At 45.0% G+C, this 72,089-nt stretch overlaps 1 protein-coding gene across 2 annotated transcripts; it reads right to left on the reverse strand.

Annotated features, from left to right (window-relative positions):
- Window positions 1–43,483: 43,483 nt before the first annotated feature.
- mycn (MYCN proto-oncogene, bHLH transcription factor) lies at window positions 43,484–50,099 on the reverse strand. 2 transcript variants are annotated; one of them, XM_033021568.1, is made up of 3 exons: window positions 49,924–50,099; window positions 48,167–49,177; window positions 43,484–44,844 (listed from the first exon to the last, which is right to left on the reverse strand). In XM_033021568.1, exons 2-3 carry the CDS (start codon window positions 49,158–49,160, stop codon window positions 44,150–44,152), a joined length of 1,689 nt encoding a protein of 562 aa, XP_032877459.1. In that variant the 5' UTR covers window positions 49,161–49,177; window positions 49,924–50,099; the 3' UTR covers window positions 43,484–44,149. The 2 variants fall into 2 exon arrangements, with proteins under 2 accessions (XP_032877459.1, XP_032877460.1); XM_033021569.1 differs by lacking the exon at window positions 49,924–50,099 and adding an exon at window positions 49,307–49,891.
- Between the last annotated feature and the right edge of the window lie 21,990 nt (window positions 50,100–72,089).

Consider the following 72,089-nt stretch of genomic DNA (forward strand, 5'->3'; position numbering starts at 1 on the left):
TTGCTGATAGCCAAATATGTCTTTCGACACACCATTGCCAAATTGTGTTGACCAACTTGTCGCATGATAACGATTTTATGCCGCCCATAGGGGTAATGTAGGCCACCACCATAGTATTATCTATTTGTAACCGTACATACAAGTGATGCATATTTGATGCATATGCTTTTAAACCATAAAAGTCACCCAACATCTCTAGATAATTAATGCCCAGTGTAAGTGGTAATGATGACTCTGGGTTAGTCCATCTACCACCTGTGCTGGATATGCAGTTAGTTGCTCCCCAACCTTGAGCACTGGCATCTGTTTGGATAACTAACGTAGGGTTAGTGATGATAATAGGGCTGAAACTATGCCAAACGTTTTTTGCCCACCACTGTAGTTCTGATATTGCTTCAGTGGGTAACTTCATGACATGATCATAATGACCTGCATGTCGTTTTGGTGCCTGTACCTTTGCTCTTTGTAAGTTTTGATAGTGCAAAGGTCCGAATTGTGTAGCCGGAAATGCTGCTACCATTTTCCCAATTACTCTGCTACTTGTCGAATAGTTGGTCGTTCGTTGACCATTAAATTGTTGCATGATTGTGCCAATTCAACTGTTTTGTCTCTTGGCAATGTTACAGTCACGTAGACTGAATTAATTGTGAAGCCCAAGTTGTCCATGATTGTGGATGGCTTCAACTTAGATTTATCTGGATGTAAGACAATCCCAGGGTTTCGAACAACTGTTTGGTAGCTGATACAGATGTCATAGTCAATTCCATGGTCTTGCCTACTATTAAGATATCATCAAGATATGCCATGACAATATGTTTTTGTCTTCTTAATATTGCCAGAGCTGGTTTTAGTATCTTGGTGAATAATCTTGGGCTGATGTTAATTCATTGGGTAACGCTTTAAACTGCCATTGCTGCCCCATCCAGGTAAATTTCAGGTATCTGCGATGATCCTTGTGAATGGTACTGAATAGTAAACACCTTTAAGATCAATGCTTGCCATGAAGTATCCTTTGGAAATTAGTTGTTTGGCAGTAACAAACGTTTCCATTTTGAAATGTATATACTTAACAAACATATTTAGTGAAGTTAAGTCAATGATGATGCGACATCCACCATCTTTTTTGGGTTTAGTGAATATATTTGATACGAATTCCAAGGGTTCATGTTTTGTTTTTCCAATGATACCCTTTGTAATTAGTCTCACCAGTTCAGCTTGTCCCTCTCGTTTTTCTTTAACTGAGAGGGAAAATACCCTCTGGGGTGAATGTTGAACTGGTGGCAATTTTTCTAGTATGAATTGTATTTTGTATCCACTAATGCCATTGAGTATATACTGATCACTCGTGAGAGACTCCCGTGCTTCTTTAAACAGGTGTAATCTCCGCCCTGTTAGTATTAAGCCCCTATTTTCTATACGCTGGTAGGAACCAGACCCACCTACCTCCATGGTTATGGGTATTTCTTCTGTTGCCTGCCGGTCCAACGAGTCTTGCACGTTGTCTGGGCCCTGGTCTAAAGAAGACTTCCGGTGATAGAATGCGGACCCCGAGCTTTCACCAGTCCCATATGGTAGACGTCGACTGGTGGACGCGATGGGGTGCTGCTGCTTGGGAATTATTGATTTGGTTTTTGGTTTGCTCGTCCCGGGGCCTGCCCTCATGAGACCGAAAGTTTTTTAAGGCCTCTTCCATATCCTTTATATGCTTTGTGAGGTTTTTGCTAAAGAGCAGTGGGTCTGGCTCAGTGGCTGGGGTTTTGCACAACCCCGCAAATTTAGGATTTTATGGCAGGTCTTATGATTTGTTTACGAAGGTTGTGGTCATCTCCGTATTTGTCCACGGAACGAGCAAACGATGTGATGGCTGACATCAGGAGCCTGACGTAAGGAGCTAACGTAAGGAGGAAGCAGCAATGGACAGTGCACAAGACACTGTGGAGTGAGTGCCTGAACTCCCCCTGCGAGAGCGCCCATCACGAAGCGCGTCTCGCTGGAGCTCCTGCTCCAGGAGCCACTCCATGCGGCTCAGGCGGCTGTCTCTCCCCCGTGCGGGTGGAGAGACGTCCCCGTCTGACAAGTCGGAAGCCACCGGCCGGACGCTTCTTCGGTAGCTTTACTTCCAGCCCGCTGCTCAGGCGCTAGCGGGACTGGGCTCGGCACGGAGTCGGGGATAGCGGAGCGCCCGGTAAGCGGTCCTACCGCCTTGTTGCTGCCCCCCCCCCCCAGATGGAACGCTCCTCCGTGGAGTCGAGCGGGGGACAGGTTTGTCCAAGAGCCTTTGTTCTCTGCCTGAAATAAAGCAGAAGGCTCCCTGTGAAAGAAACCCCGACCTCAGGGTACTTACCTGACGGTCCGTTCTTTCACGCTGTAGCGGGAGCGCCTGACTCCCGATGCGGCCGCTGTTGCACTGCTGAACGCAATGCCGCACATGCGTGCTGAGCGGGCTCTTCACGTAGTCACTCACGTGACTCCGAAGTAAAATTATACTCACTCAGCTGTATAAGTATTCTGTTACAATTTGTTTAGGGCTTGGACATGCTAGAGGCAGGAAACATGTTCCCAATGTTGGGGGAGTCCAGAACCAGGGGCCACAGTTTAAGAATAAGGAGTAAGCCATTTAGAATGGAGATGAGGAAACACTTTTTCTCACAGAGAGTGGTGAGTCTGTGGAATTCTCTGCCTCGGAGGGCGGTGGAGGCAGGTTCTCTGGATGCCTTCAAGAGAGAGCTAGATAGGGCTCTTAAAAATAGCGGAGTGAGGGGATATGGGGAGAAGGTGGGAACGGGGTACTGATTGGGGATGATCAGCCATGATCACATTGAATGGCGGTGCTGGCTTGATAGGGCCGAAATGGCCTACTGCACCTATTGTCTATTGTCTATTTCTTTCATTTTCATAACAAACTGTCCTAAAGTCATTTTCACCACCAATATTTTCAGTATTTTGCTGTCTTCCTCTCAGCTGGGACTTTTCCGAAATGCAAAGTCCAATAACTATATATTTAAGCAATATTATTCTATTAAATGTGATCTTGAGAGTACATCATATTTTCTGTGGTATTCATAACACAACAATGATAAAAAGATCTTTGTTTTGATTGCACCTACCAACATACAATTAATATGTACCGAGGGCAGATTTTTGTTCCAATGCTCCCCATTCCCAATTAATTTTACATTGAAGTGATTGAAATCCAAGTGAAGTTTAAATGGCATCATAAAAGTAAAACCTCCGGAAAGGATGATATTCATTACGTGGTTGGTTTGGGTCAGCATCAGCACAATTACTATATTAAACTTTGAATCGTCAGATGTCCCGGTTCAAGCTAAAACTAAAGACAAATAATAATCCCCTCACACATTCCCCTGCAAGTATCTCTGTCACTCCTTTAAAATATGCCCCTTCTTTGAACAAGCTCTTAAATATCGCATCTGAATCAGTTTCCATCTGATTACACTCCTTGAGGATGTTCATCTACATGTTCAATTAATAAAACAACGAGATTGGGGACATTTCTACTCAACCTGTCAAAGGAATTGGGGGAAGGAGGTGGGGGTTTAGAAATAGTCAGTGAGGTAAACAAACTTCATAATTGAGTGGCAAATGACAATTGTGCTACCTTCCCTATATTTAACTGAAGGAAATAATGGGTTATCAGGGCTGTGTGTTGTGACAGACAGCCTGACACCTTGCATGTCATTTTAATATTACACTAATCTCATCCCCCTGGATATTCTAGATCAATAAATTAAGGTTTTGTCAACTATTTACAAATTAGGCTAATTACAAACAATAAAATTAGCCAACTCTAAAACATGAATCGCTGAGCATTGGGATTCAGACATCACGGACAACTGGCCTCAGTTCCCCGCTCACATCTGGCAGTGTTCTCCGTCTGAACCAGGGGCCGCGGAGCGTTTTTGAAAGTTTTTGAAATCTGAGCGATAACTGATCACTGGCCTTGGGGGTACCCGGTGAGGGAGTGGAGCAACCGAGTGGGGGGAGGGTAGGGACTTTTTGAAATTTGATGTATTAAAATCATGTTTTAGTGCAATGTAGAAGTGTGATTTCAATGTTTTTTGTGTGAAGTATTTTTAAGAGGTAACTTTTTAAGGGGTACCTTTTTCCACACAAAGGGTGGTGGGTGTATGGAACAAGCTGCCAGAGGAGGTAGTTGAGGCAGGGACCAACCCAACATTTAAGAAACAGTTAGACTGATACATGGATAGGACAGGTTTGGAGGTATAGACCAAAAGCAGGTAGCGTAGCTGGGACATGTTGGCGGGTGTGGGCAAGTTGCACCGAAGGGCCTGTTTTCACACTGTATCACTCTATGACTGCATTATACCAATGATATGCATTATGCCATATACTCAAGCATAGAAACATGGAAAATAGTGCAGGAATAGGCCATCGGCCCTTCAAGCCAGCATTGCCATTCAATATGATCATGGCTATTCATCTAAAATCAGTACCTCTTTCCTGTTTTTTTCCCCATATCCCTTGATTTCGTTAGCCCCAAGAACTAAATGTAACTCTCTCTTGAAAACATCCAGTGAATTGGCCTGCACTGCCTTCTGTGGCAGAGAATTCCACAGATTCACAACTCTCTGCGTGAAGAAAGTTTGTCCTCATCTCAGTCCTAACTGGCCTACCCTTTATTCTTAAACTGCGCCCCTGGTTTTGAACTCCCCCAACATCGGGAACATTTTTCCTACAGTAACAGTAAATTAAAATCTAGCAGGCAAGCAGGATGCTTTCACCAACCACCCCCATTTGAAGTCCACTACCTTCCACCGTTTCTACCCAGTGCTTGGTACTTACTTCCAGCAGCCACTGGTTGTCGTCCAGGATGCACCGAGCCGCAGCCTGATCCATGCCGGCCACCTGGGCGAATTCGGCACAGAGACTCTTACGGCAGCGGTGCAACCCCCTCTCTCTCTCCCCCCTCTCTTCTTCCAACTTCACTCTCCCCCTCTCTCGTCCCCTCTCCTCTCTTTCACCCTCCCCTCTCCCCCTCTCCCTCTCTCTCTCCCCTCTCTTTCCCCTAACTCTCTCTCCCCTTCTCTCCCTCCCTCTCTCCCTCCCCCCCTCTCCCCCTCTCCTTCTCCTCTCTCCCCCTCTCTCCCTCTCTCTCTCTCTCTCTCCTCTCTCTCCCCCCTCTCTTCCCCCTCTCCCTCTCTCCCCCCTCTCTCTCTCTTTCTCCCTCCCTCTCTATCTCCCCCTCTCTCTCCCTCTCTCTCTCTCTCTCCCTCTCGCTCTCTCTCCACACACTCTCTCGCCTCTCTCTCCACACACTCTCTCGCCTCTCTCTCCCCCCTCTCTCCCCTCTCCTCCTCTCTCTCCCCCTCCCCTCTCTCTCCCCCTCTCCCCCTCTCCCCACCTTTCCCTCCCCCATTTCTCCCTCCCACCTCACTCTCCCCCTTGCTCTCTCCCCTCTCTCTTTCTCCTCTGTCTCTATTTCCTCTTTCTCTTTGCCCCCCCTCTCTCTCTCTCTTTCCCCCATTTCTCTCTTTCCCCCCTCTCCTCCTCTCCCTCTTTTACCCCTCTCTCTCGCTCCCCCTCTCCTCTCTCCCCCTCTCTCTCTTCCCTCTTTCTTCCCTCTCTCCTCTCTCTCTTCCTCTTTCCCCCTTTCTTCCCCCTCTCTCTCTCTCCCCCTCTCTCCCTCTCCCCCTCTCTCCCCGTGCCCCTCTCTCTCTCTCTCTCCCCCTCTCCTCTCTCTCTCTTCTCCCCCCTCTCTCTCCCCCCTCTCTCTCCCCTCCCCTCTCCTCCTCTCTCTCTCCCCTATCTCTCCCCTCCGCACTCTCCCTCCCTCTCCCTCCTCCTCTCCCTCCCTCCTCCCTCCCACCCCTCTTCTCTCTCCCCCTTCCTCCCCCTCTGTCTCTCCCCTCTCTCTCCCTCCCCCCCCTCTCTCTCTCCCCTGTCTCCTTCCCCTCTCTCTCTCCGACTCTCACGGCAGCGGCACAACGCTTCCGACGCCTCCGACGGCCCGGGACTCTTGCACTGCTCCATGGCCGGAGTTACAGCGAGCGGCTCGCCAGCCCCACAGACACTCGCCAGCCCGGCAAACACTCGCCAGGGCCGGCAACCCGCATCTGTCCCTGCCGCTGGTTCTGCTTCCATCCCTCCTTCAGCCCCGGCTCTCCAACACCCGCGGCCCATGCAGTTTATCTGAGTTTTTAAATTTTCGTTGATCACAGGATTTCTCACGGCAGAGCATGAGAAATTAGTGATCAGCGTGAGAATTTGTTCAAATGCGTCATTCTCACGCTCAAAGCGTGAGAGTTGGCAGCCCTGCATCATACTAATGCTAATCAAAGGGGGCGCTGCACTGGCAGCAGCCTGTCAGCAGCGTGTCCGGTTTTTCCCAACTTTTGTTATTTTTTTAGTATGTTTAAAAGTCTGTTTTTAATGTTTCTTTATGTGTTATGTGTGGGGGGTGGTGTGGGGGGGTAAGGGGGAAACCGTTTCGGCCGCCTCTTCCATGGAGAGGCGATTTTTTTCAGGTCGCCTCCCCCGTGGCCTAACAGCATGGATCGGCGCCGACTTTCCCGGAGACGCGCCCGGAGCTTCAGCGGCGGTCACAGCGTGGACTCTCGTTCTGGAGCGGGTGAGACCTCGCTGGAGGGGTGCGCTCCGTTACGCTGGCCCGCGGCAGCCGGCAGCCTGAAGCCGCGGTCTGCAGAACTCCAGCTGGTGCGGCATCTACAGCCCGGGATCCCTCGTGGAGGACCCGGGTGGAAGAAGAAGCTTCCACCGCCGGCCCGCGGCCGTCTTCTACCGCGGGTGCGGCATGGACTTAACATCACCCCAGGAGGGGAGCTTCGACCGCCGGCCCTGCGGTCTGCGGTGCTTCCGGCTGCGGCACGGCAGGTACTTTAAAACTTTGACCGCCGGCCTGCGGCCTTCACCAGCCTGAAGCCGCGGTCTCTGGTTGGGAAGAGCCGATCCTGGACTCACCTTGACTTTGACTTTGTCCCTTACCATCTGGACGCCCGCAGCAACGGCTGTGGAGGGTGGTGGTCCCGACCACGGGGGGAAATGGAGGAGGACTGGCCAAGCTCTGTGCCTTCCACCACAGTGATGAATGCTGTGGTGGATGTTTGTGTAAACATTTTATTGTGGTTGTGTTCTTTATTATTGTACCGCTGCTGGCAACCCAAATACCACCGACCTTGGTTGTGTGGCAATTAAATTATATCAAATTATATCAATCATATCTCACTGATCCCCCTCTGTGCTTCCTCCTTCTCTCTGACTCTACGACTTTCTAGCCTGTCTTTCATTCATTTGTTCTATATCTCTCGTTTCCCTTTCTCCTGACTCTCATTCTGAAGACCTGAAACATCACCTATTCCTATTCTCCAGAGATGTTGTCTGACCCGCTGAGTTACTCCAGCTTTTTGTGTCTATCTTCGGTTAAAACGTTTCCAGATCTAATGCCCATTCTTCTCTGTAGGGCTACGGTTGTGGATAAAATGAGGTTGTGCCACTTGGATTATGTCATTGTGCAATTTTGTTTTAATTCCATTCAGAACCATGTCACACGTTACTGGGAGCCTTTGTGAATCAGATATTTGGTGAATGTAATATGATGCTGAGCGGTTTCAATGAACTTCACACCAGTGAGTTAATCTTTCTGCTTTTACCTTTCATCTTTCATTTCATTCTTCCGCTGATAGCTGTGAACCTTATGAACCACTCATTAGCAGTCGGAGGAAATAAGACTTCAGAAAGTTAAGGTTGAGGTTTATTATTGTAGTCATGTGTACCAAGGTACAGTGAAAAGCTTTATTTTCCCTGCTATCCATTCAAATCAGACAATACTATACATAAATACAATCAAGACAAAATCAAGTACAATAGGTACAGAAAAGGAAAAAAATAGATTGCAGAATATAGTTCTTAGCATGTAGCGCATCAGTTCCAGAGACCATATTCAATGTTTGCAATGGCATAGAGGTGAATCGGACAGGACCCTAGTTTATTGAAAGACCATTCAGAAGCCTGGTAACAGTGGGGAAGAAGCTGTTCCTGAGTCAGGTGGTAAGCACGTTCAAGCGTTTGTGTCTTCTGCTCGATGGGAGCGGGGAGAAAAATGGATCACTGAGGTTGGTGAAGTTTTTGATTATTTTGGCTATTTTTCTGAGGCAGCATGAAGTGTAGATGGAGTCAACGGATGGGAGTTTCATCCATATGATAGTCTGGCTACATCTACAACTCTCTGCAATTTTGTGAAGCCTTGGGAAGCTCTGTTCCCAGAACAAGCTGTGATGCAACCTGACAATATGTTTCTATGGTGCATCTGTGGTTCACTTTCTATGGTGAACCTGTATTCTCATCACATTACACTGTTTTCAAAGTCTATATCAGATTAATTTTACACCTTCCACATTCTGTTTCCGAGAATGAGTTCCGATTCTCAGTATTATTCCAATGAATATTTCAATTTACTGTTAGGCTGAATTGTTTTGAACCAAAGAATTTTTTTTGATCTTCAAAAGTTGAGGAGAGAATTGGTGAGCAGCCATTTTGAGAGGAGAGAATGCATTGTCGAAAAATCGGCGAGAGCGTTGAGTGAACGAGCAGGTTTTGATTGACAAGAAGCTTTCAGGCAAAAGCTTCTTCAAAAGAGCTTAAAACAAAGCTTTTTACAAGAGTAGGCAGGATGTGCAAAGAGCAAGCATTTGATGAGGCACAGCAGCCAATAAAAGGAAGGAAGCGGCCATGTTGGGAGAGAGTCTGTGTTGAGGGGCAGTGCTCTTTGAGGGTAAGTGCAACACTGAATCTTTGTTTCTAGAGGCGTTGGCAAGAGGGCTGAGGAAAGGGTTAATGTGCGGTTTGTTTTACCATGTAGGTTTTTGGTGTCATCGAGATGGCAGATGGAATAGAGGAATGCTCATCCCGCAGGATTTTGGAAATCAGGATCTTCAGTGCCCCTGAGAGCTACACCTGTAGTAAGCGCGTTCAGCCGCAGCTCCTTAAGGACCATGATAAGGAACTGGAGCTGCAGCTGGATCATGTCAGGATTATCCATGGTGTAAGAGGTGGTCCTGCCTAATGTATAGGCAGGAAGTAGATACATGACCACTAGGAAAAGGAGCAGGCAGAGAGGGCAGGAATTTCCTGCGACAATAAGAATCCCCTCGACAATAGGTATGCTTCTTTGGATATTGTTACGGGGAAGGACTGGTCAGGAGAGAGAGGTAGCAGCAGTGTTCAGGACTGTGGTGACCGGCCTGACTCTGAGGCACCACTAGAAAGGGAAAAGTCCGACAGAGCCATTGTGATAGGACACTCAATATTTACAGGACAGACAGGAGATTCGGTGGCAGCATACAAGACTCCAGGATAGCATGCTGCCTCCCTGGTGCCAGGGTCCAAGATGGCTCCAAGTGGTTGAAGTACATTCTCAATGAGGAGGACGAGCAGCTGAAAGTCATTGGCCACATTGGCACAAGTGACATAGGTAAGGAAAGGAATGAGGTCCTGCAAAGTGAATATAGTGAATTTGGCAGAGTATTAAAACAACAGGATCCCAGAGGGTAGCAATCTCTGGATTACTCCCATTGCCACGTGTTAATGAGAATAGGAGTAGGAAGATAATACATGGCTCAGGAGCTGATGCGGGGGGCAGGGATCCAGATTTTTAGACCATTGGAAAATGACAAAGGTGATTGATGAGGGTAGGGCAGTAGGAGTTGTCTGTGTAGATTTTAGTAAGGCATATGATAAAGTTCCCCATTGTAGGCTGTTCCAGAAGATTAAGATGCACAGGTTTTACAGTGACTTGATCGTATGGATTCAGAATAAAGAAAGGCATAGATGGAGTGGAGGTGGAAAGGATGTTTCCACTGGTGGGAGAGTCCAGGACCAGAGGTCATAGCCTCAGATAAAAAGGTGAGGAGGAACTTCTTTAGTCACAGGGTAGTTAATTTGTGGAACTCATTGCCACAGAGGGCTGTGGAAGCCAAATCAGTGGATATTTTTAAGGCAGAGATTGGCAAATTCTTGATTAGAACGGGTGTCAAGGTTATGGGGAGAAGGCAGGAAAATGGGATTAGGAGGCAGAGATCAGCCATGATTGAATGGCAGAGTAGACTCAGTGGGCCGATTGGCCTAATTCTATCCCTATAGCTTGTGAACTTGTGAAGACCAGGCTTATTGATAGACGACCAAGGATTGTGGTGGAAGTACAATATTCAGACTGGAGGTCTGCGACCTGTGGAGTTCTGCTGGGATCTGTGCTGGGAAATTATGTTTATATAAATTATATATAAATAAATATATACTATATACAAATATAGTAAGTTTGCAGGTGACACCAACATTGCTGTGGTTGTGAGCGCCTAGAAAGTGCTGCCGGGGTTGGCAGTTGAGGTAGATACGATAGTGGCATTTAGATAGGCATATGGATTTGCAAGGAATGGAAGGTTATGGATAATGTGCTGGTAGATGAAAGATGGTCTTGGCATTATGTTCGGCACAGACATTGTGGGTTGAAGGGTCTGTTCTTGTGGTGTACGGTTCTCTGTTCAATGTTCTATATAATGGTTAAAAATAGCCTGACTATTTTTAAAGGATTTTGTATCCATAATGATCTTTGATTGTTAGTTACGCAACCAGTCTGCGGAGATGTTTGTACATTTCTGTTTCGTTAGCAGGCAGTGCACATTAATCAGAGAATTGGTATTACAATAATACCTAAACACTGTAATTCCCTATTGATTGTTCTGTGCCTATGATTATGCAACAGTCATAATAGCACAGACTATGCAGGATTAATCCCAATTAGACATTCACTCAGATGGTGGTGCATTCTAAAAAGTGATTAAAAATATTACTATTGGCATTACTCTAGGGAAAAATAAGACTGCCTTCATTTAAATCAGTGTTTTCTATTCAAAGCATCTCTTTCGCGTACCTTTGTCAAGGTGACAGGTTACTTCATACTGCTTCTAAACATTTCTGCCTATGGGAATGACTAATAAATGCACTAAACATGTTGCATGGCAAATAATTTCCATAATTTTGGAAAATTACCATGTCTATAACATTACTAGATTACAGATAATTTGCTGGATTACAGATAAATGAACAAAGTATATAATTCCATCAAAGAACACAAATAAAGACAGTTTATAAATATATTTCAACAGCTAGAGAAGATCGTCAGATAAGATAGACAGGTTAACAACTATGAAAATCAACAGTCTTCAAAAACATGAAATGAGAAATGCAAGAAGTTCTTCAGTGGTAAGGCCACATGTAGAGAGTATTGTGCTTAGCTTTGGTCACCCTGCTACAACATTAAGCTAGATGTGCGGAAAAGACAAATGAGGATGTTGCCGGTACTTGAGGCACTGAGCTATAGGGAGAGGTTGGGCAGGCTAGGACTCTATTCCTTTGAGCACAGGAGACTGAGGGTTGATCTTGTAAAGGTGTACAAAATCATGAGGGGAACAGATAGGGTAAATGCATAGAATCTTTTACTCACACCAGAGGACATAGGTTTAAGGTGAGGGAGGTAAAATTTAACAGGAACCAGAGGGGCATTTTTTTTACACAAAGGGTGGTACATATAGGGTTGAGAGACACATGGGCACAGATTATTGGCCTCTACCCACTTGGAGTGGGAATAATTCTCTTATTGTGGTCTTGATATAACCCGAGGCTCTGGTTATATCTGGTCATGGAACTTGGCAGGACAAGATTAGAATATATAGCTAACAATCTTAGTGATACTCCTTGAATGACAAGGGTCTTCCACTTATTGTGCACTGTTCTCACATCAAAATAACACCAACACCAGCCTCAATTGCATCTTTCTTTGCTCACTCTAACAACCCATTCTCATGGTAGACATCGTGAGGACATTTGAAACTTCTTCTATCCATTCTTGTGCATTTGTTGTCAAAGTTGAAAGAGTTAGTTATTTTGACACACTTTCTGAGATGAGAACTGTTTCTGAACCTTTATGTTCAGAATTGCTTCTGTTCTATGAGTTATTATTTGGATAAATTCAATTCAATTCAATTCAATTCAATTCAATTCAATTCAATTCAACTTTATTGTCATTGCACAGATACAAGTATGGGTACAACGAAATGCAGTTTAGCGTCAGTCCATAGTAATAGTGCATATAGAAATAAAACATACAGAATAAGCAAACAATGTGGATGGAGAGACTGGAGAAATCTATCGGCGGGACTCCGAGTTCAGCAATGTGATAGTGTTGTTGTAGAAGCTGTTCCTCATCCTACTAGTACGAGACCTGAGGCTCCTGATGGGAGGAGGGCAAACAGTCCATGGTTGGGGTGGGAGGGGTCTTTGATGATCTTCCCGGCCTGTCTCAGACACCGTTTTCGGTGGAGGGCATCCATGGCAGGGAGCGGGGCACCGATGATGTACTGAGCGGTTTTCACCACCCGTTGTAGTGCCCTCCTGTCCGCAACAGTGCAGCTGCTGTACCATACCGTGAAGCAGGTGGTCAGGATGCTTTCAATGGTACAGCGGTAAAAGCTGGTCAGGATCTGGGGGGACAGGTGGGCTTTCTTGAGCCTCCTCAGGAAGTAAAGGCGCTGCTGCGCCTTTTTGATCAGCTTGGAGGTGTTGAGGGACCAGGACAGATCCTCCGAGATGTGTACCCCGAGGAATTTGTAGCTGGAGACGCGCTCCACCTCAGTCCCGTTTATATGGATGGGGGTATGTCTGCCCCCTCTGTTCTTCCTGAAGTCAACAATAATTTCCTATGTCTTCTTGTGTTGAGGACGAGGTTATTGTTGGCACACCAGGTTGTCAGGTGCTGGACCTCATCCCTGTAGGCTGACTCGTCGGTGTCACTGATCAGCCCTACCACCGTGGTGTCGTCAGCAAATTTAATGATGGCGTTGGAGCCATTCTTAGGGATGCAGTCATGGGTGAAGAGGGAGTAGAGGAGAGGGCTGAGCACACAGCCCTGTGGCACGCCGGTGTTCAGTGTTATAGTGGAGGAGGTGAGGTTGTTGACCCTAACAAACTGTGGTCTGTTGGTGAGGAAATCCAGTGTCCAATTGCAGAGGGAGGTGGAGATGCCAAGTCCGCGGAGTTTGGTGATCAAGCTGGCGGGGATGACAGTGTTAAAGGCAGAGCTGAAATCAATGAACAGCAACCTGATGTAGGTGTTATTGCTGTCCAGGTGGGTCAGGGCAGAGTGTAGGGCCGCCGATATGGTGTCCTCTGTAGACCTGTTGGTCCGGTAGGCAAACTGATGGGGGTCCAGTGTGGGGGGGAGGCTGGCTTTGAGGTGAGCCAAGATCAGCCGCTCAAAGCACTTTGCAATGACAGGGGTGAGTGCCACTGGGCGGAAGTCGTTGAGACTCCCTGTAGCTGATTGTTTGGGCACTGGCACGATGGTTGATGTCTTGAGGCAAGTGGGGACAACACCCTGGGCCAGTGACAGATTGAAAATATCAGTGAAGACCAGGGATAGTTGTCCAGCACATGCCCTGAGCACACGCCCGGGGATGCCATCGGGGCCGGCAGCTTTGCGCTCATTCACCTTGCTCAGTGCAGCTTGTACAGCAGAGGTGGAGAGACTGAGGGGTTGTTCATTCGGGGGTGGAGCAACTTTGATGGCTGGAGTTTTGTTGTCCCGGTCAAAGCGAGCATAGAAATGGTTTAGCTCGTCAGGAAGGGAGGCGTTGTCTGGGGGAGGGGTGTTAACTTTATGGTAATCGGCAATGGATTTGATTCCTTGCCACATGCGCCTGGGGTCGGAGTTGTTTTGGAAATGCTCCTCGATCCACCGTTTGTGATTGAGTTTAGCATTACAGGATAAATCTTTGATCTAGTGGATGGGCTACTGAACTACTATCTACCTCGAACTATCTTTGATCTGACTTTACTGGACTTTTCTTGCACTAGATGGTATTCCCTTATCTTGTATCTGTACACTGTGGATGACTCAATTGTAATCATGTATTGGCTTTCCGCTGACTGGTTAGCACGTCACAAAAGGTTTTCACTGTACCTGGGTGCACGTGATAATAAACTAAAACTAAAAATGAAGCTGAACTGAACTGAAATTGGGCTGTTGACAGATTCAGACTGTTTCATCCAATTTATTAACAATTTCAGTTGTTGGTTCCCTTGTTCTCCATCGAGTGCAGGGCCTTTTAATCCAGTCTTGTTTGGCTGAAGATACAGTTTTAGAGTCTCGGCTTTGGCCTGCGTGAATTTGGCAGATTTGTTCAAAGCTGTACAGTGCTGATTGCCAATGAATCCTCAAAATCTTGGGTAAATCCTTCGACAGCCCCGCCCATTACATCACTTGGGTAAGTTGACAAGTTGGTGAAGGTTTGTACGGCAGCAGTACACACATCACCTCCTTTCAAAAGCTCACCAGTCAAGTGTCAGCATGGCATCATGAAAAGAATAGGAACTAACCATGTAGCTCTTAATAGGTTAAACGCTCTCCTGCATTCTATAAAATGGAATTATTCAAATTTACTGGGAAGTGTTGTAGTGCTGCCCAATTCCTTTCATCATCAAGAGAGTGCCTCTTGGTTACCTTAAGCGGGATAAAGACTATAAAACAAACAAGGTCTGTCGAGTTGCAGATGCTGGCAGCTACTGCGTTGCTAACATTTGAGCCAGGGCGCTCTGCCACCAGGAGGTATTGCTAATCACAATACCCGAGACTAAATCTACAGTGACCGCCAATGGAGCAGTCATAGCAGCAGATAATGTGGCCGACTATGTCCTTCCCTCAGCAGCATAAACATGCCAAAACCACGGAGCCTGTTGTCCCTCCATCAACAAAGAGGTGACCTTTGCAGAAACTATGGAAAGGAAGGAGGGTTCTACGGCAAAATCAATGGTTATTGAAGCCTCATCACAGCAATCTAGAGCTGCTGTCAATGTGCATAATGATGCATCGTGTTGTGAGATCAAAAGGTTTATTAGGAAGATGGACGGATTGGGTTTGAAATATCTAGAACTATGTACAATGATCCCAACTGATTATTTTTTCCACACTTTTAATGTCTATTACTGGTCGTATTCAAACTGACTGTGAGCCACATGCAATAACGAGGAAGATGTTATTTTCTAGAGAATGTCACACCAAGATAATCTCAAATCCAAGAGACCAAGGGAGAAACCAAGCTGCATGAGTGATATAGGCTAGATTGCTAGAAATTACATACACCATCTTACGTAATTAACAATATGATGCTTATTGTGTATGCTTTTCATGCAAATCTCCTTAAAATCGCTCTCATAAACGATGTTCGGTGACATAGAAACATAGAAAATAGGTGCAGGAGTAGGCCATTCGGCCCTGCACCACCATTCAATATGATCATGGCTGATCATCCAACTCAGTATCCGATACCTGCCTTCACTCCATACCCCCTGATCCCTTTAGCCACAAGGGCCACATCTAACTCCCTCTTAAATATAGCCAATGAACTGACCTCAACTACCTTCCGTGGCAGAGAATTCCACAGATTCACCACTTTCTGTGTGAAAAATGTTTTTCTCATCTCGGTCCTAAAAGACTACCCCTTATCCTTAAACTGTGGCACCTTGTTCTGGACTTCCCCAACATCGGGAATAATCTTCCTGCATCTAGCCTGTCTAACCCCTTAAGAATTTTGTAAGTTTCTATAAGATCCCCCCTCAATTTTCTAAATTCTAGCGAATTCATTTCATATGAATGTCCTGCCATCCCAGGAATCAGTCTGGTGAACCTTCTCTGCACTCCCTCTATGGCAAGAATGTCTTTCCTCAGATTAGGAGACCAAAACTGTACACAATACTCCAGGTGTGGTCTCACCAAGACCCTGTACAACTGCAGTAGAACCTCCCTGCTCCGATACTCAAATCCTTTTGCTATGAATGCTAACATACCATTCGATTTCTTCACTGCCTGCTGCACATGCATGCCTACTTTCAATGACTGGTGTACCATGGCACCCAGGTCTCGTTGCATCTCCCCTTTTCCTAATCGGCCACCATTCAGATAATAGTCTACTATCCTGTTCTTGCCACCAAAGTGGATAACCTCAGATTTATCCACATTATACTGCATCTGCCATGCATTTGCCCACTCACCCAACCTATCCAAGTCACCTTGCAGCCACCTAGCATCCTCCTCACAGCTAACACTGCCCCCCCAGCTTCGTGTCATCCGCAAATTTGGAGATGTTGCATTCAATTCCCTCGTCCAAATCATTAATATATATTGTAAACAGCTGGGGTCCCAGCACTGAGCCTTGCGGTACCCCACTAGTCACTGCCTGCCATTCTGAAAAGGACCCGTTTACTCCTACTCTTTGCTTCCTGTCTGCCAGCCAGTTCTCTATCCATATCAATACTGAACCCCCAATACCGTGTGCTTTAAGTTTGCATACTAATCTCTTATGTGGGACCTTGTCGAAAGCCTTCTGAAATTCCAGATATAACACATCCACTGGTTCTCCCTTATCCACTGTACTAGTTACATCCTAGAAAAATTCTATAAGATTCGTCAGACATGATTTACCTTTCACAAATCCATGCTGACTTTGTCCAATGATTTCACCACTTTCCAAATGTGCTGCTATCCCATCTTTAATAAACGTCGCCTATTTCCTTCGCTCCATAGATGCTGCTGCACCCGCTGAGTTTCCCCAGCAATTTTGTGTACCACCGATGTTAGACTGGGTTTCGGCCCGAAACGTCGCCTATTTCCTTCGCTCCATAGATGCTGCTGCACCCGCTGAGTTTCCCCAGCAATTTTGTGTACCTTTGGTCTGTAATTCCCCGTTTTCTCTCTCCCTCCCTTTTTAAAAAGTGGGGTTACATTAGCTACCCTCCAATCCTCAGGAACTACTCCAGAATCTAAAAAGTTTTGAAAAATTATCACTAATGCATCCACTATTTCTGGGGCTACTTCCTTAAGTACTCTGGAATGCAGCCTATCTGTCCCTGGGGATTTATTGGCCCTTAATCCATTCAATTTACCTAACACCACTTCCCGACTAACCTGGATTTCACAGTTCCTCCATCTCATTTGACCACCGGTCCCCTGCTATTTCCAGAAGATTATTTATGTCTTACTTGTGAAGACAGAACCAAAGTAGTTATTCAATTGGTCTGCCATGTCCTTGTTCCCCATTATCAATTCACCTGTTTCTGACTGCAAGGGACCTACATTTGTTTTAACTAATCTTTTTCTCTTCACATATCTATAAAAACTTTTGCAGTCAGTTTTTATGTTCCCTGCCAGTTTTCTTTCATAATCTATTTTCATTGGGGACATTGGCGATCTAATTGAATTATCCATGAAGAATTCTGTTTGAAGCTTGCATTCTCTCTATGCAAGGACATGTCCAGTGATGGAAATGGGGGGGTATGCAGGGGGACGGTGTTCCCCTAGTTTTCAGTTTCCATCCTGTGCGTGAATTTGCAGCTTTATCCTGTGCTACTTAATCCATGGGCGAGCAAACGAGTGGACAGACGGACGAAAGCAACGATCATAGAGCAGAATAGGTGACATTTCGGGTTGGGACCCTTCTTAAAACTGAGTCAGGGAAAAGAGGAACAAGAGCTATAGATGGTACTAAGGACAAATGAATGGAAGATATGCCTATATCTCCCGTTTCCCTTTCCCTTGACTGTCAGTCTGAAGAAGGGTCTCGACCCGAAATGTCACCTATTCTGCTCTATGATCGATACTTTTGACCGTCTGTCCGCGCGTTCACTCGCTCTTGGTGCCGGCGCATCTCCCCTCAGACTCCGCCAAACAAACACACACACACACACAGACACACACATAGGATGTGCGGCAGATCGGTGCGGGCTGAGGCCAGGGCATGGCGAAGGATGACATCAAAAGGGTCAAGGCGGCAATCGAAAAAATACGTAAATGGTAAGGTGGAAATTTAAAAAAAACATCCGAAGGAAATAGATGTATAATGAAAAAAAGGAGGGCCGGCGATTACTCCGTGTCCGAGTCGGAGGGAAGGGCTTGAGTGGGTGGATTTTCTGGAGCTCCTTCCAAATGGCAATATTTTTACTAGACTAAGTGGGACCCATTGCGGGCTGGTCCCCCAACGCAATATTGTGGGCTGAAGGGACTGGTTTCCAGAGGGCTAGTATGGACATTGTTGGCCGAATGGATTCATGGGCTGGCAGCTCAGTCGCTCAGGTCTGGTGGGCTGGCAGCTCAGTCGCTCAGGCCTGGTGGGCTGGCGGCTCAGTCACTCAGGCCTGGTGGGCTGGCAGCTCAGTCACTCAGGCCTGGTGGGCTGGCAGCTCAGTCACTTAGGCCTGGTGGGCTGGCAGCTCAGTCACTCAGGCCTGGTGGGCTGGCAGCTCAGTCACTCAGGCCTGGTGGGCTAGCAGTTCAGAAACTGCCAGAAATTCTGCCCAAAACAGGTGTGAGACTGTGAGAGAGAAAGGGGAGAGCGTGGAGAATCAATTTTAGACATTTTTCATCTTTTTCTGCAGATTACAGCAATGAAGGAAAAAAGTATATCCTGGCCTGAATCTCACAGGGAGCCAATGAAGGGAGAGTGAAAAATAATGCGGTGAGGTTTAATACTTGCAGGGGGAGTACATTGATGGGCCAAAGGGACTCCTTCTGGGCTAGTACAGGCCTGATGGGCCGAAGGAGCTCTTAAAAAAAAATCTGTAAAATCTCAGTGAAAAGCACTTTTTCTGGACTTTTCCTGGCATGGGCCTTTTGGGCCAAAATGCTCTTCCTGGGCTAATGCGGGCATTTTTGGGAAAAGGGACTGGTTTCTCGGCTAATAGGGGCCTTGTGGGCCAAAATTAGTGGTTTCAGGCAGGCCAAACAACTCATTTAATTTAATTTCCATTTCAAATTCAAGCACAGGGCAGGCCAAACAGCTCATTGCATTTTCATTTCATTTCCATTGCAATTTCAAGCACAGGGCAGGCTGAACAGCTCAATGCATTTTCATTTCATATCCATTGCCATTGCAGTTTCAAGCACAGGACAGGCCAAGCCAAACAGCTCATTGCATTTTCATTTCACTTCCATTGCCATTGCATCTGCGGTTCCTTCCTGTTGGGGGAGGTGGGGGGATCCCTGGCCCGTGGCGGCTCCTGGTCCGTTCCCTCCGCAGGTGCTACCTGCCCACTGAGTTCCTCCAGCAATCTGTGTTTTTTGTTTGGTTCTGGAGTTGAAGGTGGTTACGGGGGGGCTGGGGTGGCTCAGCGGGATGGGCGGCGGCTCTAGGGAGTGGGTGGCATTTCGGGTCGAGACCCTTCTGCAGCCAATCACAAGTACTCTCACTGACGAGAGTTCAGTTCAGTCTGAAGAAGGGTCTTCTCTCCAGATTCGCTGCCTGTCCCGCTGAGTTACTCCAGCTTTATGTCTAACTTCAATTTCAAGAGTTAAATAAAAAACATAGAGTGTTGGAGGAACTCAGCGGGCTAGGCGGCATCTGTGGAGGGAATGGATTAGGAGTTGTTTCGGGCCAGGGCTCTTCTTCAATAGGAAGGAACTGCAGATCAAAGATACTAGAGCGGATACTAGTATCTTTGCTGCAGATCAGGCATGATATTCTTCCGATTTAAATCGGGATGCAGATTTTATTGTTTTCCTATTTGACAATTTTTTGGGGCTGATTATTTGGCGGCCAATCAACCGTTGTTTCTAAGGGGGTTGTGCCCAATCACCGACCAGCTTCCCTTAAAATACCCGTCCAATCAACAAATCGGTCTCCTCCCGTCCAATCAGCCGCTGTCTCCAAGGGCATTGTGTCCAATCACATAATGCGCTGGTCACTCGGCGGCCAATCAGACACAGTCTCCGAGGGTCCTTTTGATCAATTACCGACCTGCTTCCCTCACAGAAGCAGACGATGGCTGCAGCCAACACATAGAGACAGAGAGAGAGAGAGAGAGAGAGAGAGAGAGAGAGAGAGAGATGCAAGAACGCAGCTATGACACATAATACCCAATAAACTATATTATAAATACACAATAAACAAGTTATGCATTCTTGTACTCTTACATGGGTATGACCGTGCATAAAAAAAATCCCCCCCCCCCCCTTCCTTCCCCAACCTCAGCCTCATGGACCTTAGAGTACCCCTAGTTCCTAAAACCCATTTCCATCACTAGACGTGTCTCACCCTCTTCTCTCTCCCATCAGGCAAAAGGTACAGAAGTATGAAAACACACACTTCCAGATTCAGGGACAAGTTTTTCTTCCCAGCTATTATCAAGCAACTGAACCATCCTATCAACAACTAGAGAGCAGTCCTGAACTACTATCTACCTCAGTGGAGACCCTCGGACTATCTTTGATTGGACTTTACTGGCTTTATCTTGCACTAAGCGTTATTCACGTTATTCCCTTTACCATATATCTGTACACTGAACGGCTTGATTGTAATCATATAATCTCTTTCCGCAACAAAAGCTTTTCACTGTACCTCAGTACATATGGCAATAAGCTAAACTCAAACTCAAACATGCCTGTCTTGACAAGCATGTGGGGAAGCTCATGACAGCAATATTGCTTGCCCCCTGATACCCAATTCCAACAGTGAAAGGACCCTTGGCCTTTGCAGATTCACAATGCAGATTCTAATCACCCCTTCTGTAATCCAGAGGAGTGGTCCCACTTGGGAACTGCTGCTTTAAGAGGTTGTGCAGTGGTAGAAGGTTACTGTATACGACAGCATCTGGGTCTTTTGCATGACCTCGGAAGTGAAGATTGGCAAGCCGAATGAACATGACACAGAACACTGTGCATATTAGAACATTGCTCCCACTCAATCTTACTTGAAACCGGCCAAGGTCCCCGACATAACATCATTTCAGTGAGTAAAATAACATTCCAGAGCCTTTCTTCCAAACATCATTATGCCTTCTGTGGAAAAGAAGGACATGTACAACTTGAAAACTATTTTTGAAATATTGCAGCCCTCAAGGGCATATAAAATGGCATCTTGGAGTTGGAAAGTTTGAGTATTTTCTTTGCCAATTCCTTTCAAAGATAAGGTGCGTTTTAAGTAAACATGCATTTGCACCAGTTTTTAAAATATTTGCTGGAACCTTGTACGCCAGGTGCTGTAGCAAGTCAACTGTTGCAATGATGATGTGTTTATACCTGACAAGGACAATAGGCAATTTCTCTCCAGATTCCCTGCAAATGTTCCCGTTCATTAGAGGCCAGGGTAAACATCTACATCAGAGTAATCCTCTGGAAAAGAACCTCTCCCTCCAGTAAGCTGACACCTTGCCTGGCTGCAAGCCACTTGTGCCAGCTGTCTCACCAGGTGCAGATAGTGCCTCTAGACTATCCTCTAAATTATACAATGTTGATATCTCAATTGTAATCATGTATTGCCTTTCTGCTGACTGGTTAACACAAAATAAAAGCTTTTCACTGTACCTCGGTGCAAATGACAATAAACTAAACTAAACTAAATACCTGTGTTCAAAAGGGAACTGCAGATGCTGGAATATCGAAGGTACACAAAATTGCTGGGGAAACTCAGCGGGTGCAGCAACGTCTATGGAGCGAAGGAAATAGGCGACGTTTCGGCCCAATTTTGTGTACCCTAAACTAAATACCTGATGTTTAAGAAAGAACTGCAGATGCTGGAAAAATCGAAGGTAGACAAAAATGGGTCTCAGTGGGTGAGGCAGCATCTATAGAGCGACTTTTCGGGTCGAGACCCTTCTTCAGACTGATGTGGGGGTGGGGGGGGGAGGGAAGAAGAAAGGAAGAGGCGGAGACAGTGGGCTGTGGGAGAGCTGGGAAGGGGAGGGGAAAGAGGGAGAAAGCAAGAACTTGGAGAAGTCAATGTTCATACCGCTGGGGTGTAAACTCCCCAAGCGAAATATGAGGTGCTGCTCCTCCAATTTGCGGTGGGACTCACTCTGGCCATGGAGGAGACCCAGGACAGAAAGATCGGATTCGGAGTGAGAGGGAGAGTTGAAGTGCTGAGCCACCGGGAGATCAGGTTGGTTATTGCGAACTGAGCGGAGGTGTTGGGCGAAGCGATCGCCAAGCCTACGCTTGGTCTCACCGATGTAGAGCAACTGACACCTAGAGCAGCGGATGCAATAGATGAGGTTGGAGGAGGTGCAGGTGAACCTCTTCTTCACCTAGAAAGGCTGCTTAGGTCCTTGGATGGAGTCAAGGGGGGAGGTAAAGTGACAAGTGTAGCATTTCCTGCAGTTGCAAGGGAAAGTACCAGAGGAGGGGATGGTTTGGGTGGGAAGTGACGAATTGACCAGGGAGTTATGGAGGGAGCGGTCTCTGCGGAAAGCCAAAAGGGGAGGAGATGGGAAGATGTGGCCAGTGGTGGGATCCCGTTGGAAATGGCAAAAATGTCGGAGGATTATCTGCTGTATGTGACGGCTGGTAGGGTGAAAGGTGAGGACAATGGGGACTCGGCCCTTGTTATGAGTGGGGGAATCGGGAGCGAGAGCAGAGCTACGGGATATAGAAGAGACCCTGGTGAGAGCCTCATCTATTGTCAAATAGGGGAACCCCCATTACCTAAAGAATGAGGACATCTCCGATGCCCTGGAGTGGAACACTTCATCCTGGGTGCAGATGCGGCGTAGACGGAGTAATTGAGAGTAGGGGATAGAGTCCTTACAGGAAGCAGGGTGGGAAGAAGTGTAGTCCAGATGGCCAAGGGAGTCAGTGGGTTTGTAGTAGATGTCGGTCAGCAGTCTGTTACCTGCGATGGAGATAGTGAGGTCTAGAAATGGTAGGGAAATGATAGGGAAATGGTCCAGGTGAATTTGAGTGCCGGATGGAAGTTATTGGTGAAATGGATGAAGTCAGGGAGTTCTGCATGGATGCAGGAGGTAGCACCAATGTGGTTGTCGATGTAGCAGAGGTAGAGTTCGGGGATAGGGCCTAGAACAAGGATTGTTCGACGTACCATACAAAGTGGCAGGCATAGCTGGGGCCCATGCGCATGCCCATAGCTACGCCTTGGATTTGGAGGAAATGGGAGGAGTCAAACGAAAAGTTGTTGAGGGTAAGTACCAGCTCCGCTCACCGAACTTATTTCCACATACCTCGACTACATCCTATCCCCCCTGGTTAAATCCCTCCCTACCTATGTCCAAGACACCTCACACGCTCTTTATCTACATGACTTTCATTTTCCAGGCCCGCATTCCCTCATCTTCACCATGGATGTCCAGTCACTCTACACCTCCATCCCCCACCAGGAGGGTCTCAAAGCCCTCCGTTTCTTCCTCGACCGCAGAACCAACCAATCCCCGTCTACCGATACTCTCCTCCGCCTGGTCCTTACCCGCAACAACTTTTCGTTTGACTCCTCCCATTTTCTCTAAATCCAAGGCGTAGCTATGGGCACACACATGGGCCCCAGCTATGCCTGGCTCTATGTAGGGCTCATCGAACAATCCTTTCTTCGCTCTGCTCTCATTTCATAAAGATGCACCAGCAGGTTAATTAGCTGTTAATAATACTGCAAAACAATTGAAGTAAAACTGATGGCCATGAGAGAGAGAATAAATTGCAGAACCACTAGGAACTAAAGAGATGGGATTGGTATTGATGGGATTCTTCTGCTAAGAGGAAGTAGAAACTCAATGGTCTCCTTTTAAACAGTGGCAAGTAGTTGAGGCTCCGATTCTCTTGTAATGCAGTTATTCAGATGAGCTGCTAACCTGAAGCCCTGTCTACAATACTTTCTTCAATAGTCACAAACGATTACATAAAACTAATCTGAAGGAAACTAATGGGCCGGTCCCACTTAGGCGATTTTTCAACGGACTGCCAGCGACTGTCAAGTTGCCGGCAGTTGCCTCAAAAACTGGGAATTGGAACGGTGACTGTCAAAGTGGAACACACACACACACACACACACACACAAACATATCGTAAAGGCAAGGGCTAGGGCAAGCGGGGGGAGCGCTGTCTGAAATTCACACGGTGCAAAACCAAGGTGATACAGACACACACCGCGATGAACAGGAAGATTGTCGCTGTAATTAAGGCGGTTAGCACAGTCTACGGTAAGGCTTTAAAAGAGGAGAGAAGGGGGGAGAAGGAGTGGAGACAACTTTTAAGAGGCCAGACAACTTGTAATAAGCCAGAGATACACAGCTGTGAAGTCCGGCGGACATTTAACATTACCGGTCGGTTATCCTTGGTTCTGAAAACTCTTACTTGTGTTTTTTTTCCCCAACGAGCCAATGAAAATGACCGGTCAGCAAAGGCGATTAACTAAAACTACCTACTATGACCTCAACTACCCATAACTACATGGCGACCCCACTACAACTGCACCTACGACTACAGGATTATCAATTATCTCCATGGCGACCAATTGATGGTCACAGAAAAATTTTCAACGTGTTGATAAATTTGCGGTGACCATACTGAGGCCGCGACTAGTTCCCAGAATGCGGGAACTCCTCGCGACCATGAAGGAGACTCACCAGAGACCACCAGCGAACATGTGGCGACCATGTGGCGAGCGCAGAGTCTCCTGCACTCGCCTAAAAAGTCGCCTAAGTGGGACAGGCCCAATACCTTTCTTGTGGAAAGGTAAGTGGGCAGTCTTCGGGAGGGAAAGATGTTGACCAAGATGTACACATTAGGAACTGCAACTGCTGGAATCTTGAGCAAAACACGAAGAGCTACAGGAACTTTGCAGGTCAGGTGGAGGGAATGGATAGGTGATGTTTCAGGTCGGGACCCTTCTTTAGATCTATTCAGGCTTCTTCGGACTAAAGAAGAATGGTCCCAACATGAAAGGTCGCCTGCCAATCTCGCCCCAGATGCTGCTTGACCCAGTTGAGTTCCTCCAGCACTTTGTGTTTTGACCAGAATGTAATTCGGCACACATTGGGGAACACAAATTTAAGCTTTTAAAACATTAGCCTATCTCTCTGGAAATGGGTAATTTGGATATGCACCTCATGTGCATAATCATAGTCTGCAAGCATGGTGTATCTTTTGTAGCAACTTGTCTTGAATGCAAACCTGCATTTTTTCATATAACATCCAATCACATGTTTAGGTTTTACTATCTACTCCTGTAAGTTGAGGAAGAAATTCTCCAGATTACTTGAAATGGAATAAAAATATTTCCCTACCCTATTTAAAATGTAAGGTACACAAAAATGCTGGAGAAACTCAGCGGGTGCAGCAGCATCTATGGAGCGAAGGAAATAGGCAACGTTTCGGGCCGAAACCCTTCATCAGTTGCCTTTTCCTTCGCTCCATAGATGCTGCTGCACCCGCTGAGTTTCTCCAGCATTTTTGTGTACCTTCGATTTTCCAGCATCTGCAGTTCCTTCTTAAACTATTTAAAATGTACATCAGTTCGGTAAGTTTTCCAATCACATTTTTCATCAATTGTTGCTCTGTCTATTCCCGTTCACGGGTACCTTGTAACTTTTTCTGAATTACTTTTCTTAGAGTATAGAATGTTTGGAGACTGTCAGATGGGTCTCAGTGGAAAGTGCTAGGGATTAAAACAACTACATGTGCTAGGCCTTGAAGTATTCTTGTTCCTCCACTTCAGCGGTCATGCTGACTATTTGGCACAAACTCTGTTATTTTCTTTTGGCTAGTAGGGATGAAATTTGATATATATGAAAACAAATTAAGTTGGGTGTGAAAATGAGCCACTGCTGTATTATCCACGAGAGGAATTTATATGGTGCTTTGAAGGTAAATATCCTAAGGTTCTTCACAAAAGCACAATCAAACAAAGATTTGACATCTGCTCAAAGAAAATAAGAGGTAAACTTCAAAGAATATCTCCCAAGAGATTGACGGAGACAAGAGTTAATTCCTAAACTTATGAGTAAATGTGCAGCCACCAATGACAGGCCAAGGGAAGGCTAGATGTACAAACAGGCAGAAATGAGAAGACCAGTGAGTTGTACGACAAGGTCCCATTAACACCAATGAATTAAACAAACAGATGGAGACACAAAGATCTGCAGCAGCTGGAATCTGGTGTAAAGTGGTGTAAAACAGGTCGGGCAGCATCTGTGGAGGGAATGGATCGATCAAAATCAAAAAGGGCAACTTTTCAACATAATTGTATAAGGGGTAAGAGCATTGTAAAAACAAGCCTGAAGGCTTTGTGTCTCAATGCAAGGAGCATTCGTAATAAGGTGGATGAGTTGAATGTGCAGATAGCTATTAATGATTATGATATAGTTGGGACCACGGAGACATGGCTCCAGGGTGACCAAGGCTGGGAGCTGAACGTCCAGGGATATTCAATATTCAGGAGGGATAGGCAGAAAGGAAAAGGAGGTGGGGTAGCGTTGCTGGTTAGAGAGGAGATTAACGCAATGGAAAGGAAGGGCATTAGCTTGGAGGATGTGGAATCGATATGGGTCCCACCCACATTATAACGGGCAGTCTAAAATTTAAAGGCACATGCCATCCACAATGACATGCAAAACAGGCTAAATGGGCACTACAGTTGTGTACAGGCCACCAAACAGTAGTAGTGGAGTTGGGGATGGCATCAAACAGGAAATTAGAAATGCGTGCAACAAAGATAAAACAGTTATAATGGGTGACTTCAATCTACATATAGATTGGGTGAATCAAATTGGCAGGGGTGCTGAGGAAGAGGATTTCTTGGAATGTGTGCGGGATAGTTTTCTAAACCAACATGTAGAGGAACCAATGAGAGAGCAGGCTACTCTAGACTGGGTATTGAGTAATGAGGAAGGGTTAGTTAGCAGTCTTGTTGTGCGTGCCCCCTTGGGCAAGAGTGACCATAATATGGTTGAGTTCTTCATTAGGATGGAGAGTGACATTGTTAATTCAGAAACAAGGGTTCTGAACTTAAAGAAAGGTAACTTTGAGGGTATGGGATGTGAATTGGCCAAGATTGACTGGCAATTGATTCTTAAAGGGTTGACGGTGGGTATGCAATGGAAGGCATTTAAAGACTGCATGGATGAACTACAACAATTGTTCATCCCAGTTTGGCAAAAGAATAAATCAGGGAAGGTAGTGCATCCGTGTATAACAAGGGAAATCAGGGATAGTATCAAAACAAAAGATGAAACGTACAAATTAACCAGAAAAAGCAGCCTACCAGAGGACTGGGAGAAATTCAGAGTCCAGCAGAGGAGGGCAAAGGGCTTAATTAGGAAAGGGAAAATAGATTATGAAAGAAAACTGGCAGGGAACATAAAAACTGACTGCAAAGTTTTTATAGATATGTGAAGAGAAAGAGATTAGTTAAAACAAATGTAGGTCCCTTGCAGTCAGAAACAGGTGAATTGATCATGGGGAACAAGGACATGGCAGACCAATTGAATAAATACTTTGGTTCCGTCTTCAGTAAGGAAGACATAAATAATCTGCCGGAAATAGCAGGGGACCGCGGGTCAAATGAGATGGAGGAACTGAGTGAAATCCAGGTTAGTCGGGAAGTGGTGTTAGGTAAATTGAATGGATTAAAGGCCGATAAATCCGCAGGGCCGGACAGGCTGCATCCCAGAGTACTTAAGGAAGTAGCCCCAGAAATAGTGGATGCATTAGTGATAATTTTTCAAAACTCTTTAGATTCTGGAGTAGTTCCTGAGGATTGGAGGGTAGCTAATGTAACCCCACTTTTTAAAAAGGAAGGGAGAGAGAAAACGGGGAATTACAGACCAGTTAGTCTAACACCGGTAGTGGGGAAACTGCTAGAATCAAAGATGGGATAGCAGCACATTTGGAAAGTGGTGAAATCATTGGACAAAGTCAGCATGGATTTACGAAAGGTAAATCATGTCTGACGAATCTTATAGAATTTTTCGAGGATATAACTAGTACTGTGGATAAAGGAGAACCAGTGGATGTGTTATATCTGGACTTTAAGAAGGCTTTCGACAAGGTCCCACATAAGAGATTAGTATACAAACCTAAAGCACATGGTATTGGGGGTTCAGTATTGATGTGGATAGAGAACTGGCTGGCAAACAGGAAGCAAAGAGTAGGAGTAAACGGGTCCTTTTCAGAATGGCAGGCAGTGACTAGTGGGGTACCGCAAGGCTCAGTGCTGGGACCCCAGCTATTCACAATATATATTAATGATTTGGACGAGGGAATTGAATGCAACATCTCCAAGTTTGTGGATGACACGAAGCTGGGGGGCAGTGTTCGCTGTGAAGAGGATGCTAGTAGGCTGCAAAGTGACTTGGATAGGCTGTGTGAGTGGGCAAATGCATGGCAGATGCAGTATAATGTGGATAAATGTGAGGTTATCCACTTTGGTGGCAAAAACAGGATAGTAGACTATTATCTAAATGGTGTCCGATTAGGAAAAGGGGAGATGCAACGAGACCTAGGTGTCATGGTACACCAGTCATTGAAAGTAGGCATGCAGGTGCAGCAGGCAGTGAAGAAAGTGAATGGTATGTTAGCATTCATAGCAAAAGGATTTGAGTATAGGAGCAGGGAGGTTCTACTGCAGTTGTACAGGGTATTGTTGAGACCACACCTGGAGTATTGTGTACAGTTTTGGTCTCGAAATCTGAGGAAAGACATTCTTGCCATAGAGGGAGTACAGAGAAGGTTCACCAGACTGATTCCTGGGATGTCAGGCCTTTCATATGAAGAAAGACTGGATAGACTAGGCTTGTACTCGCTAGAATTTAGAAGATTGAGGGGGGATCTTATAGAAACTTACAAAATTCTTAAGAGCACAGTTGTTTTTCTGATGAATGTAATTGCTGCTTCTATTTCTCCCTCCAGGGATGCTGCCTGACCTACTAAGTATTTCTGACACTCAATGATTTAGTTTGGATTTTTAGAACCTGAAGGAAATTTCATTTTTATATTTGGTGCTCTTTTTCTATTGTTTATCGTATATTATTATCAACATTAGTATGACCAAAGAGCCAATTGTTGACTTTAGAAGAGGAAAGGTGAGGGTCCACAAACCGTCTTCATTGACGGGACAGTGGTGGAGAGAGTCAACAACTTCATGTTCCTGGGTGTGTATATCTCTGAAAATCTGTCTTGGACCCGCACATTGATGCAATCATGGCAAGCCCATCAACACCTCTACTTCCTTAGAAGATTGAGGAAATTTGGTATGTCGACGAATACTCTATTGACATTCTATGTGCACAGTACAGAACATATTGACTGGTTGCATCACAGCTTGTTTCGGCAACTCAAACACCCAGAAAGAAATTACAAAAAAAGTGGACACTGACCAGTCTGTGACGGGAACTGACCTCCCCACCATCGAATGGATCTACAGGAGTCTCTGGCTCAAAAAGCTAATCAGCATCATAAGGGATCCATACCACCCTGGCTGCACTCTCATTTCACTCTTGCCATCAGGAAGAAGTTATAGGAGCCTAACAATGGTGACATCCAGGTTCAGGAGCAGCAACTTCCCAACAACTAACATGCCAATTAACACTATAAACATCGACTAAAGTTCAAACTACGAACTGTCTTGGATGCACTAGGGACTTTGAGCTTCGGGTTTTGCACTAATATTGTTTTTTCTTTATTGAACTTCCTGTTTTGTTTGTTTTACTATGTTATTGATTTGGGTACTGTTTACCGACCTGTTATGCTGCAATAATTTAATTATTTATTTAGAAGATTCTACACTATACAGTCAGAACTTAAAATAAAAGAAACAATCACAGAGAAGTACAGAAACATTTAAGCATCTCTGATATGTGAAGCAGTAAGTGGTACATGTGATGAGTCATGAGATCAGAAGACAGAGGGGAAGATGTAGGGACAATGGGCTCCATGGAGTGGTGACGTTTTGGGTTGAGACCCTTCTTTAGATTCCCTCTGTTTTTAGTGTTTTTAGTTTAATTTAAAGATACAGTGTGGAAACAGGCCCTATGGCCCACCGAGTCCACGCCGACCACCGATCACCCGTACACTAGATCTATCCCACACATTAGCGGAGAAAGTCAAGTCAAGAGTGTTTTATTCTCTCACGTCCCAGTTAGAACAATTATATCCTTACTTGCAGCAGCACAACAGAATATGTAAACATAGTACTCTGTAAACAATGTTATATACAAGAAAACAAAACGGTGCATATTTATATATGAATATCTATATTACTAAATCTCTGTTCTTGACCACTTTTGGCCTACTGTGCTGCGATATCCGAGAGAACGCCGCCACCTACGGCCGTCATTTTTGGCCACCTCGCTCAGAGCCCCCCTCCGCCGCATGTGTGCCGAGGATTTTTCCCGTCGATGAAAAATGACAGAGATATTAATGTTTTTACACAATTCCCCATTCTCTCTGCTGCCCCTGCTGGAGGGAGGGGGAGGGACAATGAAACCAGGAAGTGGTGTGCCTCAATCAGTCTCTGCAAGTGGTGTGCCTCAATCACTCTGCAACATGGAGGGCACTCTGAGCTCTGAATGACACTGAACACATTTCTTCACACCTGTGAGTAAGTACCCTCAATGTGGTTTGAAAATGAAAATATGGTTAGTTTGAAATAAAAAAGCACTGCCTGCAAATGGTTGTTTGGGGGGTTTGGGTTCCTCTCTCTCCCACCTCTCTCTCTCCCTATCCCTCTCTCTTTCTCTCTCTCTCCCCCGTCTCTCGCACTTTCTCTCTCTCTCTCCCCTCCTCTCTCCCCAACCCCCCTCTCCTCTCCCCCCCTCTCCTCTCCCCCCTCTCCTCTTCCCCCCCTCTCCTCTCCTCCCCCACCTCTCCTCTCCTCTCCCCCCCTCCTCTCCTCGCCCCCCTCCCCCACTCTCTCCCCTCTTTTTCTCCCCCTCCTCCCCTCCATCCCCTCCCCCACCGTCCCTCCCCTAAACCCCCTCCCCTCCACACACCCCTTCCCTCCACCCTCTCTCCCTCTCCTTGCTCCCCTCTCCCCCTCCCCTCACCTCACCCCCCCTCTCAGCACACCCTCTCTCTCCTCGCCTCCCTCCCCCACTCTCCCCCCTCTCTCTCTCCCCTCCTCCCCTCCATCCCCTCCCCCACCTTCGCTCCCTCCCCTAAATCCCCCCCTCCCTCCCCTAAACCCCCTCCCCTCCACACCCCCTACCCTCTTCCCTCCACCCTCCCTCCCCCTCCCTGCTCCCCACCGCTCCCCCTCATCCCCTCTCAGCACCCCCTCTCTCTCCCCCTCACTCTCACCCTCTCTCTCTCCTCCCCTCCTCCCCCACCTTTCCCCCCTCACCCACCCTCCCTCTTCTCCTCCTCTGTACCCCCCTCTCCCTCTTGCCCCTCTCTCTGTGTCTCTGTCTCTCTCTCTGTCTCTGCCCTCACTCTCTACCCCCGCCCCCTCTAGATGTGACGGCAAGTTGGGGGCTATGCGTCAGTAGATAGGGTGGTTATGGGGTAAAAGGAGCAAATTAATAATATTAATATAATATCAAGGGGGCTAATTAGCGTGAGTGCGGGGGATAGTTAATGTGTGTGACGCTGCATGCCGCCTCCCCCCCCACAACCGCACGTTGGGGGAACAGACCCAATGGGTCTGCACTTGGTCTAGTATAACTATATGTATATGTGTGTGTGTGTGTAATATATATACACACACACACAATTTCCTCCTGGAATTAATAAAGTTCTATCGTATAGAGGGGGATAGGGGGCACTGTCCTGTGCGCGGCTGCCCTGCCAGCAGTTGTCTGTCTTTTCACCGTTTTATTTTTATTTTTAGTTAGTTAAAGTGTTTTGTTTGGAGGTCTAGACTTTTTTGTGTGGGGGGTGGGAGAAAGGGGGAAACTGCCATTCAGGGTCCCTACCTGGTTGGAGAGGCAGCTTTTCTCCGGGCTGCAGCTTCGACCCGTCCTCGCGGCCTACCAGCGGGCCTGGAGTGGCGTTTCCTGTCGCGGACCGCCAGAACCTCGGCTTCGGCGGCGGCACAGCGCTGGAGCGCTATCGTGGAGCGGGCGATGCCTTGAGCTGAGACCGCCGGGAACAACATCGCGGAGCTGCGGGACTGTGGAGCGACCAGCTGCGGGCGGCGGCGCCGAACTTTACACCGGGAGCCTGGGATCTCGCGACGAGATCGCCAGTTGTGGAGCTCCATCCGGCGAGGCCTTGTCGGCTTCGGAAGCCGCGGCCTCCAGTACGGAGGCGGCCGTTCCAGGGTTCCCATGCCGCTGGGAGGACTCTCACGACGCTGGAGCACCACCACCCGGCAAGAACGACCAGGAACATCGGGCCTCCGTAGAGGCAACTGTGGAGGCCTCAATAGGCCCGACTATGGGTGAACTGGAGTTGGGGACTGGACTTTGTGCCTTCCCTCATGGTGGGAGCCATTGTGGGGGGAAGTTCTTTGTGTTTAAGACTCTCATTGGTGTTATGTCTGTATTTTTTTGTGTACTGCAAAATGGCAAAAAGCATTTCACTTCATTACACCTCGGTGTATGTGAATGTGACTAATAAAAACCTTTGAATACTTTGAATATAGTATCGTGTGTGTAGGAAAGAACTGCAGATGCTGGTTTAAACTGAAGATAGACACAAAAAGCTGGAGTAACTCAACAGGTCAGACAGAATTTCTGGACAAAAGGAAAATATTACGTTTTGGGTTGGGTCTGAAATAGGTTCTTGCACACCTTTGGAATGTAGAAGGAAACAAGAGCACCCGGAGAAAACCCATGTGATCAAAGGGAAAAGGAGCAAACTCCATAAAGACAGCACCCATATTCAGGATCAATTCCGGGTCGCTGGCACTTTTAGGCAGCAACTTTATGGCCAATGTACTGCCCCATAGTCTTGAACTTAATTAAAACATTTAAAGGGGGACATAGCGTCATTTGGAGATTTAAAACTCAAAATGGATATTTTCATTTTTTTAGTAACCAAAGTTATCAACGTATAATTTTTTGTGTGTTGGAAAACAAAATATAGTGGCACAGCTGGTAGACTTGAAGAAAGGAAGAGGCAGAGACAGTGGGCTGTGAGAAAGCTGGGAAGGGAAGGAGAAAGCAGGGATTGCCTGAAATTGAAGAAGTAAACGTTCATACCGCTGGGGTGTAAACTGCCCAAGCGAAATATGAGGTGCTGCTCCTCCAATTTACGGTGGGCCTCACTCTGGCCATGGAAGTGTCCCAGGACAGAAAGGTCGGATTCGGAATGGGACGGGGAGTTGAAGTGCTGAGCCACCGGGAGATCAGGTTGGTTATTGCGGACCGAGCGGAGGTGTTGGGCGAAGCGATCGCCAAGCCTACGCTTGGTCTCACCGGTGTAGAGCAGCTGACACCTAGAGCAGCGGATGCAATAGATGAGGTTAGAGGAGGTGCAGGTGAACCTCTGCCGCATCTGGAAAGACTGCTTGGGTCCTTGAATGGAATCAAGGGGGGAGGTAAAGCGACAAGTGTAGCATTTCCCGCAGTTGCAAGGGAAAGTGCCAGGAGAGGGGGTGGTTTGGGTGGGAAGGAACGAATTGATCAGGGAGTTACGGAGGGAGAGATCTCTGCGGAAAGTCAACAGGGGGGGAGGAGATGGGAAGATGTGGCCAGTGGTGGGATCTCATTGGTAGACAAAAAGGCTGGAGAAAATCAGCGTGTAAGGTAGCATCTATGGAGTGAATGAATAGACGACGTTTCGGTTCAAGACCATTCTTCAGATTGATGTCGGGGGGGGGGACACGAAAAAGAAAGGAAGAGGCGGAGACAGTAGGCTGTGGGAGAGCTGGGAATGGGAGGGGAAGGAGGGAAAAGCAAGGACTACCTGAAATTAGAGAGGCCAATGTTCATACTGCTGGGGTGTAAACTACCCAAGCAAATATGAGGTGCTGCTCCTCCAATATGCGGTGGGCCATGGAGGAGGCCCAGGACAGAAATGTCGGATTCGGAATGGGAAGGGTTGAAATGTTGAGCCACCGGGAGATCAGGTTGGTTATTGCGAACTGGTTGGCGGTGTTGTGCGAAGCGATCGCCAAGCCTGCACTTGGTCTCACCGAGGCTGATCATACGCTGAATAATCGAACCACATTTTTGTTTGGAAATGGAAAGAAATAAAAGAAATTGCATTCATTGCAACGTGTAAAAAGAGTTGAGATACTGTATTGTAATTTTGCTGCATGTCATTGTGGTATATATCATGTCTTGCTTGGTGAATATGTTTAGTTTGTGACTTTATTTGAAGCAGAAATAATATGTGAATGCTTCATTGAGCATAATTCCGACTGGTAACTACGCACTTCGGCTGAGCTCATTATCACACGCGTTAAGCAAGCCATTTTAAATGACCACCTAAACTGTAATTTGGCAACTTAAAAAGCTGCCAAGGTTGCCCGGCTGACAAAAGAGAAAAAAAATTAAGTGAAAACCCTGCAAGGTGTATAATATTTTTGACACTGTCATAGGCCTTTCTTACATATGCTGTCACATCGCACAGTAGTCTCTAAACAACCCTTCAGTAATTTTCCTTGCCCTCCATTTCAGAATAATAGTGTTTTAAGCCAATAACTCAACACTAGCACTGGCAATAAATAATTAAATAAATAGCGCAGCTTTCCAGCCCCTTATCCCACGCTCGGCTGCAAATCGGTGTCAATCTGGTGGACCATCTTCCCCTAATCGTGTGGGTGGGGGATTGGGAAGGGCCTCACAAGTGGAACAGCTTAGGGCTTCTCTTCATCTAAATCCGGCCCTGTTCCCGACCTTCATTATTCTTCCTCTCCCCACCCTCCACTAACCCCCCTCTGCTTCCTCCCCTCACCCCCTCCCTCCCTTTCTCCCTCTTCCCCCTCCCCTCCTCCATTAACTTGCCATCCCTCTTCCTACCCTTATCCTCCATTCCCCCTAATCCCCAGCACCCCCCCCTCCTCTTCACCCTCCCTCTTCTTTCCACTCTCCTCCTCCTCACCCCCACTCCCTCCCTCCTTTCTCCGACCCTCAGTCACTCCCTCCCTCCCTCCCTCCCACCCTCCCTAACCCCTCTCCCCTCCTCTACCTCTAACCCCCTCCTCCCCCACTCCTTACCGCCCCTCTATCCCTGTCCCCCCACTCTCTCTCCTCACCTCCCCCAATGGCCCTCCACTCCCTCTATCCTCCACTCCCTACCTCCCCCTCCTCCCCCTCTATCCCCCCTCCTCCCCACTCTCCCTTCACACTTCCCTCACTTTCCACTCCCTCTTCCTCCCTACCCCCCTACTCTCCCGTGCTCCCCAATCCTCACCCTCCCCCTATCCCACCAACCCCCCCCAAAATGAAAATCGCGATGTTTTAAAAAAAATGAAATTCTCAATGAAAATCGCGATTTTTCTTTAATATAACCAAAGCACAATGTTAGGTTAATGAAAATAGAAGAATTCGATTAAAATTGAGGGTTTTTTTAGAATAAAATCAATGTCAATGAAAATCGTGAATTTTTTTTTAGTGAGATTTGGGATCCTATTGTGACATCGTTGTGACATCGAATGTGACTGATGGGCAGGGCAAGTGGAAGAATGTTTTTTGTAAAATTCAATAACTTGTAAAGTAAAACATCAATCTGAACAAATCTTGTTGCATTTACATCACAGGACAATGGTGAGTAAGGTAGGCCAAAAATTGTAGCGCTATCGTGTACCATTTTGGCGCAGTTTCGGGAACACACACACACGCATATACAAACAAACAAGATGAGAGTTTTAGTAATATACTAGACCAAGTTGGACCCGTTGAGTCCCTGTCACATGGGAGAGCTGGTCCCCAAACGAGATATTATTAAGAAATCTTGTTTTTTAAATAAGATTAGCGATCACAGATTTGCTGCTAAATGAGATTCCATTGTGATGTAATGGTGTTTATGTAAATGAGATCCCATTGTGGTGTCATAGCTGCTAACTGCCACTGCACTTGAAGTTATTGTTCTCAAAGTGGGATTTTGTAAAGTTAAAAATGTGAATAACTTGTAAAATATAACATCAATCTGAATGAAACTTGAGACCACACCACACCACAGGACAATTATGAGTAAAGTGGTGCAAATATGGTAGCGCTATCGTGTAGACAGACACACGCACACACGCACAGAAACAAACAAGATGAAAGTTTTAATAATATATAGATAGATAGAAATGATAAACATTGCCAATACATAGAGTCATATAATAGATTTATAGAATCTTACAGCATGGAAATAGGGCTTTCAACCCACCTGGTCTGCATACACTATTGAGCATCCATTTACACTAATAAAAGTAATTGCAATTCAAGCAGCAAGTTTTAACATAGATTTAATAAAGAGCCCAATTTTGTTAAGCCCTGTTTTTCCAAAGATTTTTCAATGCACTCTTAAAGTTAAAGGTCAAATGTTGACTATATATGGGTATTTACTCAACCTAGTTATGAGCAAAAAGTAAAATGTGTTCACAGTGCATAGAAATATATAATTGACAATATTGATGTTTTAATTGCTGAGTTTTCTCAGAGTGCTTATAATGATTTGAAGGATAACGGTTCTCCAAGCTTTCATGATGTTCCGTTTGACCCTCCAGAAACAGTGGCATCTGACCTGGGGTGAAGCAGAGAGGAAGCCATGTGGCCGATGTTGGTAAACACTATCCTCGTGCTTCTTTTATTAAACACGATCTGGCATGGCACCAACTACAGCAGAGTGTGATTATCTTGCAGATCATGTGGATTGAATACAAACAGACAGGCGACTGAGGGAACTGAGCCAACTCCTGTCCACCAACATCAGCTGCCATCACCAAGGTGACGGGGACTAACAATGTGCTAGCAAACGGCAAGGAAAACCACCCATTGTTTCACAAATCCTCCAGTTACGTGTTTTTTCCCCTTAAAAATAATATTTATTTACTCATTACTTGTCACACTTCCAAGGTTTTATTTCTACACTTTAAAAATAAAATCTGAACAATAATTCCAAACCTTTGTTTCACGTTGTGTTATATTTTCTCTTGGTAAACATCATTGTATTGCTGTGTTGAAAGATCCTGATGCTAAATTTGGAGATGCATTTCTAAATCCAACTAAATTTAGGTTGCAATTCGATTGTGATTGGGCAATTTTTGGAACATGGCACTTTAATTATTATAAGAATGATATTTTGTTGATACCTAGCAAAAAACTATGGTGATCCAAGACATTTAGAATATCCGACTGCTAAAAATAGCTTAAGAAAAAGTCAGGTTTAATTATTTGGATATTTTTTAAATCAAAAGAAATGCAATATTTTGGTCATGAAGATTTCATGTGGAAGTAGTATGTTGTGATACCATGTTATGCCAGGTGTTTCCAAACATAAATGAAAGGTTTGCTAAACAAGCTTTTCATTAAGTTGTTACCTCTTTAAGGAAGCAGTGACCTGCAATCATCATATAATTAAACACCTGTCACATTTGGGAGGAGATTAAAAATTATTTCAGCATAAACAGTGTGCGGTGTATAAACGTCTTGGCGCAGCATTGAGGTAACTGAGATAGGCCTCCAACAAGTTATCTCACATTACATTTCATCTGGCAGGTAGTCAGCAGTTTCGTTCGGCTTCTGCAAACTTTTATGCAATGGGGGCTAATTAAAAGAACTATCTTTCCTGTTGATTCATCAGTGATGAGGAGACACACCAAGCAGGAGAGAAGTGGGCAGCACGGTGGCACATGGATAGTGTTGCTATCTTACAGTGGCAGGGATCCGAGTTCGATCCTGACTATGGGTGGTCTGTATGGAGTTTGTACTTTCTCCCTGCGTTTTCTCCTGGTCATATGGTCATAAGTAATAGGAGCAGAATTAGGCCATTCAGCCCATCAAGTCTACTCCGCCATTCAATCAATCTCTCCCTCCTAACCCCATTCGCCTGCCTTCTCCCCATAATCCCTGACACCCATACTAATCAAGAATCTATCTATCGCTGCCTCAGAAATCTCCATTCTTGGTTTCCACAGCCTTCTGTGGCAAAGAATTCCACAGATTCACTACCCAAATGAGAGCAGAGGTAGAAAGGTTTCCTTCCACACTCTAAAGACGTGCAGATTTGTAGGTTCATTGGCTTTGTAAAAATTGTAAATTGTCCCTAGTGTGAAGTACTAGTGTATGGGGATTGCTGGTCAGTGGGCCGAAGGACCTGTTCCACGTTGTATATCTAAAAGTGAAAGTAATTCCTACACTTTACATTTTTCTTGGTCTTCAGTTCCTCCCACACTGTCACTGCTTGGATGAGGGCAATCTACACAGGCATTTGGAGACACCACTCAAACACAGGATGGGAAATCACCCCACGGGGCCGCATGAGTGGTAATGGTGCCTGGTTTAAGGATAGTTTGCGAACACTACCGAATATAACACTAATGAATGTGTGGACGCTGGGAATGTCAGAAGCATCTTTGCACTGTTCTTGTTTTGGATATGTTTTGCGTATTTTTTTTAAAATTCTGAATAAATTTTATTCTTGGAAATTTAAAAAAAATTCAACACAGGCAATAAGAATGAGTGGTGGTGTGTTTTTAAGCACTGACATGAGAGCAGAGGTAAAGAGGTGAATTGAGGAGCTTAAGCTGATAAAAGATTGACCCCAGCTCATAAAACACTTTCCTGAGCTGCCACTCCTACATTCATGCCGATAAGAAAAGAGAACCATGTTCACAAATAATGCTGTGTTGTTCTTGGAATTGCACTGAGATTGTTAGCACAGCGTCATTTCATAGCCTTTATGTTTTATGATTTTGTGCCAAGACAGCAAGGACAAAGCACCCAAGGTAAGTTGCTGTTTTTGGCACTTGTTAAGGAATGGCTCTGGTGGTTTACCAGCTGCTGTTTTTGGATCAAATGTTCTAAAAGCAAGTATTTACATTATCGCACCTGACATGGGCAAATGCTATCTTGTATGTGCCACAAACCCACCCCCACACCTCAAACCACGGGCCTTGGACTTTGAATTCACATTCATTTCCTCTGATGGCTTCTACAAATGGGTGGGTGTTGCACCCACAAAGACGGAGATGAAAGCAGTGAGATGAGATCTCGTTATGTCCTTCCTTTCCCAGTCACATGGGATGAACTTGTACTTATACTTAACTTGTACTTAACATGAGTGCAACTACTTCAGTCCATAAAATAAATCTCCGGGCCACAGGACACTGCAGGTAAAATGGAGACAAAAGGAACTTCAGCTGCTGGAATCTTGCGGAGCACAAAGTGCTTGAGTAACTCAGTGGGTCAAGCAGCATCTATGGAGGACATGAATAGGTGTCGTTTCAGATTAGGACTTTTCTTCAGATGCTGAAGAAGGATCCCGATCTGTATCTGTGTAGGAAGGAACTGCAGACGCGGGTTTAAACCGAAGATAGACACAAAAAGCTGAAGAAACTCTGGCTCAGCTTCCAGGGATGCTGCCTGACTGGCTGAGTTACTCCAGCACTCTGTGTTCTGCACACAACACAGCAGGTACCCATTTTTATTTCTATTCTTCACACTTTTTGGGGGATTCTGAATCTTTTCATTAGTAGAAGATAAGATAAGGAACCAGATAAGCAGCATGCATACTGGTTGCTGGCCACCAGCTGTTGGTATCCCAGAATCCAAACTAAAATAACATAGCATGAAAAGCAGCTCAAGAACAATAATCATTTGGTGCGAATTTGTTGTTTCTTTGTTCAGTATAAACAAAAAAAAAGTTCCTTTAAATTGTGCAGCAGAAATTGATTTGTGCCCTTTAACAGCTTCTTTTTCTGAACCATCTGCTGTTAAGGTGCTTTAAAACTCAGTAACAGCAAACTTCCTTTAACACAATTTGTCTCTGCCATCTGCTATCATGAGGGCTGTAAACTGATGTTAGCATGGAACCAGGAAACTGCCCCAGGAGATGGTAATTCTGCCTTGCGGGACTGTCACAATAACTCATGCAGACAAAACTGCCTCCTCGGATTCTCCGCTGTCAGTGATTCCCAAAGGTCAGGGGTAAGGCCAGCTGGTTCCTGATGCTTGGTTGTCAACATTTGAAGGAGAAAGATCAGCCATGATTTTGTTAAGTTGTGGGGCAGCCATAAGGGGCCAAATGGCCTGCTCCTGCTTCTTATGATAGTTACCCTCCATTGTCCCATAAATAGGCTCCACGTGCACCGTAAACATGAATGGATGGATGGTAGGAACTGCAGCCCTCCTGCCCCTCCCAAGCAGCTTGAATGTTGCATTCCAAGCTACCAAGACTATAGAACCGTGCTCATTACAATACAGATCGATGATACCACTATACAGACCAGGGACATCATTGAACAGACTAGTAAGCATCACAATTGGATCAGTGACACCACAGTACACACCTGTACAGGCCTGTACACACCTGCCACAGTGATCAACACAATGCAGACTTGTGACAGTGTAGCAGTGATCATCACAATACAAGCCACTGTACAGGTAGTGATCATTACAATCCAGACCAGTGATGATACTTCCCGATCCATATTACTTGGTACGATACGATAGAACTTTATTCATCCTCAGAGGGAAATTGGTCTGCCAACAGTCATAACACACAAGGTACTTCAAGTAAACTTGAAATTAAAATTAAATTAAAAAGTGAAAAAAAAAAGACAAGCGACTGTTGGCTGGCTGCCGTGTGCATAGCTCCAGAACATTATTAGCGCAACTTCAAAAGGTGCCATAAAAACCAAGTCCATCGACTCGATAAGCAGCGGCTCATCGTAGGGGAGACTGTTGTACGAAATCAGGACACACTTGGGAAGACTACATTTTAGCTCAGTATCCAGGTGACTGAGGTGAACTATTTCTCTCAGGCTTTTCAGTCAAGCTATTTCACAGAACAATAGTGAGCCAATGTTGCAATCAATATCAAGCAGGCAGAAACAACATCAACATGATGGGCCTAACATTTAAAGATTTTCAGCTATATCTTCTTAGTAACAAATTCTCAGTAACAAACGCACACCTCCAGATTCAGGGACAGTTTCTTCCCAGCTATTATCAGGCAACTGAATCATCCTACCACAACCAGAGAGCAGTCCTGAACTACTATCTACCTCATTGGTAACCCTCGGACTATCCTTAAGTGGACTTTGTTGGCTTTACCTTGCACTAAACCTTATTCCCTTACCATGTATCTATACACTATAAATGGCTCGATTGTAATCATGTATTTCCACTGACAGGATAGCACGCAACAAAAGTGTTTCACTGTACCTTGATACACATAATAAACAAAATGTCCTGGGTCCGACTGACTTAAGCTTATATTCAATGCAAACCTCACTCTTTATTTCCCTTCCCACCTTTTCATTCATCTACAATTTGTCTTATGCTGTGGATAAACCCTCTATTGTTATGCCTCAAGCAACCTTTATGTATATTAACAATTGACATTATTCATGATTGAGACTGTACAATCAAACTGTCTTTGCTCCAAGTGCGTTGATCTGTTTTCCTGAGATCAACATCACATTAGTAGGTAGATTTGCCACAGCCAATAGTGCCCAAATATTGTTCCGTACTACAGGAGCTACCTCATTGTGAACTGATCTGGGGGACACTCTTTGAATATAATAATTAATGCCCACCAAGCCAGGCAGGATGGGTGGAGGGTTACTATTAGTTTGAAGAAGTCTCTCGACCCGAAATGTCATCTATCCATGTTCCCCATTGAAGCTGCCTGACCTGCATATTTAGCACAGCACTTTGTGTCCTTCTGTGGAAGGTTGATGGCCTTTCAAGTACAATAACAAGCAGATGATAGATTAAGTGTCACTGGAATGCCAGAAGGCAGTCAGTTACAGCATAGAAACAGGCCCTTTAATCTAACTGGTCCAAGCCGACAAAAATCCAACTTGCTTGCATTTAGCAGATACCTCAAAAGCTATTCTTTCCTTGAACCTATCTAAATCTTTTGTCTATCAGTCTGAAGGGTCCGAACTCGAAACCTCACCTATCCATGTTCTCCAAGGATGTTGCCAGACCTGCTGCGTTCCTCCAGCACTTTGCCTCTTTTTAAATATTGTAATTCACCTTCATAGGTTATTGAAATAATAGCCATATTGTTAATGTTGCAATCCCAAACATAAGTGGTTGGATAAACACTATGGGGATCTTGTGAAGAGTACTTTTATCTCACCTCTGTCTGAGTGTGTGGTTTGTGTCAACTTTTCTGGAAGCACAGTATGCTTGCTGATCTTTAGCATCAGTCTGTCCCATACCCATAATTACTGTACCTGTCAATGAATTTATTTCCCTAGAATATCCGTGGTTAGAGCAGAAATCTTTTTGCAGTTGATTTTTTTTAAAGGAGGGCAACTTAGAACTTCATCCTGAAATCTTCTCATGAAACTATTTTTAAATAAATGTTATTCCCTACTTGTGATCAGTAGATTCGTGATCAGTGTAAACGTGTAAACAATTGGTTACCTAGCCATAATAATGTTGTCGCTACTGTTTTAATACATGTCGGCAATTTGCCTCAGTGAGCAAAAGATGCTGCAAGAGGTTTTCCAGCCAGTACCCTGCAAATGAGGCAAGTAATATATAGCCTTATTCTGAGCCGTTATAACTACATGCATGACTAAAGAAGTCCAATGATTTTACACAGGCATACTTGACAGAACTTTCTCAAAAAATGTTAATGTATCAATAAAATCCTGTTATTTCTTCCAACTCCTTGTCTGCAAAGGAAGTACCATCCTGAACACATGCAGCACTTATATAATAGTTACCCCGCCCCATAATTGCCTCTCTTCCAGAGTTGATGTCATATAATTGTAAGATACTACACACGACTGATTTCATTCTAAAATATTCCACACTCCCACCAGTTCCTAATGTCATTGTAAGATACAGCACACACACACACCCATCTGATCCCTAATGATTGTTTACTTCTGATACAAAAAAACTCCAACTTAATTGCTGTCAATTTAAGATTTTTCAGAGCTGGGTGCATATATGGAATGAGATGGCAGATGAAGTGGTTGAGGCAGGAACAGCATTTAAAATACATTTGGACAGGCACATGGATAAGATAGATTCAGTGAAATATGGGTCAAATGCAGGTAGTTAGACCAGCGTTGATGGATATCTTGGTTGGCAAGGACATGGGCCAGTTTCCATGCTGTATGACAATTACTTATTTCAGACAGTTGTGAATGATGAATCACATTGTATGATTTGCTTGTTAAAACCATCAAATGTTTAGTTTCGAGCTACAGAATGGAAACAGGCCGTTTGACTCACCAATTCCATACCATAGATTACCCGTTCAGACTAGTTCTAGCTTATCCTACTTTTGCATCCATCCTGACACACTAGAGGCAATTTTACTGAGGCCAATTAACCTACATATCCCCAAGTCTTTGGGATGTGGGAGGAAACCAGAGCATCCGAAGGAGACTCATGTGGTCAGAGGGAGAACATGCAAACTCCATAAAGACAGCATCCGAGGTCGGGATCGAACCCGGTCTCTTTGACGCTGTGGGGCAACAGGTTCACTCACCAGCTGCACCACTATAGTCTGGAGAGACTTTAATTTTGTGCAACACATTCAGCCATTTTTAGTAATAGCAGTCCCAAGGCAAGAGGCACCATAACAAAAAAGAGGCAGTTAGTTTCATAGGATTTATTTTCATAAACTTGAGGTATTTCAAAAGTGCTATAAGTTGCAGCACTATATGTACATAATGAAAAACACATAACTCAGCCAATTACCCAGTTCTAGGAACCCAACAGCAACACAAACAGAGAGAGGCTAGGTAAAAGGCATATATAGTAATTTCTGTACAAAAGAAATTTTAGTCAAAAGTGATAAAGTAATATCTACTCAAACCTTTCACAACTCATTTTCATACGAAAATATAGGTATCAAATTTAGTCATGTATCAGCATCACACTAAGGATACAGGCAGTGTAAGAATTAGTACAGTACATAACAAGGATTAACAAGAAGTCTTTATAGGAAAAATTCATGCTCCTCAAACGTTGAGGTATTATTCTGTATAAAATTCCAGTCCAAAAACGGCAGCATAGGCTGTGGCTTTTTTTTTCTTTTAACCCAGACCATCACATGAAAAAGGCGATTGTTAAACTGGTATTTACATTGGTTTTGAAATGATTTCCATTCACACATACATGTACCTCTAAGGCTCTAGAAGTATTTTGTCCACGTTTGAATGCGGCTGGATTGAAAACCCAGGAAAACAATTCTGAAACATTCTTGACGTCTAAAATGTGCAAAAGTGGCATTCAACCAGTTGGGGCTGCCTCCCTCAGCCTAGCGAGTCCTTATTTCTTCCAGTCTCTTTACCAGCACCTGCTGCTTGGCTTTCAGTTTCTCTTTCTCTGACAACAGTTTCTGCTCTTCAGACTGGAGAGCCCGCACATAGTCTGTGGCTTTTTTCAGGATGATGACCTTCGCCGCCTTGTCGTTTTTCACCAGCTCAGGTATCTGGTCCCGCAAGGTGAGGAAGCTGGAGCGCAGGTCATTCCTCCGCTGGCGCTCCAGGATGTTGTGAGTGCGCCGCCGCTCGTTGTCCTCGGAGTCAGATCCGCGGGGGCTGGCGCTCTTGGATCTGGGGGGGGGCACCTGCTTGGCCAGGCGGATGGCCTCACTCTTCACCTTCTTCAGGGGCGGCATCTCGTCGCACTCTGTGTAGGGCGAAGGTGCGGCGTAGTTGTGCTGCTGATGAATGGGGGCGCACCTCTTCAACAGAGAGGCGTTGTGGGTCTTCGAGGAGCCGCAGCCAGAGCTGTGGGAGCGGACAGTCACAGTCAGGGTGGTCACATGCTTGCTGGAGGATGACCGGCGCTTTTCCACAGTCACCACATCGATTTCTTCCTCTTCCTCTTCCTCTTCCTCCTCATCCTCATCCTCCTCATCCTCTTCCTCCTCCTCCTCCTCTTCTTCTTCCTCTTCTTCTTCCTCTTCTTCCTCCTCCTCTTCCTCCTCATCATCATCTTCCTCCTCCTCTGTAAATAGATGAAAGCAGAAAAAAGGTCAAAAACCAGAGTTATACATTCGAACAAACTGCTGCAAATCAGGTAATGGACGAAATACCAAAACCTTTCAACACTCAATTGAGCAAAACACTAAAAACCAAGTCTCTCTTAATCAAGAAGGCAAAACATGTTGATGCAATGAACACAAGGCAGACAACTGTTGGCATATTTCTAAAGCCATAAACTTTTACTTGTAACTGTTGGTGGTTAGGAATATTTTTATTTCTCTGTCCAGCTGATGATCTAGGCAGTGTGGATTCCATCACACACAGGAAGTGTTTATACGGGCAGTCCCACATGGAAAAACAACATCATCACACCTACCCTTATAAAATATGGATAGTTCTTCAAAAAGGATTTTTTTCCAATGAGAAAGGTGACAACACCAGGATTGGAATGAAATAAAAGTAGACTTTTCTTAATTAGGCACCATATGCCCACTATTATTCGAAAATGTTTCTTGGTATATAGAGACTAATATCCAAAAGTTGATGGTTTATAAATAAATGCTCAATTTGATCCAAAAACAGCCAATTCAGTTTTTTATTTCTTTGAATGTCTGTTGTTTAATGTCATGACTAAATTATTGGTTAGAAGAACAATATAAAGGAATGAACATGGGGTCAATAAAGATCATAACCATTACCAACACCTTAAATCAGTTTAGTTTGGTTTATTGTCATGTGTACCGAGGTACAGTGAAAAGCTTTCCTTTACATTTCCCTCTTATCCACCAATAAAGAGATATGCTTCAAAGAATGACTACAAGAAGGAGTCACTCCATACAACTCTAGAAAGCAATTCCATTTGGGCAGCTAACTATTTGGCAAATAGCTGCTGGGAGGGAGTACTAGACAAATTAGAGAGAGATAAACGAAAGTTGCAAGCAGCAGGTGCGGACTTAACCACTGCAATGCTCACCATCGTTTTAATAGACTGCTCGTTTTACTTAGACATTATACTGCAATTAGATTATAAATTTAAAGACCATGTTAAAGCAGATCCAATTATTTATTTCATCCTTTTATAACATGAAACAAGCATGTCAATTGGGAAAACCATTAAAATAAATCAAAATGTCCAGAGTCTGGAATCATTCCTAACATTCAATATATCTTGAGTTGCGTGGATAAATAATTAATTATCGCAACAGCAGCCTGGAGACCACATGCAGCCTCTGAGTCATGGCCATCTGGCTTTGAAGCTCAAAGCAATCCAGCTCATTTTCTGGTTGCGTTGCCCACTTGCTGGTTTATTTTATTTGAATTATGTGGACGTTTGGGTTTGGAAAAGGCACCTCAGGTATTTTGTTTTCTTTCCCTGATGAATGCCATATCAGAAAGAAGATTTGTGCAAATCAACAGAAACACAGCTTGAACATCAAGAAGGGTCTCGACCCAAAACGTCACCCATTCCTTCTCTCCAGGGATGCTGTCTGCACTGGCTGAGTTACTCCAGCATGTTGTGTCTATCTAGGGGTTCATGCTCCCTACTCAAACTACAATGGGCTTCAATGTTGCCAATGTAGAACCCAATTGAATGGTTGGAAATGCATTCAATAAAATAATTATCCTCATTCTTACAGAAATACACCCCCTGTCCACCTCAATATCCTGACGAGCTCCCAGGAAAAGGCAGCACTTGCTGACTAGCCACAGGGATACCTTATCATCCTCCTCCTTTTCACTTTGTTTTCAATCCTCAACTTCTTTGAAATGCTAAATCCCCGGTTTCAGAAACTCTCATTGGTTAAATTTGCTAATTGCATGTTTATGGAACTTCAGAATTTCAAAGCACTGCTGTGGAATCCTAAGAACTCCATTCCCCATGGCCCTCTGAGATAACGCCTGCTTAATGGGGCGATTCCACTACAAAGGTGTCCAGGTACTCCAATCTATCACATCTGGTAGATCTCCTGCTACTTTACATTCATTCTTGGTCCCTAGGTCTTAAGAAACCCATAAATGTTGACATTTATTTTAAGTGTCTTCTTGTAATTGAAATTTTAAAAACTATATATTTGCTTCATTTATTACAAAATAATGAGACAACAGAATTTTCACCAAGTCAACAAAAAAAAATGAGACCAAGTATAACTGAAGTATACTGCCGCCTACTGGGCAACTCGGGAGAATCGTGGAAGACTATCTTAATGCTTCCACTTCAGTGTGGTAATTTAAAACTGATTCAAGCATTGCTCTCTGCACTTTTGGGGAAAGCCTCCATTCAGCAGGCTGATGAAATTAACACATGAAGATGGCAGCTGAAACCAGTGGCACAACTTACTGCATCCTAATTCATTAGCATGTCTGCCATTTAATTGCCGTGGTGGATTAAAGCCTTTGTCATCTGGCAATGTGCTGCTAGATTCCGTGCGGACCAACCCCGCCAAAAGGGAAAGAGTCATCAGCTGACAAGACGAACCAATAATACTGGGGGGTGTAGAAGTGTTAATCCCAGGAGGGGGCTGGCACCTTTTTTGAAGTAGGAAAAGCTTTTTTTAATATACACAATATACAAGCACTGCCGCGGTCTGCCAGCACCTGTGTCTGCATGCAGGAAGTATTCCAGGATCAGGGACAGATCCAAATAGGAGTTTAAAACTTGGTGTTTGCACAAATATCCACAGGTCCACAATCTTACTGCAAACTCGGCACTTGGTGGCTGTCAATAAAGGCCGTTACAGATCGAGATTGAGCAGCGTAGCACCAAGTTTCCCAGTCCCTTGGTCAGATTTACAAATATATACGACCAAAGAAAACATGCAAAACGTGATCAGTTTTTGATTAGAAGAGTCATCTCCCACAAGCGTATTTCCAAAGAAACAGCAGGCTCTTGAACACACTAACCTCAACTATGAATATCCATGGACTGACTAAGGACCACGCATTTTGCACCAGCGTTGTGGATTTTAATTTGTATTGATTGTTTTTTTGTTTATGTAGCATCTATATGTATTGCATTCACATGCTTTGTTATGAAACTGCAAGTCAGAAGTCATTGGTAGACACCAAATGCTGGAGTAGCTCAGCGGGACAGGCAGCATCTCTGGAGAGAAAGAACGGGTGGCATTTCGGGTCGAGACCCGTCTTCAGACTGAAGAAGTCACCCATTCCTTGTCTCCAGGGATGCTGCCTGTCCAGCTGAGTTACTCCAGCATTTTGCCTACCTTCGATTTAAACCAGCATCTGCAGTTCTTTTCTACACATAGTCAGAAGTCATTGTTCTATTGTCAGTACAGTGCACTCTTGTAATTTCTGCACCCACCCACCCACCCGGTTCTAACACTCACCGGAATCGCTGGGGGTCTCGTTGCCGGAGCTGGCGAGCGAAGAGGCGGGCTCGGGTGCCGCCCCTCCCCGGGAAGCCGCGCCTCGGTTCAGCGGGAAGGGGAAGACCACGGCTGGGTCGACGCACTGGGAGGCGGGGTGCTGCAGCTCGCCGTGGCTGGAGTGCCTGCTGCCCGGTCCCTGGGCACACAGGGCGGTGTTGCTGATGCTGCCGCTGCTGCCGCTGCTACCGCCCGCCCCGTCTGCGGGGCAACAAGAGGTGGGGGCTGCCCCGACCACAACAGCAGCAACGGAGAGGGTGCCCATTGCACCAGCTCCCCCAGGGCTGGCAGCTTTGTCCTGCTGCGCCGCGTACAGCTTCTCGGTCACCACCTTCTCCAGCTTCTCCCGGGCCGAGAAGCCGCTCCACATGCAGTCCTGCAGGACGATGGCGTTGAGCAGGTTCTTGCTGCTGCCGCTGCCGCCGCTGCCGGCGACCCCCACGACGGTGCCGGTGCAACCTCCGGCTCCACCACTCGCTCCTCCGCCGCCGCCCCCCGCCACCACCGCCCCTCCGCCCCTGGCCGCAGCAACGCCCGGCTCGGCGGCCAGCGGACCGTCCTCGCCGCACTCATCCTCCTGCAGCAGCAGCAGCTCGGACACCCAGTCCTCGTCCCCGGGAGCCGCGGCCCCGCACCAGCCGACACGGCTGGGGGAGAGCGGGGGCGTGGGCAGCAGCTCGAACTTCTTCCAGATGTCCTCACTCGGCGGGTAGAAGTCAGCCTCGGGGCCGTAATCGTCCGGGTAGAAGTAGGGCTGGTAGGAGTCGTACTCCAGGTCGTAGTTCTTGCAGAAAGTGGAGCGGCTGCAGCAGCAAGCCGAGGAGCAGGAGGCTGAGGAGGAGGAGGAGGAGGAGGTGGCTGAGGAGGAGACGGCTGAGGAGGAGGAGGAGGAGGAGGGGGGAAGAGAGCCGGAGTTGGACGACGATGTGCTGCTGGATGACATGATCCCAGGCATCTTTTGTTGCAAACAATCTGAAATGATGAAGGGAAGGAGAGCGGAGGAGGGGGCAAGGGGGTGAGAGAAAAGAAATAAATAAAACAAATTCTGTCAACAACCAGCATGCCGAAGCAAAATCAAACAATAACAGTCCTTGTACTGACCCTTCAGTGCGCCCACACATCGACCCCCGAGCCCCGCTCTCGACGCCGGTGCTTCGGGCCCGCTCCCATTGAACCAAGCTGAGTTTCCCAGGTGCCTCAAAATATTTATTTATTTTTCCACAAATAAAAAAATCAGGTAAAAAGGAGTGCAATTTCGACCGATAAACCAGGGGCAGTCCACGGGAGCTGACTCCAGCTTTGCATTTAAACAACAAAAAAAAACGGTGCCGACTCTCATCATTTAACAAAAGAAGCTGCCCGGAGCTGGGCTTCGCCTCTCACCGAGACGCGCTGCCAAAACACCTATCGCTGTCTCGGCCAGCAAGGCATCTGCAGATTACATTGTCATTCTTACAAAAGGCATTCTGATCGAAAGTTCGGGGGTTTAAAACCCCACCAAAACTGATTGCAGGCACAGGGGGCTCCGTCTGCAGATTGCTCCGGGCGAGCAGGGATCGGGTGCTGCAGAGAATGCAGTGACTGACCTACATGCTCCCCATTCTAACCATTGCAGGGGACACTGAGCTAGGCTCCACTTAAATATGCATTAAAAATACACATACAATGGAACATAAACAGGGTTCTCTCATCACACTGAGAAAATAAAGCGACCTCACCTTTCAAAGGAAAACACTCCACAATGACTTAAAAATATAGGGCACGCATCTAAACAGATCCAGGAGTCAGTAGGCTCGCATTAGATTCTGGTCATTCCCTCGGAGCTGACAGGGAAGTCTGTCAGCGCAACTTGGATGCAGTGGTGGATATTATTATCTGAAAAAAAATTGGAAGGACTCAGAAAAAACCCCCATCGGTGCCAACCCCTCTCATTTACATAGAGGAGGAGCCCGAGATTTGGCGCGAAAATAAGTACCCTTATTATTTTCCAAATGCATGGACAATGCATGCTCTGAGAGTATGCTATCGGGTTTTTTTTATGGCTGCAATATTCATAAATTTGCATTACATATTTATTCACCTTAGATCACCAAAAAGGGGCTCTCGCCCCACATAAAAGGCCCCTCTGCAGATAGGCGGAATCAGATTTTAGCTCTGCATATGGGCGGATTCGCGGACTGTGGTTAAGGGCTGAATGTCAATCACTGATTTACAACAGGAACAGCTCCAAGGGAATACTGCACCGAGCTCAAAGGGAAGCTATTAATCATGCGGACAGAAGAAAAACAAGAAACTAATTACAGATGCAAAGTAGACGACTGCCATGTGAAATTGTTGCAAAGGAGAAATGCTATTAATAAAAGAGTTTAAAATCAAACTGCATATTGTAGCTGGTGTTCGACCTCTGCAAAGAATATCAAGACACACAGACCGCAGTGGCGCGACATCTAGTGGAAACGTGCAATGGATACATTCAACATGAAAGAACAACATGTTCCATGCACCCAGCGCTGTTCAATGGGCTTCGTTACGATCCCAGCTCGAAAAGCGGGCGCAGAAATAGTTATCTTTGACATGGGCATCCTTTAAAAGTTCTGCATTTTACAAGCCAAGTACAATACACACACCTTTAAATAATCTGTGCATTTGCATTCGGAGAAAAACCGGGAAAAATAAATCTTAGTATTCAAAATAAATTTGTAGTGGAGAGGGTCAGATGCAGTTTGTTACCTTTGTGGGAGAGTTGTCAGTTTGAATGACAGCTGTTAAGTCAAGAGTCATATGTACCGGCTGCAGACCAATGAAATTCTTACTTTGCAACTTTAAAGGCTCATTATCACAGTAACACACATATACAATAATCAATTATACAATCAATTCATAATTTATTGAAACATTGGAATTGAAGCTGTCGAACTATGAGAATTTGACAATTATTCAAAATCATTTAAGTCAAAGAGTTGCCTTTAAATGGCAATTTTCTCGACTTCACCGGGAGCAGAGAAAACAGATTTTAAAAGTTCAGTCACTATTTAAGAAACGGGACAGCCATTTTATGCACAGCAAGATCAAAGGATGTACTGACAAACAATAAAAATCTACAGATTCAGAAATCTGAAATGTAAAAAAAAGCTGGAAAATGATCAGACAGCATCGGTGGAGAGAGAAACTCTTAGATCGGATGAACAGTCCTGTTCCACTATTTCCACCGATGCTGCCTGGCTTACAACAGTTTGCAACATGTTTTGTTTTTATCATCGGAGGATGTATGCGTATGTTGTTTCTGTCATATCGGGATTTCTAAATATCATTGATTTTTGTAAATCTTTGCTTGTTTGCTCAGTTCATGTAATTTTACTGCAGCTTTGCTTTGAAACTATTTTTGCAGATTGTCACAAAAGCAAAGTGTAATTCAAGAATTAAACTGATAACCTGATTTGTGAATACATAGGAGACAAAATGTACAGACTGCTTATAATTTTAACACCAGCTCAAGTGCAGGCCAATGCAACGATAGGTTGTCTTATTACACCAGCATACCAGATGATCAGAAATTGTGCATTCTGTAATGGTACATGGACACTGCCGTTACAATGAGTCAGGGTTTACCTGGCACCAGATTGGTATAGGTTTATTATTGTCACAATTATACCACACATTAGTGCATCAGATTGTGCAAAAGATAAAATAAGGAATGCAGAATATAGTATTACAGCTACCAAGAAAGTGCACATTATAAAAATGTGCATGATTCACAATTAGGTAGATTGGAAGATCAGGAATTCATCCTTAACATATGCGAGGTCCATTCAAGAGTTGATAACAGTGGAGAAGAGGATGTTCTCAAATCTAGTAGTGCGTGTGCGTTCAAACTTTTGTATCTTATGACTGATGGGAGAGGGCAAAAGAGAGAACAACTGGGGTGTGAATGGTCCTTGATTACATTGGCTGCCTTCCCAAGGCAACGTAAGGTGTAGATGGAGTCAATGGGAGAGTTTTGTTTGCATGATTCGTGCCTCGAGATCCCTTTGCTCACAAATGTTTGCAATTTCTTGTAATCTAAGGCAATGCAGTTGCCATAGCGAGCTTAATTTATCTGAACAGCCTGTCTTTGCATTGGCCTGTTTTTTTACCTTCTGTAGAAAAAGGCTGCTTTTCAGGTTCCATTTAAATCTTTATCCTCTCACCTTAAATCCATGGCCTCTTGATTCCTCTATCCTGGGAAAGAGAATCAGTGCATTCACCTAAACTATTCCCTCAAACTCCTGCATTCCACAGAATAAAGTCCTAGCCTGTACAACTCTTCCTTATTACTCAGACCATGAGTCCTGGCAACATCCTCATAAATCAACTGAATAGCATCTTTCCTGCTGCATTGTAATCAAAGCGGAACACAATATTCCAAGTGAGGCCTCACCAATGTCTTGTACAACTGTAACATAACACCCAACATCTATACTCAATTCTGACTGATGAAGACCATCATACCAAACCTTTTCTTCATCACCCTGTCTACCTGCGACACCACTTTCAGGAAGATCCTGCTGCAATTGTTGATAGCCATCTTCAGTGTCTATGATACTACTTGTTTTATTGTCATCTGCAAACTGATGAATCATGCCTTGTACATTCTCATCCAAATAATTGATATAGATGACAATCAGTAATGGGCTGGATATATATTTTATCCTTCAGAATCTTCTCCAGTAATTTTCCTATTACAGGTGTTAGGCTTACTGGTCAATAGTTATTTCAGTCATTTATGAACAGAGGCACAACATTAGCCATCCTCTAGTATTCTGGCACCTCACTCGTGCCTAATGATTATTCAAGTATCTCAGTCAGGACTCCGGGAATTTCTTCTCTAGTTTTGCATCGTGTCCTTGGTTATATCTGATCAGGCCCATGAGATTCATCTACCTTCATACATACATAGGACATCCATGTTCTCAAGCTATCTCCGTTAGCTGACCCAAGTTTTCTAGTCTTCATGTCTTTCTCCACAATAAAAGCAAGCAGAAATATTCATTGTGAACCTTGCTTATCTCCTGCGGCTTCACATATAGATGACCATTGGTTTATGAGGGGCTCTATTCTCTCTAGTGATGCTTTTCCCTTTAATATGCAAGGAATCTCTTTAGTTTCTCCTTAATCTTATCTGCTAGTCATCTTCATGCTCCCTTTTAGCCCTGATTTCTTTCTTATGCTTCTTAATATCCTATACTCCTCTAAGGATTCACTAGATCTTAGCTACCTATATCTGATATACCTTATTTTTGGCTCGCTGCTTTTCTTGAGCATCAATGCAGGTTTTGATACTCGATTTTAACTCTTCAGATTTGTTGTGTGGGAATGCGGAATCCATTGTGCACTACTGTGAAGCTTTTGAAGTCCCATTCCCAACGCACAGAAGGCAGTGGAGGCCAATTCGCTGGATGTTTTCAAGAGAGAGTTAGATAAAGCTCTTAGAGATAACAGAATCAAGGGATATGAGGAGAAAGCAGGTACGGGATACTGATTCTGGGTGATCGGCCTAATTTGCGGAAGGACATTCTTGCTATTAAGGGAGTGCAGCGTAGGTTCACAAGGTTAATTCCCGGGATGGCGGGACTGTCATATGATGAAAGAATGGAGCAATTGGCTTGGATTCACTGGAATTTAGAAGGATGAGAGGCTATCTTATTGAAACATAAAAGATTATTAAGGGATTGGACACACTAAATGCAGGAAACATGTTCCCGATGTTGGGAGAATCTAGAAACAGGGGCCACAGTTTAAGAATAAGGGGTTGGCCATTTAGAATTGAGATGAGTACATAAAGAGTTGTGAATTTGTGCAAGGCAGTGGAGGCCGATTCACTGGATGCATTACACCAAATGGCCTACTCCTGCACCTATTGTCTATTTATCTAGGTATCTATGTTGAATGGTGGTGCTGGCTCGAAGGGTGAATGGCCTACTCCTACACCTATTTTCTCTGTTTCAATGTAATCACTTTATTGTTGACTGTCATGACTTCAGTTGTCAAAATTGTAACTAAAAATCCCTCTGTGTCATTTTTGCTTTAATGCACTCCATAGAACTTGTCTTGCATCATCTGTTGTCTCATGTGGGTTGGTATCAAGGTTTGTTTTATAACATTCCTCTGAAGTATTACGGAATATTTACACCAGCAAACATACAATGTTTTTTTATTGCTTTCTTTGCTCAGTGCTAGCATTTGGTTGTATCAATGCTGCAAAGTTTAATCTTGGTAGCATGGCTGGGTGTGTGCTTGAATGTCCAGACATGTGATGAAACAATAGTACAAATTCACTGATGGGAATGGATTTAAATCGCCAAAGCTGTAGCTGAGGAGAAGGTTGATCCAACAGCATAAATTCAGCACCTGTTGGTGTCAGATGTATAGTACATGCTGTTTACTAGCTGCCCTACTGAAAGGAATCCAGATGTTACAAACCAGTTCAAAAGAACCGCTGCCTTCATGAACAGTATCTATACAGTAGCCTCCACAGCGTGTAGAAGAAAACTCAGGAAACACAGAAATCTCTGAAAGGTGTGTCAAGTTTCTTCTGAGACAGTGTCGAATTACACAATGGTATATTATTCAATACAACATACAACGATATCACAATTCACTGCAATCACTTGACTAATTCTCCCCTTTACAGGAAAGAAGGTGAACCACATTTACAAATGTACATTGGGTTTTGATTTTTTAATAGTTTTATAATGATATTTATGTTGCTCATGCTATTCCAAAAGACCCAAAAGATGTTAATGACTAGCATCCATCTTTGGACTAATTGAAGGTGACACTTCTTGAATCTGTGTGGATTCTTCAAAAATTGTAGGACTTCCTTCATGAATATTTCTAAAGAGTCTTTCTCACTATTGCCTTGGTTATATTGTACTGGGTTTAGACGATCGACATGAATCTTCGTGGATCTTTCAACCAGTTTAGTTTAATTTAGTTTAGTTCATTGTCACATGTACCGAGGTACCGTGAAAAGTCTTTTGTTGCGTGCTAACCAGTCAGCGGAAAGACAATACATGATTGCAATCGAGCCGTCCACAGTGTACAGATACATGATAATGGGAATAACATTTAGTGCAAGATAAAGTCCAGTAAAGTCCAATTAAAGATAGTCCGAGGGTCTCCAAGGAGGTCAATGGTTGCTCAGGACCGCTCTCCAGCTGTTGATAGAATGGTTCAGTTACCTGATGACTGCTCGGAAGAAACTGTCCCAGAATCTGGAGGTGTGCGTTTTCACAGTTCTAAACCTCTTGCTTGATGGTGGCCTTGATTATGCTGGCGAATTTGCCGAGGCAGCGTGAGGTGTAAATGGAGTCGATGATTGCTTTGTGAGATGATCTGGGCTGCGCCCACAATTCGCTGCAATTTTCTGTGTTCTTGGATGGAGCTGTTCCCGAACCATGCTGCGATGCATCCTGATAAAATGATTTCTGCGGTGCATCTATAGAAGACAAAAACCAGAACCCAAAGACAGAACCAACTCTTATGCGAACATTTTTGGAACAATATATAATTTCCGGTATCTTATCTCCAGCAAAATGGGTGGTTTCAGCACATGAACCTTAATAGGGAACTTTCCTTTGCAATACTTGTCATAATGTTTGCTTTGTTTCAATTACCTTTCTCTCACTTCCTCTCCCGATTCAGCTAAATCACATTCAAAAGCATCTAAAGTTTTTGATGCATCAGCTTTTCCACAGGAGTATATACTGTTCAGAGAAGGGCATTAATCTGCTGCTGGGAAGATTATCTATGAGGCAATGTTTCATAATGGCACTCGATCTGCCTTTCAAGGCTTGCATCTTTAGTGAGTTTTTCACTGTACTTACTGATCTTTCTGCTTTTCCATTTGATTGATTGTAAGGAGATGTAAAACAATGTCTGATCCTTATTTCACAAACTGACGTGACTGGAACTGTGGAATGTTTCTGCAATATAACTTGTGTAGAAAGGAACTGCAGATAGAAACATAGAAACATAGAAAATAGGTGCAGGAGTAGGCCATTCGGCCCTTCGAGCCTGCACCGCCATTCGATATGATCATGGCTGATCATCCAACTCAGTATCCCATCCCTGCCTTCTCTCCATACCCCCTGATCCCTTTAGCCACAAGGGCCACATCTAACTCCCTCTTAAATATAGTTAAATCCCATCCTTTTTCTGGAGAGTTACTCCAGCATGTTATATCTGTATGTAATATAACTTGTCAGAAACCCCATGTATCTTGTTCTGTGTTCTTTTGTGCATTGATGATGGTGCACGATACCCTACGGTTACTCTCAATCCATTTCAAATAGTTATTTGCCAACACCAGGATGTTGTTGCACTTCTTGCAATGTTCAATGTTGGCACACTGTATGACCACAGAGGCCACTTCCATGCTAAGTATGGCTCCCTTGGTGGTTGCAAGCTGGAGTCCTGCCAGACTATAGCATTGGCTAGTTCTTCTACATCTTTGTCTATGCAGGTCCAATGACCAAAGTGATGTACTGCATTTACATTAACAAAACATGAGTAGCCTGTGAGATTCTCTCCATATTATGCTTCATAATTCTTTGGGTATAACTGACCTATCCTATTTGATGCAACACTGATCTTTAGATAGCTCAAAATCTATTTGATCTTCTTATCCAAATGTGTGCCCAAATCAGCCCAGCCACTCAAAGTAAACTCATGTACTAATTTATTACACAATCCTTTAGCGCCAATCTCAGTTTTACTGAGATTGTCACTTTTACTGGAAAGTCATTCCCTGTAAGTTGTATAATGCATTTTTTTATATATGCTACAGTGTTTGCTTAAGTCAATCTTGATAATTTTTAATTGAAGCATTCTGCTTGGATGCTCAATTTTCAAATAACTTGGTCATATTGGGACAGATGCATGGCTCATCAGTGTATCTTCAAAGCTGCAATGGTGGTGATTATGGGCTGGGCTACAAGTAAACCAAGTCAGTGAATAGTCTGCCTAACAAGAAACAGTGAAACTCTGTGATCTCAAATGGGATTAGTAATGCCTTCTTCTACACTTGGACAGAGTTCTTCTTGGCCTATGTTAATGTGCTTAATATAAAGACAATGAGACTTCACCAGTCATTAGCCACAATGTGGCAGATTGCAGTTTCAAATCCACAGCTGGAAGTATCAGCCTAGATTTTTATAGTATTCTCCGGAATATAAATTGAACTTCTAGCTCAGAGACAAGAGCGCTGCCAATTGAAGCACAGTTGACACCAAAGAAATTAAACTTGTTTCACGGAACACTTGCACTTGGTTCACCAAAGTTTACGGGATCTCACGATTGCTAACCTTTTTAACCTCTTCCCATTCCCAAGCTGATTTTCTTGTATCTGCAAATTCCCAAGTCTGCCTAACCCACTGAATCTACTGAAAACAGGAAACTCGAGAACCAAAGCAACGTTTCAATTGAGCTGTTAAGGTAATCCAGGTCTAATTATAAGCACATTTTGGCAATCGTTATTTTGTCAATAACATCTCCATCAATGAACAGTTTGGGACTAATAAGACAAATATGCTTTTATTTATTCATGCCCTGTCAACATTTATTGACATTTAAGATGCAGCAAGTAAGACTTTTTTTGTTCCACTTTTTGGCACAGGTGACAATTAAACACTTTTGACTTGACTTGAAGAAAGTATCTTTTAAAATGTTCAAATGTCAGATTTTTTCTTTTAAGCTATGTTTTAATTTGTCTGCACTCTACCACATTTCACTTGGGAAGACAAACAAATAACTTCATGCTTTTTCCACCAGGCCTATTTTATGGCTGGGCATTAGTATTTGCTACAAGGACAGTACATCTCCCCTTCTTTGATCTTTCCTTTTTCTCTCACTGGGAAATAAGCTTGTCTTCATTCAACAGCTCCTCATCCTGGTCTAAAATAATAAACATGAGCTATTGTCCCACTTACAAGCAAGCTGTTAACTTTAGTGTAGGGAGGAACTGCAGATGCTGGTTTAAACCGAAGATAGACACAAAAAGCTGGAGCAACTCAGCGGGACAGGCAGCATCTCTGGAACGAAGGAATGGGAGATGTTTCGGGTCAAGACTTCTTCAGACTGCTTAGGGATAAGGGAAATGAGAGATATAGGCGATGGTGTAGAGAGATAAAGAACAATGAATGAAAGATATGCAAAAAAGTAACAATGATAAAGGAAACAGTCCATTGTTTTTAAAATGTGGTCGTAGAGTTGCGGATAGCAGGAGGAATCACAGAGGGGGGATCAGGGAGAGAGGATGTTGCAGAACTCTCGTCGAAGAACTTCTTCAAAGTAGACATACCTTGAGGAGATTTCTTTCTGTGTCATGTATGTTGTACCTGATTTTAAATCTTTACAATACAGGCTAAATCTGGTTATATTTAGAAAAGGCATTTTAGTAATATTTAGGGTTAGAAGTAAGGTGCAGTGATAGCCTCTACTCATTTTCAATCCTTCCATTACATACACAAAACGTTACAAAATGCAAACTTTATTTTTTAACTATTATTTGTTCCTCCTGTTGTTTTCTGTTTGATAATGTGCCTCCCATTTGTGCATAGGTCTGTCAACCCTACTGCCTCATCAGACATCCCAGTTATTCTATCGCCATGTCTTTATTTTTATGGTAATGGTTTTCTCCGACCAGCCGAGGTGTTTTCTTTGAATCATTTGCAGAATGTAAACAATTTTGAATCTGGTCGAGCTACAAACAATCAGATAAAAAGAATCATCATCATTTATGTATCTCGACAACAAAAACTATGCCGTATCTCTGTGGAGATACACAAAAAGCTGGAGTAACACAGCAGGACAGGCAGCATCTCCGGAGAGAAGGAATGGGCGACATTTCGGGTCGATACCCTTCTTCAGACTGATTAGGGATAAGGGAAACAAAATATATCGATGGTGATGTGAAGAGATAAAGAACAATGAATGAAAGATATGCAAAATAGTAACGATGATGAAGGAAACAGGCCGTTGTAAGCTGTTTGTCGGGTGAAAATGAGAAGCTAGTGCGACGGGTGGGGGAAGGACAGAGAGAGAGAGAATGCTGGGGCAACTTGAAGTGAGAAAAATCAATATTCATACCACTGGGCTGTAGGCTGCCCAAACAAAATATGAGATGCTGTTCCTTTAATTTGCATTTAGCCTCACTCTGCCAATGGAGGACACCGAGGACAGAAAGGTTTGTGTTGGAATGGGAAGGAGAATTAAAGTGTCCAGCAACCGGGAGATCAGGTTGGTTCAGGCGGGCTGAGCGAAGGCGTTCTGCGAAACGATCGCCCAGTCTGCATTTGGTCTTGCCGATGTATAAGAGCCCACATCTTGAACAAAAAATACAGTAGATGAGGTTGGAGGAGGTGCAAGTGAACCTCTGCCTAACCTGAAAGGACTGTCGGGGTACCTGGACTGAGTCGAGGGAGAAGGTATAGCGACAGGTATTGCAGGGGAAGGGGTGGTTTGGGTGGGAAAGGATGTTAAGCAGGGCGTTGCAGAGAGAACAGTCTATGTGGAAGGCGGAAAAGGGTGGAGATGGGAAAATATGGCTAGTTGGAGGTGGCGGAATTTTCGGAGAATTATGTGTTGTATGCGACGGCTGATGGGGTGGAAGGTAAGGACTAGGGGGACTCTGTCTCTGTTGCGACTAGGAGGAGGGGGATCAAGGGTGGAGCTGCGGGGTTCCTAGGGGACACGAGTGAGGGCCTCATCTATGATGGGACAGGGGAACCCCCATTCCCTAAAGAATTAGGACATCTCAGATGTTCTAGTATGGAACACCTCATCTTAGGGGTAGATGTGGCGTAGATGGAGGAATTGGGAGTAGGGGATAGAGTCTTTGCAGGAAGCAGGGTGGGAAGAAGTGTAGTCGAGATAGTTGTGGGAGTCAGTGGGTTTGTAATAGACATCAGTCAATAGTCTATTTCCTGTGATGGAGACTATGAGATCAAGAAAAGAGAGGGAGGTGTCGGAGATGATCCAAGTAAATTTGAGTGCAGGATGAAAATTGGTGGTGAAGTTGATGAAGTCCATGAGTTGTTGCAGGAGGTAGCACCGATGCAGTCATCAATGTAACGGAGATAGAGTTTGGAGATAGGGCAGTGTACGCCGGAACAGGGTTTGTTCAACATACCCTACAAAGATAGACACAAAAAGCTGGAGTAAATCAGCAGCACAGGCAGCATCTCTGGAGTGAAGGAATGGGTGATGTTTCAGGTCGAGATGCTTCTTCAGACCCTACAAAGAGGCAGGCATAGCTGGGGCTCATGAGGGTGCCCATAGCTACTCCTTGGACTTGGAGGAAGTGGGAGGAGTCAAAGGAGAAGTTGTTGAGTAGAGGAAAATTGGATGGTTCTGTAGTCGAGGAAGAAACGGAGGGCTTTAAGGCCTTCCTGGTGGGGGATTGAGGTGTATAGAGACTGACCGTCCATAGTAAAGATGAGGGAGTGGAGGCTCGGAAAGCGGATGTCATTAAAGAGACGAAGGGCAAGTGAGGTATCTTGGGCATAGGTTGGGAGAGATTGGACCGGGAGGATAGGATGGAGATGAGGTATGCGGAAATCGTTTCCGTGGGACAGGAGCAGGCAGAAACAATGGGTCTGCCAGAGCAGTTGTGTTTGTAGATTTTGGAGAGAAAACTGGGCTGTGCCGGGCTGGGAAATGATAAGGTTGGAGGCTGTGGAAGGCAGACAGCTTATAATTGATGAAATCAGTAATGGTGTTTGAGATTAAGGCCTGGTGCTCGTCTGTGGGGTCATGGTCCAAGGATAAGTAGGAGGAGGTGTCTGAGAGTTTTCACCTGGCCTCAGCCCAGTAGAGGTCATTGTGCCAGACGACAACAGCACCTCCCATGTCGGCGAATTTGATTACTTCTGGCTGTCTGCATTCCACAGCCTCCAACCTTATCGTTTCCCAGCTCCCCGCAGTCCATTTTTACCTTCTCCCCAAAATCCACAAAAACAACTGCCTTGGCAGACCCATTGTTTCTGCCTGCTCTTGTCCCACGGAAATTATTTCGATGTATCTCGACTCCATCCTATCCCCCCTGGTCCAATCTCTCCCAACCTATGTCCAAGATACCTCACATGCCCTTCGTCGCTGTAATGACTTCCGCTTTCCGAGCCCCCACTCCCTCATCTTTACTATGGACGGTTATCCCCCACACCTCAATCCCCCATAAGGAAGGCCTTAAAGCCCTCTGTTTCTTCCTCGACCACAGACCATCCAATTTCTCTCTACTCAACAACTTCTCCTTTGACTCCTCCCACTTCCTCCATCCAAGGAGTAGCTATGGGCACCCGCATGGGCCCCAGCTATGCCTGCCTCTTTGTAGCATATGTTGAATAATCCCTGTTCCAGGCATACCTTGGCCCTATCCTTGAACTCTTATCGCCGTTACATTGATGACTGCATCAGTACTGCCTCCTGCACCCATGCAGAACTCATGGACTTAATCAACTTCACCACCAATTTTCATCCTGCAGTCAAACTTACTTGGACCATCTCCGACACCTCCCTCCCCTTTCTTGATCTCACGTCTCAATCACAGGAAATAGACCATTGACTGACATCTATTATAAACCCACTGACTCCCACAACTATCTTGACTACAAATCTGCCCACCCTGCTTCCTGCAAAGACTCTATCCCCTACTCCCACCTACGCCACCTCTGCACCCAAGATGAGGTGTTCCATACTGGAACATCCGAGATGTCCTCATTCTTTAGGGAACGGGGGTTCCCCTCTCCCATCAAGGATGAGGCCTTCACTCTTGTCTCCTCGGTGACCCGCAGCTCCACCCTTGCTCCCCCTCCCCCTAGTCGCAACAGAGATATAGTCCTCAAAGTCCTTACATTCCACCTCATCAGCCGTCGCATACAACACATAATCCTCCAAATTTTCCGCCACTTCCAACTAGCCACATTTTCCCATTTCCACCCTTTTCCGACTTCCGCAGAGACCGTTCCCTCCACAACTCCCTGGTTAACACATCCTTTCCCACCAAAACCACCCCCTCCCCAGGTATATTTCTTTGCAACTGTAGAAGCTGCAACACCTGTCGCTATACCTCCTCCGTCGACTCTGTCCAGGGACCCCAACAGTCCTTTCTGGTTAGGCAGAGGTTCACTTGCACCTCCTCCAACCTCATCTACTGTATCCGTTGTTCAAGATGTGGACTCTTATACATCGGCGCGCCAAACGCAGACTGGGCAATCGTTTCGCGGAACACCTTCACTTAACCCGCCTGAACCAACCTAACCTCCCGGTTGCTGGACACTAATTCTCCATCCCATTGCTACACAGACCTTTCTGCCCTTGGTCTCCTCCATTGCCAGAGTGAGACAAATTAGAGGAACGGCATCTCATATTTCGCTTGGGCAGCTCGCAGACCAGTGTTATGAATATTGATTTCTCTCACTTCATGTAGACCCGGCATTCCCTCTCTCTCTATCCATCCCCCACCCAAGTCGCACATGCTTCTCATTTTCACCCTACAAACAGCTTACAATGACCTGTTTCCTTTATCATCGTTCCTTTTTTGCATATCTTTCATTCATTGTTCTTATCTCTCCACATCATCGTCTATATCTCTCGTTTCCCTTATCGCTAACCTGTCTGAAAGAAGGATCTTGACCCGAAACGTCACCCATTCCTTCTCTCCAGAGATGCTGCCTGTCCAGCTGAATTATTCCAGATTTTGATGTCTCTCTTTGGTTTAAACCAGCATCTGCAGTTCCTTCTTACCCATATCTCTGTGGATTCTCTTGTGAAAGATGATTCATTTATAGATTATAAAGACCTTAGCATTAATTCCTGAACTGTATTTTCTCCATCAGAAGACACTGAAAATCAGGCAGAAAAGCTACACTCAATGTTTCCTGACAAAGGAATGTCAGATGTTCCTGTCAACTCCATTTTTTCACAGTAGGTGAAGTCACAGTGTATTAAATTTCACAAACTATTCAGAACAGCATTAATAACATTTTTCAAGGTGCTTGTACTATTGTGCATGAAAGCTGGAAGGGTCATCTCCTGTGTAAGTGATATCCAGCCAGATGAATGTAACCATTTATCAATCTTGCTCTTCCCAACTACATACTGACTTGCTGTTAAAAGCTGTTAAAGGTCACAATGTAAATAAAAGAGAAGCAACAAAGCTCTGGATGGGGTTTTACCCTGAGCCAAGGGTGGCCAATAAAAATTAGTTTAGTTTTGTTTATTGTCACGTGTGCTGAAGTACAGTGAAGAGCTTTTGTTGCGTGCTTGCCAATCACTGGAAAGACAATACATGATTACAATTGAGCCGTCCACAGTGATCATGGCTGATTGTTACAATAACCAATTTTGTTGGACCAATTATGCTGGAAACAGTATTTTTGTATATCAATATCAATTAGCATTAAAACAAAAGTCATTCAGTGTGTGAGATTGCTCGTAAATTGTTAAACATTCAAAGAGATAATCTAACAATAAAGTTTCTGGCAAATATATTTTTTAAACAAAGGAATGCATGTCAGTACTGTTAAAGATAATAATGAATTGTTACCACTATGTTGCTAACTGTGTCTATATTTTCATTCTAACACAGTAGAATTTTATAAAAATCAGTTCAAAACTGATGTACAGCTGCTGTAACATTAGAAATGAGCCTTGTCTGTTACATGACATGAACATATGAAATTGGAGCAGGAGTAGTCCAGTTGGCTCTTTGAGAGGGCTCTGCCATTCATCAAGATCAGAGTTATTTTCATACCAAATTAAAAAAAGGCTCTTCAGCCCACATCTGTGCTGCCCCTTGCACCCACTTACACTAATCCCATTTACCTCCATATTCTTCCCTCCTTTGTGACTGAAGTACTTGCTAAATGGTGTTTAAATGTCATAAGGTGATAAGGAATAGGAGTAGAATTAGGCCAATCGGCCCATCAAGTCTACTCCGCCATTCAATCATGGCTGATCTATCTCTCCCTCCTAATCCCATTCTCCTGCCTTCTTCCAATAACCTCTAATGCCTGTACTAATCAAGAATCTATCTATCTATGCCTTAAAAATATCCACATACGGCCTCCGCAGCCTTCTGTGGCAAAGAATTCCACAAAGTCACCACCCTCTGACGAAAGAAATCTCATCTCCTTCCTAAAAGAACGTCCTTTAATTCTGTGGCTATGACCTCTGGTCTTAGACTCGGCCACTAGTGGAAATATCCTCTCTACATCCACTGCATCCAAGCCTTTCACTATTCTGTGATGAGTGTATAGTATCTGTCTTCACCAGACCCCCAACCACCCCTTGTGTGAAAATATTCTCCCACAGATCCCCTCTAAATTTTCCACCCCTCACCTTTAATATATGCCCTCTTCTCTTGGACTCCCCTACGATGGTTTCGAGAATAAAAGTGATATGGAATAAAGATAATGTAGATCTAATCTGAATGTTAGATCCAATCTAATAGGAAGGTTGTTGGACGTAAGGTCATCATAACTGTGACAAAACTTGAAAACGTATTGGGCATGATGTGGACATGCTCAACACTTACATGCATTGTGGTTGGATTTATCTTGAACTCATTTTTTAGGATCATGGATTGCATACCATCACAAAACAAATATAAATTAACGATGAATTTCCATATGCAGTCAAATCCGAGGTGGGTACTGATTAACGAAGCAAAAGGCTTTAGTGAGGTCAAAAAGGCCAAGTAGAGTGTTTTGTTGATGCTCCCTGCATTTCTCTTGCCGCGGTTGGGATCACGGAGACATGGCTCCAGGGTGACCAAGGCTGGGAGCTGAACATCCAAGGATATTCAATATTCAGGAGGGATAGACAGAAAGGAAAAGGAGGTGGGGTAGCATTGCTGGTTAGAGAGGAGATTAACGCAATGGAAAGGAAGGACATTAGTTTGGAGGATGTGGAATCGGTATGGGTAGAGCTGCGAAACACTAAGGGGCAGAAAACGCTGGTGGGTGTTGTGTACAGGCCACCTAACAGTAGTAGTGAAGTTGGAGATGGTATCAAACAGGAAATTAGAAATGCGTGCGACAAAGGCAAAACAGTTATAATGGGTGACTTCAATCTACATATAGATTGGGTGAATCAAATTGGCAGGGGTGCTGAGGAAGAGGATTTTTTGGAATGTATGCGGGATAGTTATCTAAATCAACATGTAGAGGAACCAACGAGAGAGCAGGCTATTTTAGACTGGGTATTGAGTAATGAGGAAGGGTTAGTTAGCAGTCTTGTTGTACGTGCCCCCTTGGGCAAGAGTGACCATAATATGGTTGAGTTCTTCATTAGGATGGAGAGTGACATTGTTAATTCAGAAACAATGGTTCTGAACTTAAAGAAAGGTAACTTTGAGGGTATGAGACGTGAATTGGCCAAGATTGACTGGCAATTAATTCTAAAAGGGTTGACGGTGGATATGCAATGGAAGACATTTAAAGACTGCATGGATGAACTACAAAAATTGTTCATCCCAGTTTGGCAAAAGAATAAATCAGGGAAGGTAGTGCATCCGTGGATAACAAGGGAAATCAGGGATAGTATCAAAGCGAAGGATGATGCGTACAAATTAGCCAGAAAAAGCAGCATACCGGAGGACTGGGAGAAATTCAGAGACCAGCAGAGGAGGACAAAGGGCTTAATTAGGAAAGGAAAAATAGATTATGAAAGAAAACTGGCAGGGAACATAAAACTGACTGCAAATGTTTTTATAGATATGTGAAAAGAAAGAGATTAGTTAAAACAAATGTAGGTCCCTTGCAGTCAGAAACAGGTGAGTTGATCATGGGGAACAAGGATATGGCGGACCAATTGAATAACTACTTTGGTTCCGTCTTCACTAAGGAAGACATAAATAATCTGCCGGAAATAGCAGGGGACCGTGGGTCAAAGGAGTTGGAGGAATTGAGTGAAATCCAGGTTAGCCGGGAAGTGGTGTTGGGTAAATTGAATGGATTAAAGGCCGATAAATCCCCAGGGCCAGATAGGCTGCATCCCAGAGTACTTAAGGAAGTAGCTCCAGAAATAGTGGATGCATTAGTAATAATCTTTCAAAACTCTTTAGATTCTGGAGTAGTTCCTGAGGATTGGCGGGTAGCAAACGTAACCCCACTTTTTAAGAAGGGAGGGAGAGAGAAAACAGGGGAATTACAGACCAGTTAGTCTAACATCGGTAGTGGGGAAACTGCTAGAGTCAGTTATTAAAGATGGGATAGCAGCACATTTGGAAAGTGGTGAAATCATTGGACAAAGTCAGCATGGATTTACAAAAGGTAAATCATGTCTGACGAATCTTATAGAATTCTTCGAGGATGTAACTAGTAGCGTGGATAGGGGAGAACCAGTGGATGTGGTGTATCTGGACTTCCAGAAGGCTTTCGACAAGGTCCCACATAAGAGATTAGTATACAAACTTAAAGCACACGGCATTGGGGGTTCAGTATTGATGTGGATAGAGAACTGGCTGGCAAACAGGAAGCAAAGAGTAGGAGTAAACGGGTCCTTTTCACAATGGCAGGCAGTGACTAGTGGGGTACCGCAAGGCTCAGTGCTGGGACCCCAGCTATTTACAATATATATTAATGATCTGGATGAGGGAATTGAAGGCAATATCTCCAAGTTTGCGGATGACACTAAGCTGGGGGGCAGGGTTAGCTGTGAGGAGGATGCTAGGAGACTGCAAGGTGACTTGGATAGGCTGGGTGAGTGGGAAAATGTTTGGCTGATGCAGTATAATGTGGATAAATGTGAGGTTATCCATTTTGGTGGCAAAAACAGGAAAGCAGACTATTATCTAAATGGTGGCCGACTAGGAAAAGGGGAGATGCAGCGAGACCTGGGTGTCATGGTACACCAGTCATTGAAAGTAGGCATGCAGGTGCAGCAGGCAGTGAAGAGAGCGAATGGTATGTTAGCTTTCATAGCAAACGGATTTGAGTATAGGAGCAGGGAGGTTCTACTGCAGTTGTACAGGGTCTTGGTGAGACCACACCTGGAGTATTGCGTACAGTTTTGGTCCCCAAATCTGAGGAAGGACATTATTGCCATAGAGGGAGTGCAGAGAAGGTTCACCAGACTGATTCCTGGGATGTCAGGACTGTCTTATGAAGAAAGACTGGATAGACTTGGTTTATACTCTCTAGAATTTAGGAGATTGAGAGGGGATCTTATAGAAACTTACAAAATTCTTAAGGGGTTGGACAGGCTAGATGCAGGAAGATTGCTCCCGATGTTGGGGAAGTCCAGGACAAGGGGTCACAGCTTAAGGATAAGGGGGAAATCCTTTAAAACCGAGATGAGAAGAACTTTTTTCACACAGAGAGTGGTGAATCTCTGGAACTCTCTGCCACAGAGGGTAGTCGAGGCCAGTTCATTGGCTATATTTAAGAGGGAGTTAGATGTGGCCCTTGTGGCTAAGGGGATCAGAGGGTATGGAGAGAAGGCAGGTACGGGATACTGAGTTGGATGATCAGCCACGATCATATTGAATGGCGGTGCAGGCTCGAAGGGCCGAATGGCCTACTCCTGCACCTAATTTCTATGTTTCTATGTTTCTATGTTTTCTATGAAGGTCATGATGATTGTGCCACAGTGATAGGATTCATCCTTCAGTCAACAACACTTAAATAAATTGATGGGATGAGCAAATCGAGGCTTATTATAAGGATCTGATGTGAAGTGATCTTAAGCTGTCTAAGCCCAATTTATAATGGGTTAGCTCAAGCCCCAAGTTAATTGCAAACCAACAATATTTGTCACTGTGTTTGGAGATCTCACTTCTACTGTCAATAAACATGCAGTTATAAATAAATAAATAAATAAATGGTTTACATTGGCACCATGGGGATGTTATGCAGAGCTCGAGGTGAAGGCTTCCTCATTTTATGCATTGCCTGATACTCAGCAATTCTATTGCCTCAGAATTGCATAAGTAGTGAATGTGTTCCCAACACTGCTCCCACCACTGATAACCTACATCTTAATGATTACTTATGCTTATCTTATTAAAGATATATAAACATTAATGATGCAACTCCATTTATGAAGTAGCAAAGATCATTATGTCACAGGATCATTATTTAAGCAGAATCTATCTATCTATCTATCTATCTATCTATCTATCTATCTATCTATCTATCTATCTATCTATCTATCTATCTATCTATCTATCTATCTATCTATCTATCTATCTATCTATCTATCTATCTATCTATCTATCTATCTATCTATCTATCTATCTCTAAAACTTTGATCTTGTTATCTTCCGGTTTGGCGGTCATTCTTTTTGCACAAAAGCGGTTTGCGATATCGCTACGATTTTTCACCAGTTCACTCACCGTTCCCCTGTGCTGCGAGTGCACCAAGTTTCGTTCCGATCGGTTGAATGTCGTTAAAGTTAGCGAGGTTTAAAAATCTTTAAAAACGCGCTTACACAGATCGATCTTTTCTCCTGCCTTCCAGCGCCATGCGGATTAGTCTCTTCCCCTGTCACTCCCCGTCACGGTCCGCCCCTTCCTGCGCCATCACATCTTTAGTAGAGCTGAGGAAAGCCGGCGGAACCGGACTTTCGGAGGGACCCGAAGCAGCCCAGCAGCCCAGTTGCCCAGCAGCCCAGTTGCCCAGCAGCCCAGCAGCCCAGTTGCCCAGCAGCCCAGCAGCCCAGTTTCCCAGTTGCCCAGCAGCCCAGTTGCCCAGTTGCCCAGCAGCCCAGTTGCCCAGTTGCCCAGCAGCCCAGCAGCCCAGCAGCCCAGCAGCCCAGCTGCCCAGTTGCCCAGCAGCCCAGCAGCCCAGTTGCCCAGTTGCCCAGCAGCCCAGTTGCCCAGCAGCCCAGCTGCCCAGCAGCCCAGATGCCCGGCAATGTCGCCAAATGAAAATGGCGACAATTCAGCCCAGCTGCCCAGCATCCAGTGAGTTCCAAACGCACTGCCATCGCAACACCCTGCAGCTCCACCCCTTTCCCCTCTGGTCCCCCTCGCTGGCTCCTGCCTCCTCCACCCCCCCCCCCCATGATATCCCCCCCCTCCCCCATGGCTCTTCCCCCATCTTTTCTCCGAGCTCCCCCACCCCCTCCCGCCCACAAGCCGGTGCGGACGTAGCTGCTGGTGCTTCCGGGCTGAATCGAGTCCTGGCTCTGAGGGTGCCGACGGCTGATGCTCCTCCGGGGCACGCAAGAAGGGAGAGGAGCGGCAACCTCGAGATTCTGGGGAGGGAGAGTGGGGAAGGAGAGGGGATAGAGGGAGAGGAGGGGAGTAGTGGGGGGAGAGAAGTTATGGAGGGAGGGAGTGACTGAGGGTAGGGGAACGGAGAGGGAGGGAGAGGAGAGGGAAAAGAAGAGGGCGGAGATGAGGAAGGAGAATGGGATAGGTGGGGGAATAGAGGGAGAGGGGGGGGGAGTAGAAGAGGGGGATGTGGGGAAGGTAGGGAATGGGGAATAGAGGGAGAGGAGGGCAGTGGGGGAGATGCGGAGGGTTAGTGGGGGGGATAGGGGGTGAGGAGTGGGGGAGATGGGGGTAGAGGGATAGGATGGAGGTAGGAAGGGGGAGGAGTTATGGAGGGAGGGAGGGAGTGACTGAGGGTAGGGGAAAGGAGAGAAAGAGAGAGGTGAGGGAGGGATTGGGGAGGGGAGGAGGAGAAGGGAAATACGAGGGAGGGTGGAGGAGGGGGAGAGAGTGCTAGGGTTGAGGAGAAATGAGCTGCGCCTGTGCAGTTGGGGGCTATGGGTGAGTGGTGGAATATTGTGTTGGGGGACCAAGCCTCTTGTGTGACAGGAACCCAACGGGTCCCACTTAGTCTAGTAGATTCTAAAGTTTATAGGGAAATATTAGTGTGGATGACCAGTAGTTTGATTTACTTGGTGGATAGTAAGATGTGGTTTAAGGGAGGGAAGAGTTTTGGAGGAGTGTCAGGAGGGGACTCCGGGAAATGACAGGCTTTGCAGTTGAAGGATTGGTCACCAATGGAGCAGAGCTTAAAATCAGGGATAAGGAAGAAACCAAAGTTGCGGCTCACTGATAACTTATTGTGCTCCAGGGCTGGAGGAGACTAGAGATATACATTGGCAATAGACAATAGACAATAGACAATAGGTGCAGGAGTAGGCCATTCGGCCCTTCGAGCCAGCACCGCCATGTGATCATGGCTGATCATCCCCAATCAGTATCCCCCGTTCCTGCCTTCTCTCCATATCCCCTGACTCCGCAATCATTAAGAGCCCTTCCTTGAAAGTGTCCAGAGAACCGGCCTCCACTGGCCTCTGAGGCAGAGAATTCCACGGTCTCACACCTCTCTGTGTGAAAAATAAGTACGTTTACATAAAGTTCATAGCATAACAAACAAACCTCTCAGGCCAATGGAACAGTTTCAGAAATGGAGTACAATGCAGTACGTACTCACTACTGTATCACACATAACTAAAAGCAAGGGAATTGGTGATGGAAGCAGAAGATTAAAAAAGGGGAATATTCTCCAGACTCCCCTGAATCGCTTCTTTGTCAGTGCGGCCACATGCGAAGAAGCTAATTTGTAGCTCAAAGTTCTGGTTGACAATCAGAATATTAGACCCACGCACCATGTTGCTCTAATACTATACCTCCTAGGAGATGCAATGCATTGGCCTTCTGTGTACCCAGTGGCGGACTGGCCAGGGTGTCAGCTTGCTCGATGGCAAGTGGGCCCCTGATGAAGTGGGCCCCCTATATCAAGTGGGCCCCTGATGAAGTGGGCCCCCTTTGTCTCCTGGCAACCAATATTTTTAGACACAGTCCGCCACTGTGCGCACCAATGACCTAGGTGGATGAGTCAAGGTAGATCTCTGGTTTGAGCTAACATGGGCAGGGGGCCAATTCTGTTCCACTGCAAGAAAAGACACCTCAGGAATCCTAGGTCTTTTTATTTCATGAATGAAGACTGACTCTGCTGTGTCAATTACCTCTTAGTTGGTGGCCACATTTGTTATGATAGCTGTAGGAAATAACATCCAAGAACTAATTAATAAATAGCAGGAAGGATTCACAGAAATATCTGAGAATGCTGGTAGATCCGATCTGGACTGGTTTCAATTTGTTCCACTATTTTGAACCTTATCACTGAACTACATTTTTAAAAGCTGCTGTTTTTTTATTTTTCTGATTCTTTTAGTGTGCTGTTTTATCACTTTAGTGTGGAGATAGGCAATAAATCTCCCTGTTCTTCATTTATTTTTTGTTGCCGTGTTTTAAGTTTACAGGTGTAAACAGCATGTCAGTAGCTGGCGGTTTATTGATGACATTTTTATATGCAAATTAACATCTCCGGTTAAAAACACTCATAGCTTAATCACAGTTACTGTCATGTCTACCTTGGGAAGTAGGTGGAAGTTGTCATAGCAACTGTCTCACTGTCAAAGGAATTCATTGACTTTGCCTTTTAAGGAAGTTTACTATGAGACAGACATAAGTCTTCATTTGTGTTGCACATGTAAAGCATGGATAGGCTCCTGCAAGCTGCTCAAGCATAATAAGAACAGGAGCATGCTTTTGGGCAATTAAGATGTAATTAGCATTATTTAAAAAAATCATTAAAAAATATATTTTGTGACTTTTGTCAAAGCTTTCACAGATATTGCAAAAAACATATCACCTCAATTACAGAAGGAAACACCCCATCATCCCTTCCCCGCCCACCATCCATCTTCCATGCATCTTTGAAAGCACAGAAGATGGTAATGGTGGTTGTGTCAATTCAAAGAGTAAACCCATGTAATTTGGTCTATCTGAACACTGATAAACATTCTGCTTCATGGTTGGATAGTCGGCGACGAAACCGTCTCCCCCACCTGGTTTACCAGGTGAGGATGGGGCTGTGGACC

This window comes from Amblyraja radiata, chromosome 5 (assembly GCF_010909765.2).
Source record: "Amblyraja radiata isolate CabotCenter1 chromosome 5, sAmbRad1.1.pri, whole genome shotgun sequence".
In the NCBI taxonomy this organism is placed as follows: Eukaryota; Metazoa; Chordata; class Chondrichthyes; order Rajiformes; family Rajidae; genus Amblyraja; species Amblyraja radiata.

What these genes read in the sequence shown, in the direction of transcription:
- mycn (XM_033021568.1), bottom strand. Translation starts at nt 49,160, where the DNA reads ATGCCTGGGATCATGTCATCCAGCAGCACATCGTCGTCCAACTCCGGC. An exon ending in CGAGACCCCCAGCGATTCCG is followed by an intron (nt 44,845 to 48,166) that starts GTGAGTGTTAGA and finishes ATCTATTTACAG; the next exon opens with AGGAGGAGGAAGATGATGAT.